This window comes from Drosophila hydei, unplaced genomic scaffold (genome assembly GCF_003285905.1).
Source record: "Drosophila hydei strain 15085-1641.00,03,60 unplaced genomic scaffold, DhydRS2 tig00008127-arrow-arrow-pilon, whole genome shotgun sequence".
Taxonomy (NCBI): domain Eukaryota; kingdom Metazoa; phylum Arthropoda; class Insecta; order Diptera; family Drosophilidae; genus Drosophila; species Drosophila hydei.
The window spans coordinates 60,624-132,712 of NW_022045837.1; the positions used below are offsets into that span (position 1 = coordinate 60,624).

General features: G+C 36.6%; 5 protein-coding genes across 10 annotated transcripts in view; 2 read left to right on the plus strand and 3 right to left on the minus strand.

The window, feature by feature from the left end:
- Positions 1 to 8,866: 8,866 nt before the first annotated feature.
- On the plus strand, positions 8,867 to 16,200 carry LOC111600898. Of its 3 annotated transcripts, none has more exons than XM_023317237.2 (5): positions 8,867 to 8,988; positions 11,217 to 12,495; positions 13,575 to 13,791; positions 13,851 to 14,110; positions 15,089 to 16,200. In XM_023317237.2, the coding sequence occupies exons 1-5, from the start codon at positions 8,922 to 8,924 to the stop codon at positions 16,080 to 16,082; spliced, it is 2,817 nt and encodes a 938-aa protein (XP_023173005.2). In that variant the 5' UTR covers positions 8,867 to 8,921; the 3' UTR covers positions 16,083 to 16,200. The 3 variants fall into 3 exon arrangements, with proteins under 3 accessions (XP_023173005.2, XP_023173006.2, XP_023173007.2); XM_023317238.2 differs by having other exon boundaries at positions 8,908 to 9,103; XM_023317239.2 differs by lacking the exon at positions 8,867 to 8,988 and adding an exon at positions 10,700 to 10,715.
- A 514-nt stretch (positions 16,201 to 16,714) lies between these two features.
- On the minus strand, positions 16,715 to 41,712 carry LOC115482729 (protein windpipe). The gene is made up of 2 exons (XM_023317231.2): positions 41,415 to 41,712; positions 16,715 to 19,655 (listed from the first exon to the last, which is right to left on the minus strand). The coding sequence occupies exon 2, from the start codon at positions 19,622 to 19,624 to the stop codon at positions 17,561 to 17,563; it is 2,064 nt and encodes a 687-aa protein (XP_023172999.2). The 5' UTR covers positions 19,625 to 19,655; positions 41,415 to 41,712; the 3' UTR covers positions 16,715 to 17,560.
- Positions 41,713 to 50,367: 8,655 nt separating this feature from the next.
- Positions 50,368 to 51,760, plus strand: LOC111600878 (OCIA domain-containing protein 1). The gene is made up of 3 exons (XM_023317211.2): positions 50,368 to 50,595; positions 50,654 to 51,143; positions 51,203 to 51,760. The coding sequence occupies exons 1-3, from the start codon at positions 50,530 to 50,532 to the stop codon at positions 51,448 to 51,450; spliced, it is 804 nt and encodes a 267-aa protein (XP_023172979.1). The 5' UTR covers positions 50,368 to 50,529; the 3' UTR covers positions 51,451 to 51,760.
- Positions 51,761 to 51,784: 24 nt separating this feature from the next.
- Positions 51,785 to 58,345, minus strand: LOC115483411 (cytosolic non-specific dipeptidase-like). 3 transcript variants are annotated; one of them, XM_030225248.1, is made up of 7 exons: positions 55,667 to 55,750; positions 55,466 to 55,607; positions 53,033 to 53,801; positions 52,908 to 52,975; positions 52,577 to 52,841; positions 51,965 to 52,216; positions 51,785 to 51,904 (listed from the first exon to the last, which is right to left on the minus strand). In XM_030225248.1, exons 2-7 carry the CDS (start codon positions 55,501 to 55,503, stop codon positions 51,860 to 51,862), a joined length of 1,437 nt encoding a protein of 478 aa, XP_030081108.1. In that variant the 5' UTR covers positions 55,504 to 55,607; positions 55,667 to 55,750; the 3' UTR covers positions 51,785 to 51,859. The 3 variants fall into 3 exon arrangements, with proteins under 3 accessions (XP_030081108.1, XP_030081109.1, XP_030081107.1); XM_030225249.1 differs by lacking the exons at positions 55,466 to 55,607; positions 55,667 to 55,750 and adding an exon at positions 58,337 to 58,345; XM_030225247.1 differs by having other exon boundaries at positions 55,466 to 55,729.
- Positions 58,346 to 63,090: 4,745 nt separating this feature from the next.
- LOC111600899 (protein apterous) overlaps positions 63,091 to 72,089 on the minus strand; it is a 25,950-nt gene continuing 16,951 nt past the window's right edge. For both annotated transcript variants that reach the window (XM_023317242.2, XM_023317240.2), the window contains exons 5-8: positions 65,068 to 65,241; positions 64,729 to 64,988; positions 64,327 to 64,523; positions 63,091 to 63,605 (exon numbers count right to left, since the gene is read on the minus strand). In XM_023317242.2, coding sequence (XP_023173010.1) covers positions 63,432 to 63,605; positions 64,327 to 64,523; positions 64,729 to 64,988; positions 65,068 to 65,241 — 805 coding nt within the window. In that variant the 3' untranslated portion in view covers positions 63,091 to 63,431. The remainder of the gene's footprint in view (positions 63,606 to 64,326; positions 64,524 to 64,728; positions 64,989 to 65,067; positions 65,242 to 72,089) is intronic.

Here is a 72,089-nt window from a genome sequence, read left to right on the forward strand (position 1 = left end):
TTTCAGCTAGTTTTTCAGGAGGAATTTATTTTTAATCGTATTTGTTACATTGCAAGCAGGCAGGCAGGCAGGCATGTATTTTGGATGTTATACATGCATGCATACACATACATGCATGCACATTCATACGTACAGCAACAGATGCACGCATAAACATGACTATATTTATAGATATATACATACATACATACATGCGTCCGTACATATATACATACATTCATAGATGCATATATAAATACCTACATACATACATTCATAGATGCATACATACATACAAACATGCATACATACATATATACATACATTCATAGATGCATACATAAATACATACATACATACCTTCATAGATGCATACATACATATATACATACATTCATAGATGTATACATACATACATACATGCATACATACATTAATAGATGCATACATACATTCATACATCCATACATCTATACATACACATATACTTGGAGACATACAGCGTGCAAGCGATGCAAGCGTACATACACATATACATCATACATCCATTCATAAATATACATATTATGTATATATATATTAATTTAACACAACAGTTTAACATTATTCTTGGAATGACACTTTTACTTGGACATACTTACACACTTTCTGGAGAATCGAGTAGAAGAGCAGTATCCAGAATTCTGATTTTTCCTGCCTTCACTTTTTCAATGCAGCACAAAGAGAACCTAAGCTGCAATTGACATTCGAATAACATTCATAAATGTCAACACAAGCACACAAAACTTAATTACATACATCTACTTATACATGTACCTATACATCATACAGAATTCGAACTTATCAAATTTAATTTTTTTTTTTTGTATTTTAGTATTTTATTATTATTAAGTGTAGAACCTGTTAACTCAAATTTAAATACTTATAATAAAGCAATCTAAGTAATGTAAGTCAAACGTAAGTCTTACCTTAAGTTATGAGAATCGCATAGAAAGCTGGCAGTTAGTTGCGTTATTTCGCATGCCTTTAGCTTAGTCATTAAGAACAGCTCTGAAATTATATTCTGTTAATTTGCTATAATAATTCTTAGTTTGCAAGCTTTTTCGATAAGCCAGTTTCGTTATATTTTTTTAAGTTATATTTATTTTGAGCTTGTTATCAAGTCTTATACTCAATTATTCAGATATAATCCTCTTTTTTCTCTCTTTTATTCATAAAGAAAATGCCTGAAAATTATTATATAAAATCATATTTGAAATGCTGAAAGCCCCTACCTCAGCTTGGGGTCAAGTTTCACTCCCTAACTCAAATCTACTAGCTCAAGCTACATTAAGCTAAAAGGCATATCTATTGACAATTGATTTAAGTTTCTCTCTTAATTGCTTACCTCTAGGAAAGTGCCTACTGCTGCTTCCATATCTCTGGCTCACAGTTGGGTCAGCTGCCGCTACTGCTCTCAACCCCTAAGCAGAAAGAGGAAAAATAAAAGGCTCTAGGCAAGCTGAGGGCTTATTAAACCTTTTGGTGTAACTAGCTGGATGTGCCATTAAATGATAATAATTCTTGTTGAAGGTTCTGCCTAGGCAGGATTTAACCAAAAGTGAACTACGTGCATGCAGCGTGCGTCCACTGTGTGTCCTGCGTGGTCCTTTTTGCTGTTCCAGTTAAGATATTTTCTTAAGTGTATGACAACGTGGGCTTAAGTCAAAGGCGCCAGCTGACACACACACACACACGCACACATGTTTGGTAGTTGTTGTGCATCGAGCGATTATTATTTATTTTCTTAATTACGTCTTAGCATCCGACATGAAGTGGGGCCAGGCACCTGGCCTGGACGACGTCTGCAGCTCCCTTTCGGCTGGCTCATGTGCCAGACAATGTATGGGAAAAGCATTTTCCTAGCGTGGAAAACTGTGCGTCTGCTTATATAAGCCCGAGGGCATGGTGGATGGTCCAAAAGCTCGCACATGCTACCAGCTACTAAGCCTTGCCCTGGCAGAGGAGTGCGATGCCGCTGCAGCCGGCATCTTATCCTTGCGCACGCCCCCGCTGTCAACTGTCGTTTGTCTTGGGATCGTAATAAAAAGACTTAACAACGCGAGTTGTTTAATTATTATTTATGACACTCGGCGCAGCAGATTATTGCCCAAAAAATGTGCCAAGGAAGGAGTAACTGCTCCCCATACCCCGCACCGAAACTTTTCATAGATTGAAACTTGCTTTGATTTAGTATGCGCCTTTAGCTGCCTGGCTGCGACTATTTAAATCAATTGTAAATTCACATTTCATTTGCCTAGCGCGATCTCAATTCATTTTCATAAAGTTTTTTCTCGCATAATTTACGATGATAATTACGATGACTGTGAATTGCCCCCAGGGGAGTTGTCGGCGCATTTTTGGCTTAGCTAAACGCTTTCGAGGTGCGCGCATCCTTTGTCCGTTTGCGGCCGTGTCCTGCCGTGCGGTCCGCAATGTAAAAATGATAATCCCATTGTCAGGCGATAATTCAAAAAGTTCCATTAAATATATGCACGGACTCGGAATCAACCAAGAAATAAAGATTTATGCAAATTCTCGCTCGACGCACTGCGAAAAGAAGCGAGAGAAAAATGACTTTGACTCAGCCTTGAGGTATGCAATGAATATGCATGCGTATTTTAGGCCTCTCCATCTCTCTGTGTTTGTAAGGACACGGCTCAAGGACAATGAATTATGCCAAGTCCTTGGCCTGAACGCGCTTAATTGGCAACGCCTATGCCCAGCCTTTTTCTGCTGATGCCGTTCAAGACGTTGAAGACGCCACACACAAAATAAAAGATTTGCTTATTAAATCGCCTACCAAATAACATTGCAAATGTTTATGCGTGTCGGGAAATCGTGATAATGAAACATTGTTTAGATTGAAGACTAATTGTGAAGCGCGCGGAGATGACAGAGTTTGTATAGTGCGAATTCTGTCTGCTGAGAGATATCTCAACTAATCAGTTTTTGGCTTAGATCTTGATTCAACTGAAATCTGGGGCTGCCTAAGCTGAAGTTATTAGAGTCAGTAGAGGTAAGGACTAAGTGATTTTGGTGGTTCAATTGAATCAATATAATTGATTTTGTTACAGTCAATTGGAAATTGTATTATATGTATGTATAGAATATAAATATATATATAGATTGCAACGACACCGAAGCCTACTTGCAAGAGGTCTAATCCCTGCCAGACCCCTACTAAAAAAATATAAATATATTTATTATTCATCAAAGAAAAAATGTTTTAAATAATTTGTAAATATTCTTAAATTTTTAAATTATATTTTACAGTTAATTAAACTTTTTTTGATTATATTTATAAAAGTGTAGAACCTGTACAATCAAATTAGGAATTAGAGCCAAACCAGTCACAATATGAGGAATTCAAAGGAGACAGTTTAATTAAACTAATTTAAAATATATATTCAAATATATATTATATATATAATTATGATATAATATAATATTAACACATCTTTCTTAGACAGCTTTGCCATACCTTGGCCTAGCAGCTTATTAAACAAGAATCAAAACTAATTTTCCACTAGAAAATAATTTTCTATATTATATGAGCTTGCATTATTAAAAGCTAAAAAAGAAAAATAAATTGCATTTTTAATTTTCACTTCCAATAAAGATGAATTTAAAGAAAATATATTTCTTTTTGGCCTAAATAGATTGTAACTCTTAACAATTTAGTATTTCTTTGCGCCAAATGCATTTTGAATATTTTTTAAAAATCTTTTGTTTAGCCTTTGGTTTTATAGTAAAGAAATGATTTTGGTTGAGAACTGTTTCTTTGAACTTAGTCTAAGGGACTCATTAACTTTATACATCTTTTTTCTTTTACAATTGATCTAAATGTCTTTTGACTTTTTTGATCACACTCATCTATAGAGCGCATCGCTTATTGCTAACTATTTCACTTGCTTTCCCATTCCTGGCCATCAAACTGCAATTTAAAGCAGGAAAATAATTAAATTTTTAAAAATTTATTATATTTAAGTTATATTTATAATGTAGACTAATTTAATATTTGCCTAAATATACAATTTTGTATATAAACATTTATTTTGAATTAATTAGCTTAAAAACCTAGCCGCCTCATCATAAAATGTTATCCATAAACATTGTAGCTGCCTGCTGGTGCCTGTGTGTGTGCCTCTGCTGGTGTGTGTGTGTGCCTCTGCTGGTGTGTGTGTGTGTGTGACATTGCACGCCGCAGGTACACATTTCATAAAACTAATACGAATTGATTTATGGCGCTGCGCCTCGTCGTAACTGAGATTCCGGCTGGAAAGGCTTGCGGCACAAGCCGTGAAGCCAGGCACCGGGGAGGGGAGCGAGAGATGAAGGCGGAGGCAAGTCGCGTCTTAAAAATGTTAAAATGCCACTCGGCATAAGACGCTGTGCGTTGCCCCCAATTCAGCTAGAGGCGGGTGTAGCGGTAGCTGTGTGGCAGCAGTGGGGGCAGGGGCAGCTAGAGGGCTGGGTTGGCTACTCTTTGCTATCAGTGCGAATAACAGTAAATGGCTGGCGTCTTTGTCTAAATCTTTGCCAGGCTGTCAGTGAGTGGAGTGGGCGGGGCCAGGGCTGAGGGTAGCTGAAACTTTGGCGCTGGCACGTTGAAAATGCTTAAGGTGCACACACACAAAGTCAAAGGAACCCCTTCTCGCATTTGGTGTGTGCGCTGCTTAAGCTTATAATTCATAAAGTGTACAAAAATCGAAATTTATTGCTATTTAAGATATTTGTGTTAAGCTGCTTTCGTTTGCAGCAAGCATGTCTGCCGCAAATTAAACTCTGCCGCTGCCACTGCCACTGCCACTCTCTAATTAAAGCGGAGGCGGCGTCTTTAAGGACCTCCGAAACAGGATATGCAAATGGCAAATGGCAAATGTAGAACAGAATATGGACCACAGCCAAGTTTATCGTTTTTTATGCTTTTGTGACGTATCGTCGAGCAGATAGAAGTAAATTGTTTTTGCCACGCCCACACACACACAGCCGCCCCAACACAGGCATAACAATAAAAACCATAATTTGTGGAGGCGACGCATAAAAAAAATTTAGAGCATTCAAAATTCTGATGACGATTGGCATGGCGCAGCGATTAGAGGCTTCATAATGTGGTCTCAAAACTTATCTTTATGGCATCGGCAGGAGACGCAGCGAGTGAGTGTGTCACAGCCTCTGTGTGTGTGGTGTGTGTGTGTGTGTGTGGGAGATGCTTAACAACTTTTGAGCGTGCTAAGCTATCAAGAGCAGCTCTGGACAGGCAGTCAGCGCAGGCAATGCCACAGTTAACTTCCGCTCAAGCAGAGTCACACCTGGACAGAAGTCGCCAGAGGTGGGTGGGGGGCGGCACTTGACAATTTTTGCTTTATCACAACCGCTGTCACAGCTGCGGGCGGTCGACAAGGAGTGGGTGTATGGCGTGCGCTTATCTCTGACCAACGCAGCTGTCATTCAGGAAAAACTTTTTTTCGGCTGCACTTTGACTCGCTGCATGGACAGAGTTTTCAGGACAGCGCCCACAAGGACTTTCGCTAAGTAAGTGACGCAATAAAAAGAGTGGGGAAAAAACCGAAAAATAAATAAAAAGCACTTCTTTTCTTATTAAAAAGCAGCGCGAAATTGCCCATAAAAGACGACGTGAAGTGGGCGGGGTGCAGAGTCAACCAGATTAGATGAGTGAAGAAATTTGAAAATCAATCCATTAACAAAAGCACACGCACAAAAGGACCAAGTCAGGACTTGAGCGCGGCATTAACTTGTGATTCCAACTGTGCGAATTCCCAACGTTCGGCCAAGGACAATGCCGGCTTTGCATGGCCCGAGCCGCTAATTATCCCGGCGACTGGCTAGGGCCACGCCAAGCCCGCACGCAAACTGAGCTTCATTAAAACGGCAAAGACATGGCTCTATCTCCCTCTCTCTCTCTCTCTCTATATATATATATACATCTCCCTCTCTCTCTGTTTGTCATTATCTGTGCAGTTATCCGCGAGCGACGCTGTCCGGGCAACCGAATTTGTCGCTTGACGAGCCTGACAGACCGCACTCAATAGTTTAAAAGGAAGCAGCTTGAGCAGCAGCAGCAGCAGCAGCAGCAGCAGAAGCAGGAGCAGGGGTTTATACTGCCTGGCTACATCCTGTCAGCGCGTCTTATCAGCTCCAGCTGCGGCGTTATGCTGACTTCTGCATTCAACTTCGACATCTTCCATAGCTCGCTCTGACTTGGCCGTAAAAGCATTGCCTCAACTTATTTATTGTATTTGTTAATGTTGGCGTCGCTTTCAAAAAATTATTCTCACTTTTTTCTATACACTAACTAATTGGAAAGGTAACCCAAAAAGTTATGTTAACTTTATGATTAAGTTTGTGAAAAAGGGAAAGATTTTGACTCGAGAGATATACAGAAGAGAGATAGAGGCAGCTAGGCACAGAGTCAACGGAAAGCAAGCAAAGAGATATAGAAAGAGCTCTCCCTCACTTTGAGAGAAAAAGACATATAAAAGAGGTATAAAGATATAAAGAGAGAGAGAGGTAAAAATCATATTTTTCTTCAAATTAAAAATTATTTGCAATATTTAGCCAGACTCTGCTTAGATTCTTGATATTTTCACATTTTATTTTCTAAAGTTCTAAAAGGAAGCAAGATATCATAACTGTATGTTTTATCGAAACAAAACTGAATTAACAATATAGAATCTCCAACATAGGCTAGAATAGCTCACAAATCTGCTTCAGATTCTCATTGAGAAAATTAAGAATATATAAAATATATTTTTGAGAATATATTACATACTTGTATCAAGCAACCACAGGCGACTCAAAAGATTTCATGTCCTAGACCTGCCCCACAGAAATAGATAAATATGTTAAGTAGGTAAATAAATGGATTGATCTCATTGGAGCCCAAGCCATCCGTAATATTATTGTTAACAAATTTGCTTATTGTCTAGTATAAAACAGATTGCAAAACAAACAGCAATTAACAAATAAATAAAAATAACACATAAAATAAAAAATAAAAAAAAATTAAAAATTACTTATTCTGAATAATAGTATTCTTATACATACGTATATAATTTATTTTATACTGTATACAGTTCCGCTCAAAAGTTTGTCAAGCTGTATCTTTTTAACAAAAAATTCGCTCTGAATTAATTAATTAGTTTTGTTATATGAAAAACTCAATAGAAAAGTTATTGTTCTGTAAATTTTATTTTATATACAATATATATAATAATATAATATGCATTCATCTTTCATATATGATTACATTATAGATTACTTTACAAAAAAAAAAAAAAAAAAAAAAATATATATATATATATATATATATATATATATATATATATATATATATATATATATATATATATATATATATATATATTTATATATAATATATCTCAGATTACATTATAAATATTTTTTTTTTTAAGTTTTTATAGGGCATACAAGACTTGCGCCTCACTCATATTCAGCTCTTTCGTTGTCACCTTAGTTTTTTTTTATTTGCTGCTGACATTGCCTCAGCACCTTCTCCTCCTCCCCCTCCTCCGTCCTCCTTTGCCCTTTGCAGCACAAATATGTTGCTGTCAACACGTCAGTTTTGCTTGTTGTCGCTGCTGTTGTTGTTTGTCCGGATTTTTATTTGGCAGTGCATCTTTTATCGCTCTGTCTGAGCGTTGAGCAAGCGTCGTTTCTGTTTTGCGCACGCTTCATTACAATAAATCCGGTTAGAAGAGGTGTCTGGCAACGTTTTGCAGTCCGTGTTTGGTGGCAACAGCCACAGCCACAGCCACATCCGCTGAGTGAGGGTAATTTTAATGCCCTATCAGTCGGTCTGTCGGTCGGTTGGTCGCTGAGAGTAGTTCCTGACACCCACTCCCACACACACACACACACACACACAGAGCGCGAAACATTTGGCGTAATTTGCAGTTGCACTTCATCACATGCCAAGTGAAGTCAACGTTAAACGGCGACATTCGCTTAAGCTTTCTTATTTCTTATTTATTTTGCTTTTTTTCACCAACTTCTTCTTCTGTGTATTGTAAAGATTTATGCTTGAATTATTATATTGCTGTTATGAAAGCTTCGCTTCATCAAAAATTTAAAGACTAAAGGCTAAATGCTGAAAGGCAAAATACAATTTTATTTGATATTAATATATAGGAAGGATTAGCTCCTTGTAGAAGAGAATATGAAACCATATATACAATGAAATGCACCTATGTCGGCATTGCTTCCTGCAAGAATGTAGTCCTGCGAGAGCTAGAAGTATTTTTTCCTTATGCAGGTAGTCCATATAGGAAGGAAGGAATACCTCCATGTATGAAGGAATACCTCCCCTTGCGTATTTGTTATTTAATATAAAAGTTTTCAGCCCAAGAGCTGTTCCTTCAAAATATGTTTATAGTTCAGTAAACAACTTGAAATTCAATAAATATATTTATATATAATAAAAATATAATACAGTCTTATTAAAATGCAATAAATTATTATGAACTTTTAATTCCACAAAACACATTCAATTGATTATATAGTATATGTCAGTTGATTACCATTCTGCCCGACCGACCCATCCATCAACTTGACCCACTTTTAAAATAAACAGTTTCTTTGGTATTTTTTTCTGCTACGATGTTTGAGCAGTTAACAACACAGACAACAAGACGCTGTCGTAGTTGTCTAACACTGTTCACTCTTATCGCTCAGCTTATCTTATCAGTGGGAAACGGTTGCTGGTGTCGTTGCAACAGGTGAGTAAGATTTTTCATTCGCTCAGTATTAAATGAGAATTACTAGAGCTTGCATATAGACAAAAAAGAAAATTATATATATATATAAGCCTCGCATGTGATTCGAAATGTAGACATCCAATCCGCAAAGGACACCAACACATGAAGTGTTTCAAAATAACAAAAGTTTTCTCAATTCATTACGAAAAGTTGCATTTGTCGCTTGTGCGTGAGTTTTGTGTTTGGCTTGCTCCACATTTAGAAAAAAAAGCTAACCCTTACCACCAAGCTCCGATAAGATAAGCCGCGCCGTTGGAGCATTTCGACCTAACATTTCGTAGCAGGTTAATAAAATGTGACGTCATATGCCAAAAAGTCTTTATTAATGTTATTATTATTAATGCGACGCAGTTCCCAATTGCATTTAAGTATTCTGATTCTTAGCTAAATGAAGATACAAAATGATTTGCTTTCCGTGATTTGCTTTAGCGTCTGCCCTGTATTTAAGGCAGAGCGGGTGGATTAGGTTAAAGCTTACGCATGTAACAGATAAGAGGCTTGCCTTGAAAGTCCATATAACATTAGATACAAGCTTTATAAATCGAATATTGGATATGTAATAAGATAGCCTTAGATGAAAGTTCAAGGTCATCAGCTTGTGACTTGGAAAATTTTAAAAAGAAATTCTATTTGCAATTTAGAGTTCAATATTCATTCAGTATTTAAATGGGAACTATTTATACCCTGATCCCATTAAAAATGGGAAATCAGGGTATAATGGTTTTGTGCAAATGTATGTAACAGGCAGAAGGAGGCGTGGCAGACCCCATAAAGTATATATATTCTTGATCAGGACGACAAGCCGAGTCGATTGAGCCCTGTCCGTCTGTCTGTCTGTCCGTCTGTCCGTCTGTCCGTCTGTCCGTCTGTCCGTCTGTCCGTCTGTCCGTATGTGTGAACGCGTGGATCTCAGCATCTATAAGAGCTAGAGACTTGAAATTTTTTTTGTAGGTCCGTGTATAGCACGCGCAGGTCAAGTTTATTTCAAATATTCGATAACTATTCGCATTTAATTGTTATCGAATAAAAACATTATTGAAATGCAGTAAATAAATTATATCTCGAACGTCTTAAGAGCTAGAGCCTCCAAATTTTGTATTTAGTCTTATGTATATTTTATGCAATTTTGATTTTTGTTGGATTTTGGATACCGGCTCCAAATTCCCCCAAATTCTTAGAATTTAAGTTAAGTTGGAACTAGGGCCATTATGTGAAGGCGTTTGCATCTCAACCAAGCCAATAGGATATGTAGATCATATGCTGAAAATTTCATTAAAATCCATTAAGTAAAACAGAAGTTATTAAACAAAACGTTTGGCCAATTTGCAAAAGCACATGTCAGCAGCGCCACGCGCACGCATTTTTCCTATGCGTGTGCACACATACATTCAAATGCGTGAATTCTTTTCTATTCCAAGAATTGAAATTGCGATTGAATTAAAGCTGAATATTAGCTGCTACTTATGTTCAAATTTGCAGCAGATCGAATAAGAAGGACAGCGGCTGCGTTGGTAGAGGCGCCGCTCGCATGCAGCTTGGTCCGGGTTCGAGTCCAGTGGAGATGAAATGTTTTTTATTGTTTTATTTTTAGTTATGAAGTGGCGGTGTTTGTAGTGTTTGTGCACGTTGCGCAAATAATCCGGGTTCGAATCCGGGTCTCGCAAAGTCGATTTTTATTTTTTTTCTTTTTTTTTTTTAATACTCGATACAAACTACGGAAAATATTACAAAACTCAAAGGACTGGGATCAGGGTATCTCCTAGTCGGGCACCCCGACTAGAGCTTTCTTACTTGTTTTTATTTAGCTATTTCAAGAGCCTTTCAACAGACTTCGCTAACGACAACTTTTGCGTCTTGCTGTTCCTGTTCCAGTCTTTGTGTGCAAAGAACTGTCAAGTGAGAAAGTTTAGTTTTTTTTTCTAACAACTTTTAATTTTAAATTAAATCTGTGTATAAATAATAATAATAAATCAAATATAATATAATAATAAAATAAAATAAATACATATAATATAATAAAAAATAAAATATAATAATAAATAAAAATAGTTGCCATTACAGAAATGGCTTAACTTTTTGATTGGCAAGATTCAAGAAATACCTGAGCTCAAAACATACATAGGAAATATATAGCCACTCGCCTGTCCGTTCTCAACGTATTTGAACTCTACGAAATAAATGATTCATGAAAAACTGTAGAGCTAGATATATATATATAGCTCTTTACAGGGTATATGCCCCACCAGTTGTCCATTTTAATAACTCGCACAGTTTGCTGATAAGCGTGAAATAAAATGCATGCGCAATAAACGTTCTATCAATTGGGCTCTACAGCTAGTCAGAGCTGTGGGTCGACAGCTGACAAATAAAAATTTACCTGCTTTCGCACATTTTCAGGTATTTTCAACGACAAGATGCAACTGCTGGTGCTAGCGATCTACTTGGTGGGACTCTTTAGCAGCGCTGCTGCTGTCGACTGTCCCATTGCCTGCAAATGCCGTTGGATAATCGATAGTCTCTATGCGAATTGCTCGCGACGCGGCTTGACCAGCTATCCGAAGTTCTTTAATGTGCCCGTGGAGCATTTGGATCTCTCCTTCAACAACTTTACAGAGTTCCCACGACAATATGCCGACATGGACTCGTTGCTGTATCTGGATTTGTCGGGCAATCGCATAGCTAATCTGGAGGCTGAGGCGCTGATAGGCTTCACCTCCCTACGCACTCTGCTGCTGGCCAGCAATTCAATTGTCGATTGGTCGCACATCAATCCCAACGAGGCCTTCAAGTATGCGCCCAGTTTGAAGAAACTGAGCCTCAGCGGAAACAGTTTGGGCAACTTTGGAGGCGACGTTGCTAGCGAGCAGCTCAATAGCCAATCGCTCAATGAACTGGACCTGTCCGCGGCACAGATTAGCATTGTGGGCGGCGATGTACTGATCAATCAGCTGCCCAATCTGCAACGCCTTTCCCTGGCCAACAACCAATTGGGGCAGCTAACACGCTTGCCGTCGAGAAGTCTACTCGATCTGAACCTGAGCAACTGCAGCGTGCAACGTCTTAGCCCCATGTTCATTGAGGCCTTACACAACTTGGAAGTGCTCAATTTGTCGCACAATACTGCGCTCCAATTTGGCTGGGAAGAGGATCTAATTGTCGGCTTGGAGCTGCGCAACTTGGATGTTTCCTATTGCAATCTGGACCAAATCGACTTGAGTGGCCTGCCCGTGCTCGTGGAGGTGCGTCTGCGTGGCAATCTCCTGCGCTCGGTGGATCAGTATACATTTGACAACAATACGTTCTTGGAACTGATTGATCTATCCAGAAATGTGCTGCGCTTTATAGGCAATGCAGCGTTCAATCCATTGAAGCGGCTTAAGCACTTGAATTTGGCCTACAATGAGATTGCGCATCTGGAGCGCAATCTCATCAGTGACAATGATGTGCTCTTGGAGCTCAATCTAAGTCGTAATATTATACAGAAGCTAACGAAAATAGTGTCCAACTCGGTGCGTGTCATTGACCTCAGCTGGTGTGAAATCAGCATCGTTGAGAGCACGGCGCTAACTGGCTTATCGGCTATACAACGCTTGGACTTGTCCAATAATCTGATTAGCAATTTTCCCAGTTTGATGCGCTCGGAAACGCTGCAACATCTGAATCTAGCCAACTGCAGGTGAGTTTAACGGTGGTATAGCTATATGGTCTTATAAAGTAGATGCCTTTCTTTCGTTGCTCGCTTTTTGAAGCTAAGTTGACTCCACTTTGTATCTACTGTGAGTTGGTTCAGTACCTCCTTCAGTACTTCCTTGAGGCCCTACTTAGATATCTCCTTCAGTACTCATTCTGTACATCCTTTAGTACCTCGTTTTGTACCTGTTTCGGTACTTCGTTAAGTATGCGTTTCGGTACCTCGTTCTGCACCTTCTTCTTATTTCTTTCAGTACTTGCCTCGGTACCTCCTTCAGTATTTCCTTAAGGCCCTACTGCGATATCTCCTTCAGTACTCATTCTGTACATCCTTTAGTACCTCGTTCTGTACCTGTTTTGGTACTTCGTTTTGTACGTGTTTCGGTACCTCGTTCTGCATCTTCTTCTTACTCCTTTCAGTACTTGCCTCGGCACCTCCTTCAGTACTTCCTTGTGGCCCTATCTCCTTCAGTGCCTCATTCTGTACGTCCTTCAGTACCTCGTTCTGTACCTGTTTCGGTACTTCGTTTTGTACGTGTTTCGGTATCTCGTTCTGCACCTTCTTCTTACTTCTTTCAGTACTTGCCTCGGTACCTCCTTCAGTATTTCCTTAAGGCCCTACTGCGATATCTCCTTCAGTACTCTTTCTTTACATCCTTTAGTACCTCGTTCTGTACCTGTTTTGGTACTTCGTTTTGTGCGTGTTTCGTTACCCCGTTCTGCACCTTCTTCTTACTTCTTTCAGTACTTGCCTCGGTACCTCCTTCGGTACCTCCTTTAGTACCTCCTTCGGTACCTCCTTCGGTACCTCAGTCTACCTCAGAACCTTGAAGTGCAACCGTATTGATATTCGTCTTGAGTCACACTCTCTTATCATGAATTCTTTAAAGTGATCGATAACTTTTTCATTTTCAATCGTAATCGACTCATTTTCCGTTTTTGATCCTGCCAATGTGATATGTATTATTTTCCTCTGCTTAACTTGTTTTCCTTCATTTTATTCATCTTCATGTGTTGTCATTTTAGCGCGAGTTCAAACTTAACTCATTTCCCCCTCCTTCTCAGGCTATCAACGATTAGAAACAACAGTTTCAGTGGCTTTCCCGAGCTTGCAGATTTGCATTTGAATGGCAATCGTTTGATCAATCCCATTCCACCTGGCCATTTTCGTGGGAACAAATTCCTCGATCAAATCTGGCTGGGCGATAATCCCTGGATATGCGAATGCCAGAATCCCTTGTTCATCGAGTTCTATGACTATCTAACAATGAAGCCGGCCAAGGTAAGTCCAGCAACCACTCAGTTATAACTGTATAGCATATAAAGACTACTCTTCTCTAGCTCAAGGACCGTCATAATTTGCGCTGTGCCTCGCCGGCCAGCTACTATGGTCAGCTGTGGGATTATGCCTGCCTCTCCGACTGGACAGTGAGTGCGCGCAACAGCAGCGGCGAGAAGGTCTGGTCGACCATCATGCTCTGCATTCTAGGCCTGGGTTTGCTGGCTCTGATGTTTGGCTGCTTTCAGAAGATGATGCGTAAGCATAAGCAACGACAGAATCGCAGAGAATATAATTCTAACCAAGAAGAGCTGCAACGCATGTAAGTTTTTACTGTTGGTAACTATGATTCTGAACTCAGAACTATTAACTCAAAGAGCGTAAGCCGAAAGAAATAATAGCACCGGTGGTGGTAATTATTGATCAAAAGACCAAACATTTTGTGTTATTTCACATACTGCTTAGTAGATGGAAAAAAGTTACTGTTTGAACGGTTTTCCCTTTGTTTTAACATACAAATTTCCATTTAATAAATTTTTTTTAACAAATTCTAGCAAACTTAATTTGTTAAAGAAATTTCATTAATAATATATTGTATCATTCAGCGAGGAACAGATCAAGGAACAGATCAAGAGTGCAATTCAGTTAAGAGTTTCCCAGCATTGTTAAATTAATATATAAAAAGCTGGTGCTATTTTTTATTATTATTTATTATTTATTATTATATTTATTATAATATTTATTATAATATTTATTATTTATTATTTATTATTTATTATTTATTATTTATTATTTATTTATTATTATTATTTATTATTTATTATTTATTATTTATTATTTATTATTTATTATTTATTATTTATTATTTATTATTTATTATTTATTATTTATTATTTATTATTTATTATTTATTATTTATTATTTATTATTTATTATTTATTATTTATTATTTATTATTTATTATTTATTATTTATTATTTATTATTTATTATTTTTATTTATTTTTTTTTTTTTTTTTTTTTTATTTTTATTTTTATTTTTTTTTTTTTTTTTTTTTTATTATTTTTTTTTTTTTTTTTTTTTTTTATTTTTATTTTTATTATTATATTATTATTTATTATTTATTATTTATTATTTTTTTATTGTTCATATTTTCTTAAAAAAATATTGTTTACTTTTTAAACTAATTTAAAATATTCTACTGCCAAAACACATATTTTTCATATCTGCATAATCTCAAAATATAAAGCGAATACCGTAATCCTCAAATATGCTTTATCTCTTCTCCCAAACTCTATAGACGTGATATTAACGAACGGATGCTGCGCGAGGAATCTTCAGCCACATTGCAGCAGCAGCAGGAGATTAGCTTATTGCCCTCCTATGAGGATGCATTGCGTATGCCCAAGCTGGAGCGTCCAGCTAAGTCCATGCTGGATCTGTCCGCTGCGGAGCGCAATCGCAAGCAGCTGCGTCGTAGCCAGACTCAAGCAGACGGCGACAACTCGGCCGGCGAGGAGGAACTGCAGCTGGACACGCGTCAAAGATTCCGTAGCGTAGAAATGCTTTCCAATCGTGACAAAGAGAGAACGGCACAGTATCAGCCACATCGACGCACAGGTTATATGGAATACAATACGCAGTCGGGTAGTCGTCGCTTGAGCATCGAGGAGTCACGTTTTCCGGCTGCTCATCTGAAGCGACAAAACTTGCAGAGCGCCGAGCAAATTGGCAATTTCCAGAGCTACGAGAACAGTCCGTATACGAAGAGAAAGCCAAAGATAGCCGAGATACCGCCCTTTAAGCGTGTCAATATTATGGCCGACAGTGTAGAGTTCCTCACCGATCCCGAATACGACAGTATGGGCAGCAAGCCAGGCAGTCCCTTTGCCAAACGCAAGCCCAAGGTGCCAACTAACTTACAGGTGAGCGCACAGGTGTACACGATGGAGCATAATCTGCCGGCTGCTGTCCAGCTCGATCCAGCTGTCGAGGATTACTATAGCAGCGGCCATAAAAAGGCCGCGTCCACGTCAACCATAGCCAGTGATTTCCAGGAGATTGCTGTGCCAGATATCGCCTCGTTGCCTGATGACGACACTCGTTCAAATGTCTCCACATCCGCCGCCGAGATCGATCTGGAGCGCGGCATGCGCAGGAAGCGAAAGAACTCATCCACTCGTCGGGTTAGCGGAAATTTTAGCGCTGCTGCCGCCGCGGACAGCTCGAGCTCCGCCAGCGAAGGCGAACGCAGCGTTCCAGTTCACAAGCCCATGAGAGAGACACTATTCTAAGCACTCAAAAACAAACACAACGACAAAGCTTAAATTAATTCTTGTTACATTTTTCTATATTTAGATTTAAGGCCTATTTAAACTTCATGTAACGCACGCATCTATAGTAAAATATAATCGAACAATTTCATGGTTTAGATATATATACAGTGTAACCAATATTTTGGACATTAATAGTCATATATACATATATATTAATGGTATTCCAACAACTATTCAGAGCCACTTGCACTAAGCGCTCAATCGGCACTTTATTTTCGCCCGCACTGTAGCACTGAAACCGTGCAGCCAAGACAACAACCTAAACTCAGTTAGCAGCGACGCGGCGCGATAACAAAGGTTGTAAGCTTAACTAAACGCCTGGTCAAAAGCTTTAACATAAATTGAGCAGCTGCAGAGTAATTGGTAGTTGGGCGCAAAAGCTGTTTATAAAAAATTAAAAAAATATATTATTTTTGATATTTGTAGTTTTTTGTTTTTATTGATAGGCTTATTTTGAATTAAAAAGTCATTCACACGAACAGAGAGTAACACAATATAATTTCACAAGAGAATGGAGCTTAAATATTATATATATATATAAAGGCACACACACATATATATATATATTTGTATTTATGTAGTTTTGTGTAGTAAGTAGTGTGTGTGTGTGTGTGCACATCACATGCACATGCACATGCAGTTTGCCAGTAGAAAAAAATAGTGTTGTAAAGTGTCATCAGCCCAAAAAATTTTAAATTTTTATTTTTTTTATTTAGTTTTTTTTTGTTTCTTCTCGCGCAGCTGGAAATTTACATTTAAGATATTTTTTAACTTTGGTATTAAACTAGATTTATGCTTAAGTATAATTAATTTACTTAATGCTAAAACTACAAAATGGTTACAATATATTTAAGAGGGGGAAGCGGGAGCTTAAAACGAATAGTTGTTTTTGTTGTTGCTGTTTTCTCAAAATTTGTTTTGTTTTTTGCTCTTGTTATGCAAAGCACCGTTATCGCTATCGTTTATCGATCATCGATTACTCAAATCAATTACGTATAAATGTTTACATATTATGGATAATCGATTACCGAAAATCTTGTATAGATTCTCGATTGCTGGCTTAATCAATTAGCAATTATCGATAATTGTTTACAAGTCATAAATAATTGATTATCGATTATCGCTTACCGATTACCATTTACTGCTGTCCGACTATCTATAATCGATAATAATTATCGAAATTTACTTTCAAATTATGGATAATTATTTAATGATCATCATTTATCGATTATCGATTGCCACACTTTAAGCTTAGCTTAATGCTAATGTTGTTGTCGCACGTTCATCTTCTACTTCTTCTTCTTCTTCTTCTTGGCTGCTGTTGGTGTTATCGCTTGGCACTTGTCTGTCACGTTTCACGCCTGACACATGGCTGTCAGCTGATGGGAAAGAGAATGGAGGGTGGAGAGGGGTTTTTTGTCTGGGGCGTGCCTAACTCAGTGTGAGGCAATGCCATTGACCTGATGCGTCGGCTCCAAATAGCCGCCACCCTGAACGGGCGTTGTGATAATATCGCCAGCATTGGATTTGCTGCGCGTGACCAGCATCGGAGTCTTCGGCTTGGGCGTCTCCGTTAGCTTGATCTTGACACGTCCAGTCTCCGGTGAATAGACGGGCGAGTAGCGGCCCGATTTTGGCGAGGAAGGCAAATAGGAACCATCCGGCTCATTGTTGTTATTGTTGTTGTTCTGCTCATTGGAATCGCCCTGTGGTGGATGCTGCGCGTATTTGGAGGCACGCGGAGATTGTGGTGTGGGATAACGTGGTGTAATTGGATAGTATTCATGTGGTGCTGCATCTGCACCAACGGGCTCGTTGATGGTTGGCACCTCCTTGGCATCGCCATTGGCTGTGCCATTGCCATTGAGCAGCGGCTGTTGTCCAGCTCCATCTTTGCTATCGTACGGCTTTTTGCCTGATCCATTCACAATCTGTGCATCATCCAGCTTGGTCTTCTCACCAATCAACGGCGAATGCTCGTGACCGTTGCGTGCCAGGGGCTTGCCCAAATTCTTCTTATCCATGTCCAGCAGCTCGGTCTGACGCTGTGCCTCGGCATCGCGTGCCGCCGCATTGCTGTTGTACTTGCAGCGCTTGATGGCCACGAAGAGTATGAGTCCCAGCACAATGAGAGCAATAACGCCCAGCAGGAAGTAAATGGCATTGTTGTCATCCTTCTTACCGATCTTGGCAGAGAGTATGTCGTCCGAGGTCTTATCCGTGTCAATGGGACCGTCTGTGACCACATCGCCTGGTGCTCCTGTATCGAGCTTAGTCTGCACCACAGGCACAATTGTCTCCTCGCTAACCTCGTCCGGTTGTCCCTTGTTAGCATCCTCGAAGATGCCAATGTTCTGGAAAATATCAGGCGACGGCTGAGCCGGCTGCTCCACTGGCTTATTGTCGTAATTGTCGTCGTTGTCTTCATGCTCCGATTCGGAGGAGGCTGGCGGCTCAAAGTCATCTGTATGGACGTGTGTCGAGACAATGTGTGGTATAATCAACATACCGCCGCCGCTGCCGGAACCATCCTCATCTTCTTCGTTTTCTGATTCGTCGTGCTGTGGCAGACCCACCAATTCCTGTGTCTTCGGCTCTTCGGCCACAACGGGCACCTGCTCCGAAGCCTGTTGAGCGGCAACCAGTTCCATATTCATTTCAGTCAAATCGCCAGAACCCTCAACATCGCTCTCCACAACCGGTGGCGGCTCTGGTGTCTTCACCGCTTTCTTACCATCGATGACCAGATAGTCTTTGCCCAGTTCCTGTTCCTCTTCGTCCTTTTCATTGGAATCGGGCAGTGGCTGATCGCCCATCATCAGTTCGTTCTCATCGACATCCGTGGCATACCAGCCGCGTTGCTCCTTTTCGCAAATGTCCGATTGCTTCAGTTGCAGCCAGGATTTGCCATGCGCCTCCGCTGGCAAGCTACAGATGACCGGCTTCTCCATATACACATGACGCTCCTGCAGCCAATTGCGCACCTCCAGGGTGCGGCATGAGCAATTGATATTATTGTGTCCCAATTCCAGCTGCTGCAGATGTTGCAAGTGTGTCAACTCGATGGGCAGCGTTGTGATGTCATTATGCTGCAAGTTGAGCACCTGCAGCTGCTGCGGCAGCTTCAACAGCTTGGCCGATGTCAAGCGATTGTGCTTGAGGTTCAGCTTCTTGATGCGACGACTCAGATGGCCCAGGTCATGCAGCTCGTTGTGCGACAAATCCGCCGAGGTCAAATTGGTCAGCCCATCCAGCACATGACCCATACGCGTCAAACCCAAATAGGACAGATCAATGGAATGTATGGGTGTTGTAGCAGGCAGCGGCTTGTCCGTCAACTTCAAGCCATTCGTACTATTGCACTTGGCGTGCAGCAGAGGCTTGTGTGTGTGCTGCGACAGGGAACAGCTGCAGTCCTCGGGACAGTATGCGCCAGGTTTATCTGCAGCACACAGGCATAGCAACAGGGCCAGTAAAGCGAACAAGTTCAAGCGCTCCATGGCTGATCTCTAATGCTTGATTCGCTCTTGACTGCAAAGGAATTGAAAGCAAAATAAAAACAAAATTAATTCAGCTGCTTGGCTTCTAGTTTGCAGAGTTCCGAGTACCGTGAAGCTACAATGGCAACTAGCTGTATCTAGTCGATTCCATGAGCTTTGATCGCAACGCCAATGGCGTTGTCAATAGGAAGTTGCGTGTTACGTCATATTTTGTTAACTCTAAATAAGTAACTGCCTCTCTCTCTCTCTGTGTGTTGTCTCTCTTTGATACTTTTTCTATATCTATCAGCAGTCGCTATCGTGCTTAGATTTCTTTATCGCTTATAACTTGTTTAAGCTTGGCCAGGCATTGACAACCTTATCTACCCACAGGGTAATTAATATTTCTTTATTTCTCTCTCATTTTTTTTGCCATTTTTTATTGATAAGTTCTTAGGTTCGACAAGATAATTTTGGGTGTGCAACTATTTACGTCGATTGTGACATCAGCAACAACTCAGGCACCTGACACACGCGCTACACTGCGGTAAAACTGAATGAGTCAGTGCAAAGCACTTGGAAATATTATTAGGAAATTGAAAAATTGAAATGCAACCTACTTCAAGTTTATAGGGCAACCAGGGAGTGATACGTACAACTGGGAAATTAATCTAAAGCGAAAAGTCAAGAGCTTAACTTAGGCAGGCTTCACTTCTGAAAGAGTTTTAAACGTCGTCAATGTAAATCCATAAAATGTGTGTGTGAGAAATTTACTTAGTCATCATTTAAGGCATATCTAGCAATCCATAACAGAAATTCCAAGGGAAATTTACCAAAACTTCGCTCTTCAGAGCGTTTCTAAGGCAGGAGTTCACCTCCATCTGAAGCAATTTATCTCGAAAATAAATTCTTAGAGGCAATTGAAAGATTTGTATTAAATGAACACATTAAAATTTGTCAATACAAAAAGGGATATTCACTTGGAATTGATGTACAAAAGAGAAAGGAGATTTATGAAAATATTTTACATAGAATTTTCTTATGAAAAATTTATTAATTTGCAAATTAAATAACATTAAAAGAGAAATCGTAAAAAAAATGTCTAACAAAAAACTCAACAAGGAAATTCAATAAATTTATTAAATTTATAATGCGCTTACATAAAAGTTTATAAAGTCAAACAGGAAATTCAATAAGCTCTCAGCAATCAATATGTAATTCACTGGAGATTCATTGAATATTTAGTTATTAGTATGTATCAAAGAAATTCTGTGTTACTAATAATATTTGATTCATCATAATGAATACTCATTCATTAACAAAAATGATGTATAAAGTCTGATAATGGTACCTTTTGTTAAAGAACTCATAAAATATTAATCAAACAGAAATTTTAACCGAGGCGCAAAAATGTGTTAAGTGTTGCATCAACAATCTAAAGTAGCAGCAAATAATGCCTACTTGTATATATAACACTTAATCAACAAGCAATTTGTAAGAGAAGAGAAGGCAGTTACATAGTCTCCCTCTCTCTCTCTCACTCTCTCTCTCTCTCACGCAATCGCTCTCTTAATAATATAAAAGCTCGCACTTATCTATAAGCCAAATCAAAGTCAACTAACTACGCGCAAGTCGCTGACTTATCAATGAATTTTGTTGCCTACAATTTATGTATATAGCTAAGCATTCATTTTCATTTGTTGTAACTATTGTTATTAATTTTTAGCACTTGAATTTGATAAATCTTAAGCATTTATCACATGACTTTCACTGCAGCACACGCAGACACACAGAGAGACATACAAAAAAAACTCTTAATTAAGTAAATCACCTGTCAGCAGAGCTTAAATGCTCAGATATATATATATATATATCTATGTGTGTATATATATAGATAAAGATCAAGCCCGTTTAGTGTGGGTTAAGGGGTTGAGGTCGAGGCAGCTGCTGCTACGTTTTGTCAGACTAACAAGCGGCGTGCTTTTAATCTCAAGCCGTTGTAAATGTATGTAAGTGAGAATATATATATATACCTATATATATATATATAGGAGTATATATACATCTGTGCTTGTGAGCATTTATTAGTTGAGCAACGCAAAGTGATTGACGTCCGCCTCGTGGCTGCAATTTAAGCACAATTCGCGCTCTGCCATAGCCACAGTCTCAGGCCAGCTTTGGCTGATAAGCCAGCAGCGTCTTTGACCGCAAAAAGCGTCGCCTAGAACAATGGAATAATAATACATACATATACCTAAATGAACATAGATATGAGGCATACTGATTGCCAGGCCTCACAATAATCGACAAGACAAATGCAGCTGCATTTGCATTGCACTTTGAAATTTACAGCGAGATGCACTTTGAATAATTCAAAAGTTCTCTTCAATTTCATATCCAAATATGCAGCTGAATGACAATAGTCAGTCTTTTTTTTTAGCATTTCAATTGAAGTGTGGCGCATTTACATTTAGTTGCAGCCAAGCTAAATAAGATATTTTTGTAATCATTTTTAATATTTAACTATTGCTAGCTATGTGTCTGCAGCGTCATGCTGATATAACTTTAATTACATTTGCCATTCCCATTGTGAATTGTTTAAGTTTGAATACCCTTGCAGACTGTGTTTAATCTTAGATTTAGATTGTAGCTCTTAGATAAGCACTGATGCTCACGCAACGACTCAGTGCTCTGTACTAAAATATGTATCTAAGAACTGGAATTTGAAACCATCATAAAGCTAAGACAGCATATTTTAAAATAAATGTAGCCCTAACAAGCTGTATTATCATAAACCTATCATCGTAATCCCAACCAAATGCTGTTGCTTTGTGTTACTATTAAATCTCAAGCGATACAACAACTGAAAGCCATAGCAGATATATAGATCAACCAAATACTAAAAATATTTGCGATTATTTCTATTTTACTTGATGCTCGATTTTAGATACATTTTGACTGCTGGAAACTGTTTCCGATGCGAGTTCTAAAAAAACATAAATAGTTAATTCCACGAAAAATATCAAATCTTTTATTTATACTAAATATAATATATGTCACAGCTGTTATAATCTCATGTATAATGAAACATTTGATCGAGCACTTTAATAGAGCTTGCTGCTGTTATATGCCTTCCCTTTCGTGGCATAAGCAACATAACATATTTTGTGTAAGGGCAACAACAAAGCTTTGCCACCACCCAAAATATTTTTCTCTTTGTTATGGGCAACTGTTTGCGCAGCGGCGCGCCAATATGCGACCAATTTATATATATATATATATATATATATATATATTTGGCAAAAAAAAAATAAATGCGGACGCATGTGCTGCAGCTGCTGTTGCTGTTGCTGCTAAGGGCCACAATTGGTGGCAAGCATGCATAATTAAGGCGCAGAGTGGCTGCTGCTGTTGCAGATAATGATGCGGGGCAGCGCGACCAAGCAGAAAATACCAACTGGAAATGAGGCGGCACACACACACACACAAACACGAGGCAGAGACATGCAAATTTAGTTGGAGATTCAAAATGTATCTGAAAAGAGTGTCAGGCTCAAGGTCAGGCTGCATTTTGAACTGTAAATTGCGGTTTTAACAAATTGCCACAGCGAATCACAAATATCGTCATCAAATGACTGGGTTGAAATGAGGCGGGCAGCATGTAAATTGAGCTTGAGATACAAATGTGTCTGAGAGTGTGTTCAACTCAATGTCAGACTTTTTGAAGTTTGTCATTCGATTTGCGGTCTTAACAAATAGGCATAACAAATTACAAATATCATCCCCAACATGACCAACTGCAAAGTGAGTTTTAGATACAAATGTATCTGCAGCTACTGCTGCAGTTTGACATAGGAACTATAATGTTAGCTCTTCTTCAAATTGAGTTTAAGATACAAATGTATCTTAGACTGTTTTTACCTTAAGGTCATACACAGCTGCAAGCAGCAGTCGCTGTTGCCTTTGCTTCTGCTGATGCTGCATCTGCTTCTTCTACTGCTGCTGCCTTTGCTTGAACATGACCAAAAACCAGTCACGGGAGCCACAACAAATCACAATTACAGTCTTCCAAAGGCAGCATGCAAATTGAGCTTTAGCTACACATGTATCTGAGAGAGTGTCAGGCTCAAGGTCAGACTCGACTATAATGCTGCTGCGGCTGGCTCTGCTTGCTGCTGCTGCTTACATTTTGACATGTGAAATGTGGTCTTAACAAATTGTGTCATTGCGTTTGGTTAAACATGGCCAAATACAAGTGACAACCAGCAGCAACAACAACGGCAGCCAACAACATTTGCTGCCAGCAAAACCGCAACAAATCACAAATGTCTTCTTCAAATGGCCTGGTGTTGACAAATTGCCTTGGCCAAAAGACTTTCACTTCGGCTGGAAATGCTAAACTGCAGACACAGTTGGCGGTTGCATTTATCAAAAAAATATAAAAAAAAAAAAACAAAATCTGTCAATTTTTGCCGGCAAATTTTAACGCCATTTTTGGGTTGCCAACTGCGCTCAACCAGTCGAGCAACAAGTTGGCGTTAAATTGCAATTAAATGCGCTTAATTGCATTTAAAAAAGAAAAATATGTTTCTTATCATAATTTGATTGTGATTTTACTTAAATTGACCAAGTAGAGAAAACAGTCAGACATATGCACATACATATACATTCACAAACAGGAAGCTAAAAATTAGCTAAAGTTTAGAATTTGAATGCGGGCTGAAAACGCGCGAGAGTCAAGTGCCATTTAATGCCATTTCGACTTAGAACAAATATTACTTTTTTTTTCGCAAATTGAAGGAAATCAACAACAACATTAGCCTTTAACTTAAATGATGACAAATGCGGCTAACCTTGACTCGATGCTTCCAAAAAAAAAAATGAAAAAATGAAATGAAATGAGAAAGAAGCAAAGCACATTAACAAGAAAGACAACTAATCATGTTTGTTATACAAAGAAATGAGCCTTTGAATACCCTGTAAATGCTGTGTGCCTGATATGGAAGACTAATATATATAATAGGCACCTGTATACGACTACTATACCAGCATTGTATAAGAGACAATATAATTTTATAATATATTATGTTAATATTTTACTTTTCTACTATTTTACTTTTCTACTGTTATACTATTCATTTTTTTTTAAATTTAATTAATATGCAGTTTAATAAAAATATTCCTGTACATTTATAGGTATATGAAACTATGATATTTACGTCAAATTCCCATATACTTGCTTACTAAAATTGAAAAAAGCAAATGGTTATACCTATAATTAAGAGTCTAATAAACTAAAAGTAACCTAAATAGTATTATATTTTAAGCATTTATGTTTATATATATATTTAAGTAATTTATTTGTGTATATAAAAATATTCATATATTTTTTTAATTTTTGTTACAGATTTCGAGCAAACCTGAAGAAGCATTTAATTAGCCTAATAAACTGAAAGCAGAAAAGTGCAAAGTATCTCAGTATCTAAAATTAGAACGTTATAGCTACTATATAGACATCAGCGCATTTATATTATATTATATTTAAATTTATTGTTTAATTAAATGCAAATTTCTTTAAACAAAAAAAACAATAAAAATATTACTTATAATAGCTGAAAAAAACTGGTTATATGTGCTGAAAGGCTGTGAATTTATGAACTAAATAATTGACATGAAACCTAAGTAATTGAGATATCTAGAGAACCTATTAAACAAAACTCTATTGAATATGGGTAAAACAATCTTTAATAGTAATAATAATTAAGTCTTAAATCAAGTATAAAGAAAAAATCAAGCAATTTGCAATACATTTTTGGACTATATTCTCTTTTAAAATATATATTCCTGATAGTTATATGATTAATAATAAATAAATAAATAATAAAATAATAAAGTTTTTTTTAGCTATATTTGCCTTAAAAATCTGTTAGCAAAAAACTTATTATTTACTAAATATTATTTAATAATAAAATCTATCTTTTATACACAAAATTACAGGGTACACATGGGTCTTCATTCACTCTTCTAGTACACTTGTCAAGCCTCAACTTTATAGGGTACTCAAGAGGATCGTCACTCTTTTGCCTTCTACTCAACCCGAATGTTTGTCGGTCATTAGTTGATCCACAAAACAAAAAAAAAGAACAGTGCAAATATAAATGGGACAACAAATGATATATAACACAGATTCGTCATTTCTTTTGTAGATGTATGTATATATATATATAAATAGGAATATACATATATGTCTATATATATATAGAAGGGTATACAAATATATTGAGCTTTATATGCATGTGTATGTCATATGGTAAGTAGAATTAAGTGTTGACAAAAACATAAAAAAATGAATCGTAAAAAATCACATCATGTGGCGAGCGATTTGCAAAATTTCGCCAGACAAGAGTGTGTGTGTGTGTGTGCGTGTGTGTATCGTGTGTGCATATTTAAATTTGTGGAAATCTCTTTTTTATGGGCACACTTAAATCGCGCTCACCGTGCGCCGGCACATAATAAAAGCTTCTTCTTTTTTGTTCGCCAATTTTATTTATCTAACGGTTTATAAATAGATGAAATATATGTTTATACATATATGCATATATATAAAGTAACTGAACCTTAGCTCAATTTAGCGGCAGCTTGAATCAAGTGTTTGCCAATTGACTATGCAAAATATAATATATACAGTGATCAACAAAAGTATACATACAATTATGTACGTATGTGTTATGTATATATTCCTATAGTACGAACTGTAGAGTCAGCGATTTACGGATTACCGTTAAGTCGTGGTTTATTGAACTACAGCGTTTAGAATTCTTTTATAGCTGCGCCTTTTTGCCATTTGCTTTCATTTTCCCTACACTCTTTCTCACTTACTCCCTCTCTCATTCTCACACCTTCTGTCTCTCTCTCTCCCTCTCTCTTTCTTTCTTGGCGTTGTCTTTGCGTTGCTTTTGACCGCGTTTACGCAGTCGAAATGATGACGCGCCGCAATTAAAACATCAGGTGATTTTTGTTGTCTTACCTGCGCTGCATACACGCAAACACAAACACACACATGCACACAGAGATACAGACAGACAATGTTTAGCTTATAAGACAAGCTCGTTTGTTGCCAAGATGACGTCTAAGCCATGAAACAAACGGCACAACTCATGACTCAGTGAGCTAGACAAGTTAAAAGGCAATGCTCAACTGATTTAAAAAAAAAAAACCTTTTTAAAAATAAAACTAAAATATATAAAATATAAAAATAGCGCGGCGTTTCATTCAAGGCGTTGCTGTGAATTTTTACACAGTCATGTCGTCATAGAAAACCAGCTGCGGACATTCAGCTTGTGGGCAGATAGACGCACACACACACACGCGCACATGTATATCACACACACACACACAAGCGGCACACTAAAGACAATTAGCATATGCCAATTTTGTTTTGTTCTCGATCTCTAGCCTAGCTTTGAGCTCATTACCTCAAGCAACAAAGAAAGATAATGAAAAAATATAGCAATTGGGCGCTACCAACTGCATAATACTCGTTCGCTATAGAACAGCTAAGTTTAGTTAGTTAGAATAAACAGTTAGTTCAAAGAAGTGAACCAGATGATTTATGAAGTTAGTTGTAGAGTCGAATAACAGTTCAAAATTGGATATAGTTACTTTCGATATATACGCTACATATTTTTCTATAGAATGGACATAATCAGAGTTTTCAGCACGCTATATAACACATATATATATAAAGTATATATGCATATAAAATATCCAATCCAGAGAAACCAATATGCTCTCGTCACCTCGCTCGACTAGCACAAAATTAAAAAAAAAAAACTCGAACAGCCATCGTTGTGGGGTCTAATGACCCAATTCATTGACTAGCTCGCCTGCCCCCACGGCTTTGCCTCTTTTGCCCTGGCATTATCAACAAATTATCAATATGCCAATTTTGCAAAGACGACTTCAATTTGCCAATTAAGCAAATTTCGTTCAGTCTGGCAACGCCAAGCGAGTGCAACTGAGCCTTACGAGAAACCGACTAAAAAGCCATTTTTATTAATAAAAAGCCAAAAAGAAACGCAGCTCAAGTGTTTGATTGATTTCCACGAAACATTAAATTATAAGCGAACAATCTTTAAAATATATAATATATGATACATACGTAACTTAAATGTGAGTGTCGAGCTACCAGGCATTGAGGCCAGCAAATGGCAAAAAACTGCAAAGCGTAAGCAAAAAAAAATGCAAAAAAAATTTGTAAAATATGCAAAAAGTTGAGTGTTGTGCCCGATAACAATTATATATAAATATATATACATATTGAGTGTAAATCGCAGCCAAAAAAACGTGGGCACTTGAAGTCAATGCTCCACAAGAAAGAAATTAAAGCCCCCCAGGGCACAGCTCAGACAGCTGCTAAGCTCACATTACGCATGCGCCCCGTTTCCAGCTGTTTAAACATTGTTAGACACAGAGAATTTCCATTGAACTTGAAACTGTTTAAAAGAAACCAACACAAGCTCCAACCCATTTGACCTTTTATAGTGAACTCCAAGAGCTCTTTGAACTCTGAATATGCCACACACACACAAATAAGCTTTCGACTCCAAGCATAGACAGACGTTTCTGTCTGTTTCTACTTAAATAAAAGGCTGTCACAAATAATTGTACATAGCTTAAACTTTATCTCATCTTGTCTTCAACTTATTTTGCTTTTCTGCTTTTTTCATATCTATAATATAATGGCTTTCGATTATTCTTGACATAAGGAAGCATAATACATAAGATACGATAACCCAATATTATGCGAGGCAAGCAAAATGCCAACTCTTAATTACTACAAATACGAAACAGGAACACAATATGGAGTCATACAAACAGGCATGACTTATATGACACTTCCAATGACTGAAAGTAATAGCTTTAAGATTCTCATGTCAATGTTTTTAATTCATTTCACACTCATTTCATACATTAACAAATGTTCTTTTCATGTTTTATATTTAGGCATAAAATTAAAACTCAATAATTTCAGCTCACATTACGCATTTGCCCTGTTTGCCAGTCTGGCCGCCTCAATCAATTTGTTAGGCATAAAATGTTCATTAAAAGAAATAAACGCAGCTCACTCAATTTTGTTTTATTATAGTCTAACTATGCTGAAGAAATAGTTTATTGTGCAATTCAAAATTGAATAAAAAACATTTCAATAAATGAATATTGTAATTATATTTAAGCAGCAACATAAGCCTAACTAATTTATATATCACTCATTCCACTTCACATACATTTCGATAGCAACAAATGTTATTTTAATTTCAAACACTCACATTACGCATTCGCCCTGTTTACCCGGCCTGGTCTGGCCTGGCCCCCGCATCAAACGATTTGTTAGGCACACAGTTTCCATTGAACTTGAACCCAATCAAATGAAATCAAGAACGCGCTGCCAAATTTCGACAACAACTGAAAAACATTTTCCCCTTTTACCACACTTGGTATTTTGGCCGGCTGCCAACAGACGTTCCGCTAGCAAGTATATTGACAATTCCCCATAAAACTGAATCATACCATATATATATATGGCATTTGTAAAATTTCAATTTATAATCAATCTGTAAACCTGTACGAGGGAAAAAACGCGTCAGTAAATGAATCATTTGTATATATATATGGAATTACATATTACTAAATGCATTTTAAAAGTTCAACAAGTATACAGCGAGAGAGGTTGAAGCAAAAATAAAAATAAAAAACCCCAAAACATAATTTCTGATTAGTCGGGAATTAACCGTAGAGAAAGTCAAGTCGAGTCGAGCAATTAGAAAGGTAAATGTAAACGCAAATATTCGTTTTTTTCTTCTTTTTGCCCCTCACATTTCACAATTTACATAAAAAAAGAAATAAGTAAAGCAACACTAAGCCATTTCCTGAATGATTTAGCATATATATATACATAGTATATATATATTTATAGTATATATATATTTATAGTATATATATTTATATATAAATGTATTGATATAAGTAAAAAGATCATTTCCATGAATTTTCAATATTAAATGCTCCATTAATTATATACTATAAGTTTTAGGGCTGAAAATACCAGCAAGTTAAGATATTTTTCCAAATAAATATTATTTCTACATTAGGAAAAATGCTTAGAATAAATTCAAATTAGATTTTATGTTTTATGTATTCAAGTTAAAATATTTGCAACAAACAAAATTCTGTTTTCAATTTTTAGTGAACATTAAATTTAATTTAATATTCATATCCAACAGTTCGATTTTCGTGAATCTCTTTTCAATTAAAATTTATATTCAATTTGATTTCTCTATAAATTAAACAATTGAAAAATTGAGCAGATTTTTAGCTCTCTGCATATATATAGCAGACACTGTTAAATGTGTTGTGCCTTTGGCATGAGTATTTCAAGTATTTGCCAGCTATTCTAATGCATTCTTCTATATTTTCTATTTTCTTTTATTTTCTTCCAGATCATATATTTTTGTTATAGATCGCATTGCATGGCAACAGCTGCGACACATTTGAGAGAAGGTCTCAACTGGAGACACGCAAGCCATTCGCTTGCAACAGGCGAAAGGCGACCAGAAATCAAGACAATTCAATAAAAGAAATAAGCAATAGTGCGCTAGATGGAAGTAACCGACTTGAAAATACCCTGATCACCATGAGCAGACATCAAATACTGAGTAGAATATTGTTACGTAAGGCATATAGAAGTAAACTTTATTTCTGTAGTATTCGATTTTGTGGGTGAAAAGCGAGAAAAAGTGTCAAAAGAGTGAAGAGCTTAATATTTGAGAATACTTTCGAAAAATCTATAGACAAAACAGTAAAGTAATTGATTAATTGATAAATCTTAAGAGATCAATCTTCAAGATTTTATAGGTTCGAATAGACGAATAAACCTAGTGGCAAATGTCAAATGAACCAGAATTGAAATACCTTTTAGGCTCAACAACACCTTATTCTGCCTGTTGCATGCACTTGAATATAATCAATATGCCCCGTGCTTCCAATTTAAAATTTATTTAGGGTATAAAAGTGTTTGATTATTTCTTATTAATTCAGTTTTGAACAAGAGTCCGGTTGTGGCTGTATATATATATTTATACATATATATACATATGCAAAAATATATATATTTGCAAATCTGGCGATCAGCGGGCGAACACGAAACACCCACACCAAAGTTTTTTTTTTCTCTTTTTTTTGGCGCGTTGACAGCGTTGCGACGCCAACGTCTCTCATTGTCATTGGCATAGATACATTCGTATGCAGATGATGATGATGAGATGATGAGGTTCATGATGATCATCATTGTTGATGATTTGTTTGTAGACAAGAGCACGTTGATTAGTGCCAAATGGGATTGCACTTTGTGTCAGACACTTTTCCGCGAAACTTTTCAATTGGGCGCCTAGCCTGATCAGACAATTTGCTGTCTGATCATCATGTTTCATAAGCCCACCTTCTAAATAATACCCCCATTGTGTGCAGCTAGAGTATTAAAAACGACTTAAGCATACATACACATATAATAGCAATCAAATGCTATAAAGATTTGAACTTAACTGGCTAGCGCTAAAAATAAGTATCTATTTCTTTGTCATTCCATGAGTGCAAAATGGATTTAGGTCCCTCTTTTTCATAATACGACAAATTTTGAATGAGTTGAAAGCGGGTCTTAAGTGTATGACATGTGTTACGTAAGCATTTCATAGTGATTCTCGATTTAAGATGATTGATATATTTTATATATATAGTCTTTTTAATTATCTCTAAATTTGCTTCCGTATTTGTGTAAAATGAGGAGATGTTATCTTATGGATATAAATATATATTTATTAGCTTGCCCGATAAGCTGTGATTATATGAATTGTAAGGCAAACATTGAAAAGCAAACAATATATATTATTAAATCGTTTGCATAGTCCCATTTTAAAGATAGATAAACTTTAGTATCTATTATAATATACCAGCTTAAAAATTATATATTAAATAAGGAAAATATTTGCAAAGGTTTCTGAAACTTGTTGCATGACAACGTTTGCGCTATAAATCTACAGATTTATATCTTCTAACAGTGAAGAGTGCTTTAGTCGGGAGAGCACGACTAGTAGATACCATGAACACTTTGCAGAGCTGTTACTTCAATCACTCTGCGTTTCTCTATGAATACCTTTTCTACTAGATGGTATTTCTTTATCAAATTTTCCGAGCTTACTGACAGCATCCAGCTGTGTGCACAAGTCTTTAAATACATGAGATCAACTCAGCCCATCGTCCTGATCAATATATATAATTTCCATTTTCTAATAAATCTAATTAAAGCATATGATCTTTGCCCTTATAGAGATCTATAGTAATAACTCTCACATTAAAGGATTACCAATCTCTTATTAATTATAGAGCTAAATATCTATTTCAGAGCTTGTTTCTCATACAGCTTCAATCGGTTCATAACTAATTAGATTTATTACTTAACTCAAAGTTCAATGTCAATGACAATGAAACAAGTAATTAGCCATAGACATGTAATCAATCGAACTGTAGCAGTGTCTATTTAATATTGTCTAAACTGCATCTAAAGACGTTATTTAGTTTCTCAATGGAGGAAGTGAGCTCAGCGCAAATAGATATTTCATTGGATTTTTTTTATAATTAGAAACATGTTAATTTTGAAATGATCAGTTAGTCAGTCGATCAATGCTTTTTAATTGTTTACATTTTCAACAAGTTCTCGAACGAGACGCGCTACGTAATAGACAAGCACGAGATAGATCAACAAATACAGCTCATAGAAACCGATATATGCAGCTATGTTGCTAATACTAAATAGTTAAGCTAAATTATCAGAACGCTGCTGCGTTAATTGGCGAACAACGAACAGATGGACAAATGGGGAACAGCTTGTGGCTAGATGATCGCACACATTGTGGTTCCGGAGATAGCCACGTTTTATTCGCTTTTGGGTTTTTCGGTTTTGGGTGACATTTATTATGAAATCAACAAGTTTAATTGACAAGCAGTAAGAACATTGCAAACGGGCGTTATCAACTGCAGGATACTCTCTTATGGTTCATAAAGTACCATAAAATTTATAGGTTTATCTTTCTCGGTTTGAAGGTATTTAATGATCTGCCTTAACTTGATTATAATATTTTTGATCTATCTTTAGGGCAGATCAAAACTAAGCTGAAGATCTAGCTCTATAAAATTGTGAAAGATACAGCTCTTACACGATATAAGAATTTAATCTGTTAACTGATATTAACTGATGCCTTAACACTATAGTTATATCACAGTTGGCCACAGGCAAATCTCAACGCTTTCTAAAACTAATCTGCACATAAGTATATAAATATATACTAAATTTCATTTTGACGAACTCCAAACCCAATATACTCACTTTCACTTCATGAGCGCGTCTAACACACAAAAAAACTCGAAAACTTTGCGTGGGTTTTATTATTATTAGGTCTTTCTTGTGGAGGGAAGTTCGCCTGAACTATTACGTGGCAACTATTTATAACAGTTACCTAGCTGGAAGACCTTGTCACGAATCACGAGATAAACACTTCAAACTGTTTCCGAAACAATCCAGGTCACAGCATAGTTAATTATCGAGGTTAATGCGAATTGGCAAATTATTTGCGTATTCATTGAGGAGATAAAACAATTCTAGAAGTGACATTGATTAATTGCATTTTGTCGCAGCAGCCGAATCAACAAATTTCAGTTTCATTAGAATTTATCAATTTCGATTTCGATTTCGATTTCAATATTCAATCAACAGTGAACAGCAACAATTTGTGTATGGCAATAAAGTTTTTCTCAACATGCCATAAATATTTCAACTGCAGCGTGAAATTATTCGCCAATTGCACCTGCCAATGCGTTCCGCCGGATTCGTGTCTGTTGTATTAGCTGCACAGATATATGTCGATACATATGTATGTGGGTAAACTATGTTATGAGTGGGTATGTGTTAACCACTGTGCAACATTGTGTAACACTAAGCTACAAAGCAACTGACATTGACAGAGCGAATGACTTGGAAGTTGTTTTAAGCAATGGAAGCAGTGGATGAATTTGATAAGAGTTTATCAATAAAGTTTAGTTGACTTTCTTAGCAAGTAGATATATATATATAAAAAAGCAAATTCCTCACCAAATTACATAAGAATGAAAAATAATTTAGGTAGCCAAAAAGAAATGATGGTAGTATGTAGGATAGTGTAGCTGCAAACACGTGCAGACAATGCCGCACGACTGACCATTTGCTGTGGCAAACAGAAGTAGAAGGCCAGCCAGACAAGCAGCCACAACAACTGCCAGGCACACAGACAGAGTAAAAGAGAGAGAGAGAGAAAGAGAGAGTGAGAGGGGAGTTGAGTTAAGTGTGGAGCCTTGGACAAATTAGCCTGCGGTTAGGTTTTAGTAGCATTTTAATAAACTATGCATAAATATATATGCATACATATATATATATATACATATTGTATCTGTATCTGCATCTGTCGAATGCAGTTGATGATGCCAAAGAGTCGATCGAGGTGCTGCTGCGGTTGCTGCGGTGCGGCTGCTGTGTGTGTGCCTCCTCCTGCTGCTTGACTTGCCACTTGGCAGTTGACACGTTAAGAGCACGCACGACTTGGCTTGGCCATTAAGGTGGCTAAGATGTAGGAAGCAGGGGTAGCAGCGCAGCAAAGGAGGAGGACGGCAATTGGCCGGGACCAGCATCATTTGACAGTTATGACCACTTGTTGGCCAACTTTTTGTTTTGCCGGCCGGCCGGCCGGCCGAATGGCTGCCTCAATCGGGGGGCGGCATAACAAAAGCAATAGCAAAAACTTTTTTTCAGCTCTCTGGTTTTTGTAGCCAACTGGTTTTTTGGCCCAACGATCATTGAGCCGTTGATCATGATCATGTTCGTGTGTTGCAGTTGACCAGACTAACGATGCGTTTGGAGCTGCTACCAAATTGGCAAGACGCGAGATTTTGTTGATTTTTTTTTTTGATTTTTTGGAAATTTTGGCAAATGCCAATGCCAACAGCTCAATTTGGAGATTAGAGATGTATATAGACATTTATATATATCTAAATGCATATATATGTATGTGAAGTATGCTAATATACTAGCTAGTTTACCTTTTATAAGACGTAAATGGATGCCATTCCCTAGTTAAGCAAATCAGCAAAGATAAACAAGTAAAAGTGCACTTGTTGGGAGTGTTCGACTAAGGAATACCCTTGAGATTTAGATATACCAAGAAACAAGCAGATTTATTTAACTGAGTTTTAGCTGAGACTCGCGAAATATGTTGCAAGTTATCGACAGACTTTTCTCTCTAGGAGATGTCTATAATGTCTTACCATGCCTAGCTCTTTCTCTTGTCTCTTATCTCTAGGAGATGACTCTAATATTTCTAATTATAGTATCTAGCTCTTTCTCTCTCGCTCTAGTCTGATCTATACCTCCTGCCTAATAGGTATACAAAAACTTGATGGGCCCGATCAAGCCTCCTTCTGCCTGTTACATACAATCAATATACCCTCTTTGTCCACTGCAGTGCAGCGTACGATATAGGCATGTAAATTTCGTGTGCCCACAAATCGAAAGTGCAAGCACATAGGCCATCGAGTATATATAGTCTATATATAGACACAGACAGTTGTTTTGCATTTTGCATTTTGCAAATGACTTGCACAATGTGATTTGATTTTCTTATATATTTATATCAACAATTATTTTTTTTTTTTTGTGTTTTACTCTGTTGCCTGACTTTGATTTTAATTGTGTATAATTAGCGCTTTAATTGCAAGCGTCTAAATTCATTTTTAACGAACTTTGTCATTGCTTTCGACTGCTTCGACTGCTGACTGCGACTGCTGACTGCCATGGAGCTGACTTCCATTATTAATTTAAGCCATTTGCAAATCACAATTGCTTGCAATCACTTTTGGCAATGAAGTGTGAAAGTTTTTCTTCTTCACCAAAGCAAATAGCATTACAAATGGGAGAAAATATGTTTAGAAAGATGGAAAACATGAGAAAATAAAACCTTGCGCTACATATGTTAAGAGACTTAGCTTGAAATTCCCAAGCTGTTTAAGCAGTCGTTCAAAGAGTGAACGTGCTCAAAGTAAGCTGTACAAAATAAGTCAATTTAATAGCAATTTAAATACTAATTTATGCTTATAATTCGACAGCTTTTGTATATACAAATACTAATAACTCGAATATCTTCAGTCAATCAAACAAATCTTTGAGCTTGTTCAATTGCAGCTTCAATCAAGGAAGCCCAACCTGAAATCAGAATAGCCCAATCACTTCAGATTTTCCAAATGTGTTCATACCCTGCTTAAAATGGTTAACTCTTATCCACTTACTTAAAAGAAGATTAGATACAGGCAAACTTCTTCTAAACCATAAACAATTCTAGCGAAAGTTCTTTTAGTTCTACAATTCCAACTACACAACTCTTTTTTTATTTTATTGATGCCTCTAAATGATAAATTTGACATGATAAATGCTTAAGCAGCCCATTTGCTGTGCGTGGACACAAACAATGAAAAAAGGCGAATGCATTTCTCATACAAATCAACGGGCCTAATGAGCCGTGAGTGTATCTTGTGCTTTATGGCTGAATATTGATTAATATGCGTTGAGCGTGCTGAACACATATTGTCACGTAACATAAGCGACAAACAACAATAACAACAACAACAGCCATCGACACACAGCCCACCCTAAAGCTGATTAATCATACGCCGCGTGCAACACCGCAGACCCAAATGCAATCGATCCGCATTATTATCAGCGAGCGGTGCAGCCAACGCAATCGTAATACCAGACGAGGTCGCACATACGCTAAATATTAAAAAATAAAATATATACACATATACATGTCTATATATATGCATATAGAAAAAAATGAAAAACATTAAAAAAAATAAAAATGAAAAAAACGCGCCTCATTCATGTTTGCCTTTGATTTGCCTTTGCCAATTGACCAAATTGTTTGGCGTGGGCTATAAATATCCAAATGCAAATTTATTTCACATTGATGAACTAATCAAACGGCAACAGCTCAACACATTTCTCGAAGGGCCACCTGTTTTCCAGATGTAAACTAAGCCTACTGCTTGGCTTTTCGAAATATCAGAAAAATACTTTCAGCAATTATTATTTTTTGCATTTGTTTACAAGAGTAGAGCGGAAGAGGAAGAGTGAGAAACAGGGAGAGAGAGAGATAGAGCTAAGGGCAGAACGACGCCACGTGTTTAGCTCAAGTATTTGCCAATGGGTAAACAAATATTTCAGAAATGAATGTATATTTCAGTGTTAAGGTAGTATCAGGGTATTTCAATAGCATAACAAAAGCTGACAGATGTGATCACAAAACATATATTTAGAATTGAACTGTATTAGTTCTGCAGAGACTAAAAGAGCTGGGGCGTTCAATTTTAGTATGTAGTTTACTGTAAGAGTTATCGATTTCAAAAATAATATTTTAGATATGTCAGTCTCTGCTGTGCTCAAGAAAGGCAGAGATTGTGGAAGCTAGAGTTCAGAAATTGAATATAAAAATCAGTTTCTTAAGTATTATCGATGAATTCGCAGAAATTTTATATGAAATTTCTTTGAAGAGAAACCTTATGAAGAAAGGGACTTTGGCGTAAGCAATACTTGAGATATTCAGAGATGCAAAGCACTAGGCCTCTAAAATAGTATAGTTTGTATGTTTTTTTACAGAGCATCTACCAGTCGAGCTGCGCCTTTTTTGCTTGTTTTCCGCTATCAACATACGAGTCCGCTTATCTTATCGTAGTTGGGGGAAACGCTAGACAATTGCTAATTATAGATATGCCTGGCAACTCTGGCCAAGTCATGTGCACTTGGCGCTAAGCCCTACGAAAATTTGTTGCCACCAAATTAAAAACTCAAATGACAAAATGCACTAAGTAGACGCATAAACACGCATATTCAAATGAAAGCCACTCGAGCTGGAGCATTATTTTTATGGGATTTATCCGAGTTCTAATTAGCGCCGTCATTGTTGTTGTTGTTGTTGTTGTTTCTATCTTGTGTTGTGAAAGCGCATTTTGCTTTGATTGTGCGCTGATAAGTGCGCTCTTTATCGACAAAGACATATGTAAGAAGCCCAATCTGTTTTTTTTTTTTTTTTGTATTTTTGGGTGGTTGCTCATCCCAGCTGCAGCTCTATCAAATGGGGACAAGGTTGACATATCGACCGAAATGCAGACAAAAAAATACTTGTGTTTACACAATATTTTATTGTAGTTCTATTTTTTGTTGTATTCTCAGTTGGTTGTCGACTGCATAGAGTTTCGTTAGGCTCGCGGCGCTCCGATTGCAAAGACGCAATGGAACACTGTGGAAATTTGATGCTTCCAGACTCTGGTAGACGATGCAAACGGCTTGTGCGATAATCGATGGCGCCTTAAATTAACGTTAAATATATATTCGATACACAATATACATATATATGGACATACGTACATTGAATATATTGGCACAGATATTGTATATATACATATCGTGTAGCCGTCTATCAGAGACATCTATATGTGCTTGAGATATATACTTACTTAATATAATAAGTTGACTCAACCATTGTTTATAACAATAATATATTTATTTCTCTAGTAGTGCCCGACTAGGAGCTACCCTAAGCAATGCTCAAAATGGATTCTCCTATTATTTAATGCGTTCGGAATCCAATCAAGAATATATACATACTTTTGGGGTCTACTAAGCCTACTGCTGCCTGTTACTAATATTTCCGAAATACCCTAATATGTAAAATATTTAGTATTAAAATTAATTATATATTAAATATTATCATATATTTTATATTAATTTTTAAGATCAGATTTAAACATATTCTTTTTAATTTCAATTACTCTTGCTTTGGCCTGCGCTTTTCAAGCTTTCTAAGTTTTTCGTCACTTTTTTTTTAATTCAAAACTTCCGGAACTACTTCATCAAAATATTCAATTCATTCGTCATAAATGATCGATGCAATAGAAAATATATTTAATATCAAAGGTAACAAAACACAAGCAATGGCAAAAAAGCAACTTCTTGAAAATATGATAAAGTATTTCTTTATTTCCTTCGAATTGTAGACACGAAAAAAGTCGAAGAGGAAGAAGCACAAAGTAAACACGAAAAGCTTTTGCGATATTTAATACCTGCACATGTTATATAAGCTTTTTAAATGTCTGAAAATTAAAGTAAGTCCCCTTTTGGAGAACCACAAATTCGTCAATTAGCAACTCCCTTCTAGATAAACGATCTAAGGCCTTCTAAACTGACGTCAAAGCGATCGTATGCAATTTGCACTGCCAAAAGCAGACAACAATTCAGCGGATATATACGTATATTTTGCTTTGCTGCTCGTTTTCTTTTGCCCAGTTTTAGCAAATATTACAAATGGCAAAGATAAGAGATAAGCTAAAGCGTCGGCACCGGCATCGGCGTCATCGATAACATTTTCCTTTTTAGCTTTTGCTGCTACTTTTTGAAAGAGTTATACTCAACTATAGAGGTGTATATGTTATATATATGTGAGTATATATATTTTTTGCAGCTCTGAGTTATTGGCCATAAAAAGTTTTCGTTGAAATTTGAACGCGTACTCGCACATTTCTGTGAATTATGCGCCACACAAATTAGCACCTGCCTTCGAGTCGGTCTGTGTTTCACATATGTATGTGTAGTAAATATATGTATATATACACATATATATATATATGTTTATATGTATAATTTACTAGCATGTTCCAGTCAACGACAACTGTTGCGTAATTTCCGCCCAACGCCCACATCACATGTAAAAATTTACAATGTCTTGCATCGAATTCTCAAACGGTTTTTGCTATAAGTGTTACCAGACTTATTTATGGTCAGATAATGGTGAAGCATGGTATGTTGGGTTTCTAAATTGATATAAAATAGCCAAATGTAGGCATGACTGGCTTTATAGAGTTAACATAACATTGATCTGGAGTAACAACTGAGTTGACTGAGTTGATCTAAGCATGTCGATCTCGGCACCAAGAGCTTGTCAAGTGTGGTTATCGATAACTTATTCTCGTTATCTTGAAATCGTTTTAAGTTTTAAGCTTTTTCCACACATTATTTTTAAGCATGACTCATTAAATGTTGCACATAGATATTCGAAAAGTATACAGGGCATGCCCCAGTCAGGCATACCGCAGTCTCACATATTATTTATATTTTGGTTAAGTGTTTAAAAAATTGCATAAACTAAACTTTTATTTATAGGCCGACAATAAGTGTAAACAAACACTTAACAAAGTATTCGAAAGAGTGTTTTGACTGCACGAATGCAAGAATTGTTTGCGCCATAGAAAATAGAACCAAAGATACAAATAGATAAATAGCTGTAGCATATATATAATCTAAGGTTTTTCTATATATCTTTTTGGCTATATATGAAAGAGTTTTAGCTTGAGTGCATTTAAAGGGTACTCATCATAAACGCGCGAATAGCTGCTCAAGATTTCACAACGAATATTTTTTCCCCACAATTTTTTTTTTTGTAATTGCGAGGCAAGAGAGGAAAAAAAGGTTTAATTTTTTTTATTGTTGTTGCGGCGCTTAAGTAATTTTAAGTGGCCAAGTGGCCCGGTAGGGTTAAAGCGGGTCGCTGTTTTATTGAGCGTCGTCTTTCGTGTGGTCTGCTTTCGTGGCTTTTTGGCAATTATATAACTATAACTGTTGCTGACGGCTTGAGAAACAGGGTCAAGTTTGGTTGTAGATCTCAGCGCCAAAAACCGCAAAAACAAAGAGAGCTCAAATGAAAATTATAGGCAATAAAAGATACAACTGCAACGGCAAATTGCATAAAACACAGATTTCGAATTACAACTCGGCTTTCAGCACAACTTGGGTACATATAGTTTACATATACACATCATATATGCATATTAAAAGTCTCACAAGGCACTCAATTTATTTGCCTTATCACGCTTTGACTCAAAGGCTGCTGATCCATTAGCAAGCAGACCTTGATCTTAGATAAGACGAAATGTTTTCAATTTTCAATGCTTTGCTTCTGTTTTCTTTACTTTTTTTTTGCTCAATTTTACTCACATAACACACACAAAATTTAATACAATTTTGATTTTGATATTTGGTTTTTTTTGCACACTTTTTGTTTTCTATATATGCTTAAGATACATTTGTATCTGAACAAACACGCACACACAACTGTTTAGCTTGTTTCTATATATATACATATATATAACAAATATATATATATATATATATATATATCGTTATATTGCACCGGCACAATTTCAATGATCTTTTATTTCTTTGTTTTATTATTCACAGAAAGTCCTTCAGCCGCGTTCTTCAATTTTTGAAGATCTTTCGTGCTGGCTGCCTGCGCAACGACTGTGTCGACTATCAAATCTTTTTTTCGTTTTTCGGGGCGCAAAAAAAAGAATTTCGAAAACGAGTCTGAAGAAGAGGCGAACAACAACAACAGCAGCAACAACAATAGCAACGACAGCAGCCGAGAAATGTCAACGAAAACTGAACGAAAAGCGAAAGAACAAATAAACTAACTGCAGGCACATAAATTGGCTCTAAGTGTGCATAAGTTTGTGTGTATGTGCATGTGTATGTGCATATATCTTGTCTTTGATTTGGATATAAAAACTGTAAAGCACCTTTATTAAACTTTAACTTTCATATATTTTTTGTTTGCATTTTAATTACCTAACACAGAGCGAAGGCGGCTGTGAGGATCAACACTTGGGGTGGGCGGCGGCGGTGGCGGCGTTAAGTGTGCGGGCGTCGCGTGATTTGAACGATCAACGGCCAACAAATAACGACAACAATAATCAAATCTTTATAGTCAGATTTTATGCAGCGCTTTTGTTGACTGTCACAGCTGCGTAACGCGGCGAAACTAACTAGTGTTTAACTAGCTAGCAGGCTGGGCTGGCTGGCTGTCTGGCTGGAACAGACACACACACACACACGCGCGACCGTTCGATGGGAAAGCTTAACGCCGAATAAACGCAACGCACAAAGCGAGCCACTGAGCAAAGCAAAACTGAAACTTCACCACCGGTACGCACACATATAAATACATTTTTTACAGTTTTTTTTGCGGCGAGCGCAATGCATGTCGCCGGTTGAGCGTGAGCGAGAGCGAGAGAGAGAGAGAGCGAGGTAGAGAGCGTGAACAGCTGGAGCTGGAGTGAGCTTCGATGAGCGCGAATATCTGCTGCTGCTGATCTTGCTGAGCGAAAAAGTTTTGCCATCGTTTACCGGTGCGCTCTTTGCCGCAATGAAAACACGTGGAAGGCAAATACACACGCTCGCACGCACAAACACACACACACTAGGTACAATTAATTATGATATTTCAATAGCAACAGAGTTGATTTAGGCATTTGCAAAAGTACGAGCATGAGTTGTGTTCCAAAAAGGAAAAAAGCTTATGCACTCTTATCAACAAAGAGCCGAAAAGAGGGAGAGAGAGAGAGAGAGTGGGAGAGACGGGGACAAAGAGACAGAGAGCGACAACTGAGCTTTTGGCAATATTTGTTATCAATTTGTTGATTTATATTTTTTTTGTTCAGCTCGCCAAACTCAGTTCATACCTTATATAAATACGTGTGTAGTTGGGCATATCAACACACCTATGTATATCATATCTTATCACTGTTATATCTTGCACTGATAGCAAACACACACCAAATATTTTAGTTGCACTTTTTGACTCAACATTTTGGTTCCATAAAAAGTTCTTTGTTTAGTTTGCGTGTTTAACCGTTATGTATGGCTAATTATGCGAAATGACTAGCTCTGAAGTACGGAAACAATAGATCGCTACGTTTTTTTACGTTTTACTAGGTTTGTGGGTCAAAGTTTAGGGTTTATTGTGATTAAGCATATTGTTCATAGGAACTTTCCCATATTTGAGGGGCCCAGCTCACATTAATTTTTTACTTATTTTTGTGGTATATGCAATGTGATACGAGTTCACTTGAGTGGCAAAACTTGTGTTAATATCAATGTTAAATATTTGATTTTGAATTTATCTTATCGCCATATCTTACAAGCACACACATATTTTCGATGATATCACCCCCAAGTGAAAACCATACCTCTTTCTTAGTACTTCTCTTAGATTCTTTTGGTCTGACTGTTAATTAAATAGATTTTAATTTATTTAAATTTCAATATTCGCATCGTTTTCTCGGGGCTTCGGGGCTTATCTCATCTACAAAAAATTCTCATCGTCTTTTTATTTTAATCATGCTCATAAAGTGAGAAAGCAGAAGGCAATGCGTTTATTTGCCTTTAACCTTGCATGATTAGAACTAAACGCCACACAGCCAACGAAAATAAGATTTAGACGAATCTAGTTTAGAGTGTAGTTGACATACCTTGTAATATATAGAAACAAATAAAATTCATATTAAAGTTTAAATTAACTCAAAATTTAGAAATCTTCCATATATAACTGCGAACATCATGACCCTAGTATACCCTGTAAAACTGTAAGTAATATGAAATGTACTGGAAACCAACATGAATAGTTGTAAAATATACAAATACATACATTTGCATGTTAACTTTAACATATATATACCCTGTAAAATGTTAATATTTGACAACATTTTAGGAAAAACAACACAAGCTGTCGAATATTTGATTATAAGACCTATAAAACAAATGGGAATTTCACAATATATATACAGGAAAGGGTTATATAATATGTATATACCCTGTAAAAAATATATACACAAAAAAATACGTCGCAATTTCTAAAAGTATATTAATTGTAATAGAAGCTTTAACACATTCAATATCCTTTAGAAAAATATATTTATTTTCTAATAATTTTTGATTATTTTATACCCTGTAAAATCGAAACAATATGTTTAAATTTAAATCAAATTTAATATTAATATACTCAAAAGAATACTTGAATGTGTATACCCTGTAAAAATATAATTTATTCGAAGTTACAAAGAATTTTCGTCAATTTGAGTCATATTTGAAAAGCCTTTCTCTTATAAAAGTGTCCTTGCTACACTGCAAACTAATCTCCCCCATATTGATCAGCATATTTGTTAGCATTTCGCATAAACGTTTTAAATTTCTATATATATCCATGGGCTTTTGTTTATCTTATTGTTGATATTTGCGAAAAGGCAGAGCCAGCCAGAAGACGCCTCACCTGCCCAGATCGATCGGATAGCTATTTTTCGGGTATACGTCAATTGTATCGGAAGTGTCCAACAAAAACAGGTCTGATAAAAGCAAAGAAACAAATAAAGAAATAACAAAACTGAATGAAATTTAGTACAAAAAATCCAAATTCAAATCTGAAATATTTTAATTGCAAATGAGTCTAGCCTTGAATAAAACGTGACGTCAGAGCCGTGAAATGATCACAGCAGAAAGAAGCTAAACTAACAAATGGGTTATATATATATAAATATATAGATATATATATATATATGTATGTATAGTCGTATCCATATAGGTAAATTTATATATATGGGCGCTGTCGTCATAAAATATGATGATGTATACGAGCATTTATAAAGCTGAACAAATTATTTTGAAAGGTGAGCCCAGAGAGTTATAAAAAAGCCAAACGGATTCAAAGCGCAAATGAAGAAGAGGCGAATAAAAATAAGAAGACATAAAGATATAATTATATGAATAACTACATATCAATGTGAATACGAATTTTCATGTATATTTAGCAAGCAAACAGTAGCTGGATAACCAGTTGGAGTGCTTTAGTCGGGAATACTCGACTAGGAAATATCCCGAAGCCTGCACAGGAATGCTATAATCAGAAATACTGCACATAATCAGGGTATTTCTTACAGAAACAGTAACTCTACAGTAAGCTGATCTCTAGCTTTTATGGTATTCAAGTTAGCCATTTAGCGAATTATTATAGTTCATTCCAGAAATTCGAAACTAAAATTTAAAGCTTAGCGTATCACTTTCTGCACTTGGAACTTTCTTTTCATAATTTTGAAAAATCTTAACTTATTTCCCGAGATATTTACTTGAAACAGCTGACAGATTACTGATAAAAGTTCTCCTTAAAATTGTTCTTGCCTGTGCAATTAAAGGCAAATGTATTATTAGCTAATATCTGATACTTATAAATATATATAGAGTGAAGTACACTCTTATTTGTAGTTGTTTATTGTATTATATGATTGTTTGTCTACGGATCGGTCTATTGTAGAGCGATATCAGGCCTCGATACTTGCGTAACAGTCAGTGGCAAAAATTTGTTTGTACTCAGTCAATAAATACGTAGAGCACTAGATATATATAACTAAGAAACGGGATACAATTAATAAACACAAACAGAAACTGAGGAAAATATAAATTATTTATTCCGTTTGCTATTCACAACTAATTAAGTAAATAATTCATTATTTTAACGTATCGAGTTGACTGGGAGAAAGAGAGAATCTTTGACGATAAGATATAGTTCAAATGAATTCAAATAGTTTATAAATATCTACATACTTTGTCAAGGTCGGAAAAGTTCTTAATTTTGGTTTGATTTCATTTTTTTCGGCAGCTCAGCTGATTTGGTAATATTCCTCGATTAGATAGTCATGATATTTATTAATGCCATTAGCTTAAGTTAACGTACAAATAAATTTTGCTCACACTTCAAAACTTTATCCTTCAATTATCGGGTAATCGTATATATATAAACAAACTTATGAAGAATATTGTTATGCAATTTGCATTGCTCGTAATACAGATCACGATCAGATCACGAAGCGAACAGAGTATATTAGATTTGCGCATAACGCGTCTTGTTCGTTTGTGAGGCGAGGGACTTAAAATTTAGAATATATTTCCATATGGAGCTTTAAGATCTTGCATCTTGGGACATAGTAAATCTGATATAGCAGAAGGTATAAGACACTTGAATTTTGTATTATCTACTCAACCCTAGACCAAAATGGTATTAAAACTGTATCTTTCATAGTTTTAAAATCCATCTACACTTTATTGACTCATTAGCCTTAAGAGATCAAGTTCTTTCTCTTCAAATAGTTTATTTTTATCCTAGCGAGCTTACCAATAGCACTTTGCCTTTTCCTAGTGTCCAATTTCAAAGAGGTAGCTACAGCTGTCAGCTGTGTGTATCAGTTTTCCTGGTTTCTTTGTATTTTCATATGCCAGATCAATTAGACATAAACTCAAGTTTGCTTTAAGTGTTTACAATAGACTCATGTATTTGTACAGATTTTCAACAGACTTTTCTTTAATCAGAGTCCCTCTAATATATAATCTAATATCTGATCGTGCCGGGTACTCAAAGTCTGGCATACCCGGCGCTTGCACAACATATATCTAATCACATGACCAAAATTCTTCTATAGCTTGCATTATTCTTTTTTGTTGCTATTTTCTTTGACACTTTGCTGACAAAGCGATTAAATTTAATTTCCATCAATATTGATATATTTAATATTGATATAACTTCAGATATGATAACAAGCAACTAGCAAAGACCTTCGATGCATTCGTTAACGATGAAAACAACCTAATATATAATAAATAGTTTGGAATTGTTAAAAAAAACTTATAGAGATCTTAATAAGGGAGTGTATCATATCCGAATAGAAAGAGTAAGGAGAAAAAATATAGATAAAAAGTTATACTCATTCACAGACCAAAAAAAGTTATATTTTCTTAAAGAAAATTCATATTTTATGTTTTGTCAGGTTCACATGACTTAAAGGTATAAAAGTAGAAGAGGTCAAAAGCAGCTCAAAAACTGTTAACAACATCTTTCAATGGTCAAGGGAATTTTGCTTATCTGCCATGACTATAGTAGTCCTATCCATAAATTCTTAACACTATATCAAATGGGTTTTTTATAAATTCCAAAATCCAAAACTCTAGCAAGACAAGAACACAAGCAGAGCACAAAACCAATATACTCATTCACACTTCATGAACGAGTATGAACATATGAACTTAAATTTATATCTTTGCCATTTTTAGCTGAGATCTCAATTAGTTCTCTGCTTTCTAATTAGTACTCATTAAGACCTTCACATACTTAGCTCAAGTTAAGTTTTGTGTATTTTTCTAGTTTGAATTTTTTTCTATTTTTTCTAAAAATTTTTGCGCTTTTGATTTCCGCATTGAGCCATTTAACCTACTTAACGCAAATACAAAAATTTTTCATTGACTCGCCCGGTTTTCATTTTCATCTGCATTTCATTGACTCACTGACTTACTGACTGCCTGATTGATTGAGTGAGTTACATTGAAGTAGCTGCAGTTAGGCAAATGAGTTGCAGTGAACCGGAAATTTACAATTAACCATCGAGGCCCCGCCCCCTGACTCGCTTCATAAGCAATGCAAAGACCCAGCCCCAAATGGAAAACGTTTTTGGTTAGCGCCAAATCGGAGACAAAGTCGACGTGCGACGTGCAACGTTCCACCTGACTGACGACTGGACAGAGCTTAGCTGTTCAGACTTCGCCTATAGCTTCTTGAAGCATCAAGCATATAATGAAAATTTAATGTAATTGTTTATACGTGTTGTTCTATAACAGCTTGTTCGTATCTCTGCCACTCGACGCATTGGTCAGGCTATGAAATTATGATCTACCCAGGTACGTGGTACCCATTTAGGGTTTTAAGGGCTTGGTAACCATTTTTGGGGCGATTACAGTTACCATTTGTCGTCGGCGACGTTGTCTGACGGTTCGTCTTACCAAAATGTCATGTGGATAGCTTGTAAATTTAGTAAGTAAAACAGATAACTGTAGTTTCACTTTTTTATTTTTTCGTGTGCCCAATTCCTGGAATGGATCGGGTTCGCTTAAACAAATATTATCTATGCATCATATTTATGTGAAATATAAACGTGACTGATGAGCCAGAATTTTGTCATTTGATCGACTGAATTATCTTAGACCTACTTTAAACAATTAAGAGTGCTCTAGTCGGGAGTGCCCAACTGGGGAGATACCCTGAACCCTGCTAAGAACTGATATTCCAATCATTCTAAGTTTCTCGCCTTGAACTCTCGTTTTCAATGGGTCCAGAGTAGCGAAATAATAGTAGATTGATTATATAAATATAGTCATTGACAGCTTAGAGCTTAAAAAATATATTCAAAACTCAAAGGTCTAAATTCCCAAGAGTTTATAAGAGAAGAGCAATACTCTTTCTTAGGGGAGTTCCATATAGCTTATCTTCAGTTTCTCCATCTTTCAGCTGGCAAATGAATCAAATCCTTCAACAGATCTAACAAATATATTTAGCTAATCACCAATATGATTTATATGTATAGTTGGATGCTTAGCAAAGAGTTCAGCCGTCATCTGCAATAAGCCGTCGTCGTTGAATGTAAATGTGATTTGCAGGTGGTCGCTAATCAACGGGCTTTGAGCGAAGCATCGTTAGCCAAACGTAAAACGCTGCACATGCTAACCGGGCCAAGAGTAAATAAACGCAGCAACTGCCATCAAAGCCAAGATGCAAGAGTCAACAGACAACAGGCAAGAGGCAAGTTCTAAAGGCAATCAAGAGGAGCGACCACTGCGTGTGTTCACTGCTTGGCATTGCCTCACCTGGCCGGTTTGTCTACTAGGCAACGCGTAATGAACCTGACTTTACTGTTAGTCAGCTCTGACGTTTAGCTGGGTCAAGGTCAGACAGTTTATTTAGCCAGATGATCGAGTGCTGCATCTCGCTTTCCTTCAGGTGTGTCTATGAGGGCACAGCCCAGGTGTTGTATGGTTAAGCGAAGCTACAGTATTACGCTCCAATCCAACTGCCGCATACTCTCTTTGCAAAATAAGTAAATGAATTCGCCGTAAGAAACATACGCACGATGGCATGCCACTCGGCAGCAATCCATATAGGAAAATGAATTCGCCGCGAAAATGACACGTTCATTTATACTTCATTTTTGTTGACAACTTCCAATTGGAATTTTTCACAACAGTAAAAGCGTATCCAACTTAATTGTCTCTTCACAACAGAAGTAACCGAATTCGCTGTGACATAATCACACGCACACAACTCAAAAACCATGTACTTTTTTGCTTTATTACTTCTCTCTTTTTGGCAGCTTTAAATACGTATGTATGTCCAATTCAGAGTTCTCACTTACCTGCTTTGATCAGCTCATTCGCAAGCAGCGCTTTGGCATGTGTGTGTGCATATGTATTTGACGCCATAAATAAAAATGCACACATACATATGTACATACATGTGCATCCCACATATGCACGCAAATTACACACATACCTATAAACTATGTCGCTTAGCCACCAACAACATATTACAACACTTTTTCACACAGCGTTTGAATTATTTTCTACTTAAAATCTCATAATTTAACACTTTTTATAATTTCAATAAAAACAAACAAATTTTTAACTTCCAACTGATGGGGAGACTTATTTTGTTTAAAGAAATTGTAGATTGCTAATTTATTTACATACATACATAGATATGCATGTATGCATTTAAATGCTCACATTTTCACATTTCAATCAATAACATTTCATACCGCGCTTTTTGACAAAGAAAAACTGCCAGAACAATCGAAATCACTAAGGATGGGCCAACGAAACAAAATACATCAATTGACAACTCTTATCGATTCCTTGTAACTTAATATATGATAATTTCATCTGCTGTAAATTGTAAATCTGTCAAAAATGAAGTATCGATAAGTATGCAACTAGTCTCAAGCCATATACCGAACATACTCTTTTCTTAAATTTGTGAACAGAGTATAAAAACAGTAATAACAACAACAACAAACATACAAAGGTGCCTTTGCTGCTGCATTTGGTACTGGCATTCGGCAAACCGCGTTCCTTTTTGCTTTGATATTATTCAAGCAAAACAGACGTCAACATGAAGCTGAGATTTTTCACAAGAAATTATCGATGCGCAGGCGAATAAGGCGAAAACAGGCGCAGGCTCAGTCGTCGCCGCAGTCGAAGTCACCATCATTCGGCTCATGTTTTGTCAATTGTTGCTGCTGCTGTTGCTGCGAGTGACGTTTGCGTGACAGCGACGGCGGCGGCAACATCTGGACAATTGCATTGACTTTGACCAGTTGCCAATTTTGGCAAGCAGACTTTCATTTTATTGTTTTTTTTTTTTTGTGCAGATTGTTCGTAACAAAGGGTATCCCAAAGCTAACCGCTATCGCGCTCTCTCTCCCATAATCTGCCATTCTACTCTACTCTGTCATGTATCGAACATGTTATCCAATTAATAAAGGAAAATATTGGAACATGAGTGCAAAATTTTCAGCAATTAACAATTTATATAAACTTAAGCATTTTTTAATAATAATTGATCATTTGGAAACAAAATGCTATTTAGTTCACATTTTTTTGCTAGATTACTTCTTATTATCAATAATAAATAAAAGCCTAAAAGTAGGCTATAAATAATTTTATTTAATTGCAAAATTCAAATAAAATTTGTAATATGGTCTTCCGATAGTCAGTTATCACACAGCTCAATTATCGATGCATCGTTAACTTAAGAATATAAAAGTGGAGGCGTGCGATAATTACCCATTTGAGTTTTACGACTGTGTTTCCGGCAGCGAATGCGATTTTTTATACTATACATTAACAAATCAAAATTCTGTTTTCCAAAATCTTAAGTTAAATATATAAGTCTCAGCATCACTGTTTTAATTGTCGTTGATAACAAACAACTATCGGTATATCGATAGGTAAACAGAAATACACTAGAGGCCGGCGATAACCGCCTGGTGCAATTGCGTGAATTTCGTGAATTTATTCTAAAATTTCAATAACTGTTATGGATCTGAAACTAAATGATGGCAGCCCGCCGCAACAGCCCACGCAACCCAATCAGCATCCATTGGTTAGCTAGCCTAACTTAATTCACCTACATTTCTAACTGTGTTATCCCTTTGTTGCAGGCGGACTATCATTTCAGTCCAGAAGAGCTGAAAGCGTTACGTGAATGCAATCAGGAATCATTTGTGCAACGTTCGCTGCCTTTCGGCACCGGGCTGGGTTTGTTGGCCTACTTTGGCGTTAAAAATGGCTATATTCAGGGCAATGGCAAATATGGTGCGGTGCCCAAAGTTGTTTTGGGCGTCATTCTCGGCTATTTCGTGGGCAAATTCAGTTATCAGCAGAAGTGTGCAGAGAAAATTATGCGTTTACCCAATTCTCGACTGGGTGAACTTCTGCGACAGCGGCGGCAAGGCGGCGGCGTCATTAACTCCATAACACCGGATGAGAATCTGGGACGTGCTTTCACTTTGGCGCCCTTTACGCCCAGCTCCGCAGACGTTTATACCGATGAAGGATTCCAGCCATCGAGAAATACGGCTCTCAATTTGGATACGGACTCGCGGCCCAATCTTTCTGGATTGGATGATATCTACAGGCCTACACTGGATTGTGAGCATTAAGGATTATTTGTCTGAACCTATAATGAAATCTGATGTATCTTTTAACAGCTGCCAGCACTTTGGTCGACACGGAACTGCCTTTGGAGCCCGCAAAGCCCGGCGAAAGCTATGAGGATTTGCGTCGCAAGAATCGCGAGGAGTATACAAAGCATCAACAGAGCGCTTATTCAAGGCCCTACGAAGCGCCTATACCGCAACAACAGCAGCAGCAGCAGCCGCAGCTACATCAACGACCCTTGGCTCAAGAGCCAATGCCGGGCAGAAAGAACAAATATGGCGATTCATGGACAGATTAACAGAATTTTCTCTTCTGAATGCGGAGCAGCCTCTTACACTTACTGCAAATGTTAATTTAAACGCTGACAATACAAGGCGTAATACACAGAAGTTTAAAATATGTTAATTCTATAAGCAAAAAGATTTGCCATTTTTCAATGTTCGTTTACTATGTTCCCTCTATGTGCAGAATTGTATAAGAGAGCAAGTATAAGAGTAAGAGTATAAGCTAGCCTTAGCTTGAGTGAAACCTCAAGCGTCTGTGAGCCATTTCTGAATCAGTTTAGCAAACTCTTCTCTAAATGCAATTGTTTATTTAATATAAAACGCATAAGCAAACTTTAAAAAAAAATTTCAATATATAGAATTTGTTAATATTCGTTTGTGATGTTGCATCGTGTATAATGGTTCAGAATTCCATTTCGACTTTTACAATTTGCCAACCTCATGTAAATAGGCTCCCAATAGCTTGGTCTGCAACATAAAATAGTTGTATAAGAGAGAGAGTATAAGAGTATTTAAGCATATACTTACGCCTTCTATATAGTTATAGATGTCGATCTTCTCGTTTTGCGAGTGTGCACCATCATCGCAAGCGCCGACTGGAACCAGAATTACATTCTTGCCAGTGGCCTCCTGCAGGGTTAGGGTCACAGGTATGGAGCCACCTTCACGTGTCATATCGGGATCCACATTGAAGACATGTTTGATGGCACGCTTAGCGGCCTCATAATGCGGATGATTGGGATCCTCTGTCCAGGGCTTGCCAGCGGACAGCATGACAACCTGTTGGGGAGATTGAATGGTTGAACAGATAAGACTAATGACGGACATATACTCTAAACAAATATTTTCCTTCTTAATCTTAGCTAAACCTCCTAAGTAAAGTTTCAATTCCTATTATATATCTACAGTTACATAGAATAGTTTCTTTTCTTGTTCTCATTATATTAAGCAAACTAAGAAGTATCTCAATTTGAGTCCTATTGTAACAATAGTTTTTATATAAAGCCCTCGCATGGAAGCATCTTCTAGAACTAAACATCTTCTATTGTCACATTGTCTATATCTCAGCATCTTCCTTATCCACATTCTAAATCTATAAAATATTCCCTGCCATTAATTTTCCCCTCCCTTGCTAAGCACCTTCATCTTGTTGGGCGATCCACGCTCTGTCCACTTGTCGTTGAGATACTTGAGAACGCACTGCTCAATGTGCTTGGGATCCTGATCGGGCACCAGGCGAATGGAGAACTTGCCAATGACCTTCTTTGGTATTACGGTCTTGGCACCAGGCTCATAGAAGGCACCCTCAATGCCATGAATGGACAAGCTGGGATAACGCCATCTGGCCTGCAGCAGGCGAGTCTTATCTCCACTATGGGGCAGGTGTTCGACGCCAACGTCTTTCCTAAAAACAGATTAAGTTGTAAGCTCAGTGATTTATGCTAGATCAGATTAGATTAGATGAACTAACTTGTACTCATTGACTTCAAAGTCGATGTTCTTGTAGATTTCCTCCTCATTGGGCAATTGGGCAGCCACCTAGGAACCGATTATATATAGATTAGAGGCAGATTGGACAGTGGCAACTTCACTCACATCACGATCCACACCAGGCACAAGGATATTTGTATCCTTATCCACCAGAGTGCTCAACAGGTAGCACAGATCTGGCATGGCTTCGTGCACTGTGCCGCCAAAGACGCCGCTATGCAGATCCTTGGTAGCGCACTCCACTTCCACCTGGAAGTAGGCCAAGCCACGCAGTCCGTAGGTCAGGCAGGGACGCTTCTTGCCCAGCCAATAGTTGTCCGAAATGCAAACGTAATCCACATCTGAGAGGAAATCGTTTTTGCGTGCCATCAACAGATCATCGAGACCCTCGCTGCCGCTCTCCTCCATGCCCTCGAAAACGAACTTCAGATTCAATGGGAGTGGAATATTCAACTTCTGGTAAGCTTCGATGGCATGAATCCAACAGAGCACGGGACCCTTGTCGTCCGTGGCGCCACGTCCGAACAGCTTGCCATCGATTTCGGTTAGCTCAAAGGGATTTGTATCCCAGCCATCCTCCTTCAAGGCGGGCTGCACATCCAAATGGCCATAGACCAGCACTGTTTTCTTACTCTTGTCCTGGCCCAATGTGCCCAGCAAAGCTTTGGGCAATGGGATCTCCTCGCCGGTGGGCAACTTCTGTTTGCCCAGATCAACCAGCTCGATCTGTGTGCCCAATGCCTTTAGCTTATCAGCGGTCCAATTGACCATGCGATCGATCTCGCCACGCTTCTCCGGCCAGGCCGACACGGATTGAATGGCCACAGCAGTTCTCAGGGTCTCAATGTAGTCAGACTTCTTGCCATTGACAAAACTGCAAGACGATAAATTATATAAATATATATATATATCGTGTGAAATATGCTGATAATACAAATGTATATAGATAAATATATATGCCGTGTCAAATATGCTGATAATAGAACAATCAAGTCTGCGGTTTAACCCCTCAGCGCTGCTAATCTTCGTGGTTACTATACTAACTCGGTTTCTGATTAGACTGCAATATAAAGCTCACACGTTGCAATCTAATCAGAAAATGGTTTATGAGCTATGTTATCTTAACTTTAAGAACTATTTTAGAAAGTTTTCTGTTACTAGAACTAGCCACAGACTACTTTAAAAAGAGAACACAAATTATTACAATAATTTTCTTGATAATTCTTTAATATTATTAATTAAAGTTTTAAGTATTGTAGTAAATAATTAAATAAATAAATAAATAAATAAATAGTAAATACCTTCGTCAATTTGAATATTCTCAAAGTTTGAATATTCATTTCATTTAAAATTTTTTTATGGTTTCTAAAATATATTTCCAAAAACATTTGTAGTTTTTTCCGTTTCTTTTTGAAAATGCTTCTGCATAAAATGATTTAAATTAAAACAAATTAAGGCTTTTAAAACTTTAGTTCAATTAATAATATAACAATATAAATAAATAAGTTGAGGACATATAAATACATTTAATAAAGATAAATTAATACATTATCAAATAAATAAACAAATAATAAAAATGAATAAATATAAATAAATTTAATAAAAAAAAAACATTTTTTTAATTAAAAAATATTAAATATTTATTTACATATAAAAAATGTGCAATCGTAAATTCATTTTTCGAAAACAAAAAATGAAAAATATTATAATATTAAATCTCAAATTTAAAGCGATTTCCAAAATAAAAAGAATTCTGTTTTATTTATAATACATATATTTTTATATAAATATATTTATATATAAATATATATAAAAAAAAGAACTTTAAAAAATATTTAAAAACTATAATATCTAATTTATAATTAGATGTTATATAAAATTGTTTATTAGAGTATATTTTAATAAACAATTAAAACTTACTCTAGGCATATATCTATACTATATATATTCTCAACAAATATTTCAATTGTAAAATTCTCTCTAATATGCCAAATTATAGAGTATTAAAACTCAGTTTAGCTCGGCTTTGTTATCTTATTTTATCCTATTGGTGCAATTCTGATTGGAAGACAACATATGTATATGTAGCAGACATTGCTATTGTTGTTGTCTTTTGTGTACATTTTCTATCGTCGCCTGCTGAATGCAAAAAACTGAATTGTTGCAAAACACGAATACGTGAAACTAATGAGAAATATAATATTTATGGCTTTGTGTTACTTAGTGCAATTTTTCAAATCACAATTGTTATGGACGTGCACTTTCCATTTTTATTTTCTTTTCTTTTGCTAAAAAACAAAAACAACTCTTATCGGCGATCGCTAGTGCCGCCCTTATTATCAAGCATATAGCATGAAAGTTCCACAAACAAGCAGATAAGCAGGATATATATACATACATTCATATATACATATATTCACATACATATAAGTATGCAGCCGTGGCATCGCCATCCCGCATCCAACAAAGGCAAGCACAAACACACACACACATACTCACACGCACATAGAGATATTTGCGGATCTTTTCTTTACTCACTCAAATAACTGTTTCAATTCAGTGGGTAGCGACGCCATTGCTTTAACTTTTGGTTGACTGCAACTATGCAAATTAGAAACGACTCCTGTTGCAGGCTTAATTGATTTGCACCGGAATTTCAAACGTCTTCCCGTTTCGGCTTCTAAAGTGGGAATGACTAGTGAACGTGATGTGCGAAAGAAAGAAAACTGGCGTACATACATTGTACGAACTTCTATGTACATCCGAGAGTGTAAGAGAGAGAGAGTTTGTGTTTGTGTGCGTGCGTGTGAATAGCCTGCTGAGAGTCAACAAGTTATGCGAGTGCGAGTAAACAAGTGCACAATATACCGGCTTTTTTATCACATGATGTACACAACAAATATTAACAATACATAAGTATTACAACAAATTAGTTAAAAATCAATTAATTTAATGTTATTTATATAGTGAATAAAGCAAATCTTTGTTTATAAATTTATAATTCCCAATGATGAATCACTCGACTATCGATATTTACGACAGTGTCATACCTAAGCGATCACAAATCGACCGACCGCCACATTGTATCGGCCGTCATTTGCCGCAGTTAAGATAAAAAGGCAAACGCAAACGCTGCAGTAGTCGACACATTCGCGAGTTAATTGCATTTATAATTATGTCACAAAGCTGATAAACGCTTCAAAAATTGAAAAACAACAGCTAGTGCAAGACGAAACGGAGCGCCAGAGGTGTGTGTTTCAGCAGTGTGTGGGTGTAGCTTGTTTATTAATTACAGTGTACATGTGTGCGTGTACCGTTTTCTGTAGTTGCAGTGCTGTCATCTTTGTGTATATATATGTTTGTGTGGCGTGTGCATTTGTCAAGCTCTGTGTGTGAGTCTGCCTTTATATACATATGTATGTCTATTATATATACATATATATATATATATATGTGAGTGTGTTTCTGAGTTAAATTATTTGTGCTAAAATTTACATATTTGTAACTTTCACTCAAAGGACTTATCCTTTTCTCGTGTCAGCCATTTGGGCCGCATTGTATTCGTTTTGTAAACTCATTATAATAAATTTCAGCGACTAAAATAGAACATATTGCGTGCCGCTGTGGTTGTGTGGCTGTTGACTCCAAATACCAGCGACCGCTGCCGCTGCTGCTGCAGAGCGGCATAGTCATGTTTTTTCTGTGACTGTGTCTTGCCGTTTAACGTGTCGCTCGGTTTCTCACTTTGCTCCCCTTTTTGGTGTCTCTCTGCGACGGGATTATAAATAGTTGGCGTTTTGGTTGTTGTTGTTACTGCTCTTTCTCTGCCGGAGTTGGCTGCCTGGGGCGCTGTTGTTGCTGCCAATTATTTGTTTGTGTAATTAGTTCCAAGCTCTGTCATGTTATGGGAATTAGACTTGGAAGAAAAAGAACAAACTGCGTTCATCAAGATGAACAACAACAACAACTACACGTTAAACAACGGCGAAAAGTTAGCAAAGCGGAACTGGAAATGTGGACGTCAGTCGGTGCCGTTAGAGCTGCTCCCAGCTTTTAAGCTGCCGACTGAGCAGCAGCAGCAACAAATATGGCGCAGACCAAAGACTAAAGAAAAGAAACAGCCAGAAATAACAGTTATGACGAAGTTTAAACACCCTATTTTTGGCATGTTATTGTTTCTAAGCCAGTTGTATGTTAAAGTGGTCGTATTCCAATGAAAACGAGAAATTACGGTTATGCCACAGCTTAAAGCACGACACCTGCAACATGTTTATTTTTGCAGAGCGAGTTATATGATATTGGAAACCTACATAGTAGTCTCTTGTAGTAAAAACAAACGTATCTGATTTCTTGACAATTCGTAACAAAATAATAACAATAACCAGATGCCCTACAATATAGGGTATCACAAAGCAAACTTCAAATAGCGCGCAGCTCTAAAGCTCAGCAACGGCACCGACTGCGATTGTTGCTGCTGGTGCTTGTGCTGCTTTTTGTTGTTATTATTTGCCGTCTGCTATGGCAGACAAAATGTGCAATCGTAAATTCATTTTTCGAAAACAAAAAATGAAAAATATTATAATATTAAATCTCAAATTTAAAGCGATTTCCAAAATAAAAAGAATTCTGTTTTATTTATAATACATATATTTTTATATAAATATATTTATATATAAATATATATAAAAAAAGAACTTAAAAAATATTTAAAAACTATAATATCTAATTTATAATTAGATGTTATATAAAATTGTTTATTAGAGTATATTTTAATAAACAATTAAAACTTACTCTAGGCATATATCTATACTATATATATTCTCAACAAATATTTCAATTGTAAAATTCTCTCTAATATGCCAAATTATAGAGTATTAAAACTCAGTTTAGCTCGGCTTTGTTATCTTATTTTATCCTATTGGTGCAATTCTGATTGGAAGACAACATATGTATATGTAGCAGACATTGCTATTGTTGTTGTCTTTTGTGTACATTTTCTATCGTCGCCTGCTGAATGCAAAAAACTGAATTGTTGCAAAACACGAATACGTGAAACTAATGAGAAATATAATATTTATGGCTTTGTGTTACTTAGTGCAATTTTTCAAATCACAATTGTTATGGACGTGCACTTTCCATTTTTATTTTCTTTTCTTTTGCTAAAAAACAAAAACAACTCTTATCGGCGATCGCTAGTGCCGCCCTTATTATCAAGCATATAGCATGAAAGTTCCACAAACAAGCAGATAAGCAGGATATATATACATACATTCATATATACATATATTCACATACATATAAGTATGCAGCCGTGGCATCGCCATCCCGCATCCAACAAAGGCAAGCACAAACACACACACACATACTCACACGCACATAGAGATATTTGCGGATCTTTTCTTTACTCACTCAAATAACTGTTTCAATTCAGTGGGTAGCGACGCCATTGCTTTAACTTTTTGTTGACTGCAACTATGCAAATTAGAAACGACTCCTGTTGCAGGCTTAATTGATTTGCACCGGAATTTCAAACGTCTTCCCGTTTCGGCTTCTAAAGTGGAATGACTAGTGAACGTGATGTGCGAAAGAAAGAAAACTGGCGTACATACATTGTACGAACTTCTATGTACATCCGAGAGTGTAAGAGAGAGAGAGTTTGTGTTTGTGTGCGTGCGTGTGAATAGCCTGCTGAGAGTCAACAAGTTATGCGAGTGCGAGTAAACAAGTGCACAATATACCGGCTTTTTTATCACATGATGTACACAACAAATATTAACAATACATAAGTATTACAACAAATTAGTTAAAAATCAATTAATTTAATGTTATTTATATAGTGAATAAAGCAAATCTTTGTTTATAAATTTATAATTCCCAATGATGAATCACTCGACTATCGATATTTACGACAGTGTCATACCTAAGCGATCACAAATCGACCGACCGCCACATTGTATCGGCCGTCATTTGCCGCAGTTAAGATAAAAAGGCAAACGCAAACGCTGCAGTAGTCGACACATTCGCGAGTTAATTGCATTTATAATTATGTCACAAAGCTGATAAACGCTTCAAAAATTGAAAAAACAACAGCTAGTGCAAGACGAAACGGAGCGCCAGAGGTGTGTGTTTCAGCAGTGTGGGGGTGTAGCTTGTTTATAATTACAGTGTACATGTGTGTGTTGTACCGTTTCTGTGTAGTTGCAGTGCTGTCATCTTTGTGTATATATATGTTTGTGTGGCGTGTGCATTTGTCAAGCTCTGTGTGTGAGTCTGCCTTTATATACATATGTATGTCTATTATATATACATATATATATATATATATGTGAGTGTGTTTCTGAGTTAAATTATTTGTGCTAAAATTTACATATTTGTAACTTTCACTCAAAGGACTTATCCTTTTCTCGTGTCAGCCATTTGGGCCGCATTGTATTCGTTTTGTAAACTCATTATAATAAATTTCAGCGACTAAAATAGAACATATTGCGTGCCGCTGTGGTTGTGTGGCTGTTGACTCCAAATACCAGCGACCGCTGCCGCTGCTGCTGCAGAGCGGCATAGTCATGTTTTTCTGTGACTGTGTCTTGCCGTTTAACGTGTCGCTCGGTTTCTCACTTTGCTCCCCTTTTTGGTGTCTCTCTGCGACGGGATTATAAATAGTTGGCGTTTTGGTTGTTGTTGTTACTGCTCTTTCTCTGCCGGAGTTGGCTGCCTGGGGCGCTGTTGTTGCTGCCAATTATTTGTTTGTGTAATTAGTTCCAAGCTCTGTCATGTTATGGGAATTAGACTTGGAAGAAAAAGAACAAACTGCGTTCATCAAGATGAACAACAACAACAAACACGTTAAACAACGGCGAAAAGTTAGCAAAGCGGAACTGGAAATGTGGACGTCAGTCGGTGCCGTTAGAGCTGCTCCCAGCTTTTAAGCTGCCGACTGAGCAGCAGCAGCAACAAATATGGCGCAGACCAAAGACTAAAGAAAAGAAACAGCCAGAAATAACAGTTATGACGAAGTTTAAACACCCTAGTTGAGCCCCGGCTAATCATCGGCGCCCGCTAAAAACAACAAAGATAATTTTAAAGACTTGGCAATTCGAAAGCGAAAGGAACTGCGGCGGCCGCAGTTGGACCCTCTAATGCTGTTGCGGCCATGAAACGTGAGGCGCAACGCAAACAATTGCTGGAAATGAAACGTCAGCGACGTGAACAATTAGCAGCAGCCAAAAATCAAGCCGCCTGTGATGATGAGGCAACCATTGGTGATTCAGTGAACATTGCCGTAAAAAACAGCAGCGATACCATTGGTGATACAGTGAACATTGCCGTAAAGAACAGCAGCTGAATTGTGCTGAATTGATACAACAAAAACCACATGCTCTCTAGTTATATACATATACAAATTTAAAAAAATAACTCACATACTCACTCACTCATACACACACACACACACACAAAATACTTAGATATTCCTAGTTGAATTAATCCTTAACTAGTCCCAACTAACTATGTATATATATATATACTTTATATATATACATAAATATTGCGTAATATTTGATGTGGAATTGTGTCACAACGAACGGCAATATTATCGCTACCCATTCAATATATATATATATATAAACCTAACAAATCTAACAAACAAATCTACACAAAACTATCTCATATATATATATATATATATATATATATATATATATAGAAAGTAATCAACAATCGTTAACGGCTCGTCGTGCATTGTTTATAAAATTTGCCTTATCTGCGTGTTTTTTGCTCGTGTTAAATCATTTTTGCTGTGCACCAAAAGAAAGCAACAAAAGAGTTTGTAAATTTTTACTCGTGTAACACACACAGACGCAGACACAGTCACACACACTCACACACACATATAAAAGACATTTATTTTTGTGTAATTGTATTTAGCCAACTAAGTAAGCAACTAAAAACAGATCACAAAAAGGTGAAAATTTTATGAAATGAATCTAAATTTTTTATACATAATTATATTATTTTTCGGCTGCATGTATTTTTGGAACTAATTTCATTTTGTTGTAAAAGCGGCATTGCTAGCAAACAAACAAACACAAAAAACACACACCACACACACACACACACACAGAAAATCAACAATCTCACTCTTAATTAATTTATAATGTTTTGTAATAAATTATTTTTCACTTAAACGAAATATTTTTAAATTTCTTTTGTTTTTCAGTCAAAATTTTCAAAATCGAAAAACTGTCACTTGAGTCTAGTTTCAGTTTTTTTTAAATGTTGTAAATTAAGATATTCTGAATCAGTGGATTTTGATGTCGTCTTAAGTTTTAGGGACGTAACTAGGTCGATCTTTTTCTTACAACTTTTGTTATTTTAGATAAATTTTTCTCATCATTTGAGCCCTTTGTAAGCATAAGTTATAGTAGGTAATGAAGACTATATAGCTATGTGCTGTAAAAGAAGGTATCTATAGCTATATGTGCAAAAAGGAAATATCTGTTTGCTCACAGAGCAACGAAGAGCTCTAAAAATGAAGTCAAAAAGAGGCTTATATAGCATACGATCCTTTGGTTTAGAATTTCACTTGTTTCTATGTATGCATACACCTGATATTTGGTATAAAAACTAATGTTTATGGTTCAGTAAACTTATAGAATATCCAAGTAGATATCAGAAAAGCAGAATGCATAAACTTAAGCGCTTTAAAAATGACCTCAAAAGTTATTTCTCTGATAAAACTGCAAATATTTTTGATTTATTATGAAAATTAGAAATAGTTCTGCTAAAAGCACTAAATTATTATTATCTTATATTAACTTTTAACATAAGTTCAGATCAAGTAAGCATTGAAAATGCATAAAGTAAAATTATACTAGTGGCGCCACCTATGTGTCGGACCTATATTGACTGTTGCTTTTAGCCAGCTATGGGTCATGTCTAAGCTAGGTGTGATTAAGACAGTGAAATTTAGTTAGAAGAAATTAATTTAATTAAATAAAATCAGTTATTTTTTATTTTTTTTTAATAATTTTTATTTGGCTTCTATGGTAGGACTTATTTTTTAAATTATTTGTAAGTACAAATTTGCTTCAATTGCATTTTGCATTGCTCATCAGCGTTTCATCAAGCAACTAAATTACCGTAATACTACGACAGACACATACATATGTGTATATACATATATATATGATCAGATATATATATATATATATATGTTTTAGAGCGCTTCGTTAAACTAAATTCATCTCTAACTATTTAATGTTTCGGGCAATAAATATTAAATTTATATTTATATATATTTATATATATATTAGATTTGTTTATTTAATGCGTATGCTAGTTATATATATATGCCCAGGTGCATGTATCTATATATATTTTATGTATATATATATATATAATAAGTATTAACAATATGTTTGCTAAGTTTCTAGTTATCAATATTTACAAATGAATTTTTGTTTACTTTTTTGTTTTTGATATATAGAAAACAACATTTTGGATCTGAGACTTGCCAGCAAGAGTAAACAAGTAAAAGACGCTAGTCGGCAGTGCACGACTAGTAAATACCCTGTAGTCTGGGGGGAGCTATACCAAGCTATAACTTGGGCTCTAGTTGAACGAAGTCAAAGCAAATCTTATATATAAACGTTTACATATAACCTCAAGCTCAAGCTTCTACTTTTTTAAAAAATGTATATTTTTTCGATTTTTAGGCTTTTGGTTTGAGCTATTCAAAATCTAAAGAATTCGAAAATTTTGTATTCATTACAAGAGTCTACATACCAAATTTAGTAATGCTAGCTTGTGGGATACTCAAATTAGCCATGGAAAACCTAGTAAACATAACGATATTTATCGATATAATAGAATCAGTAAAAGTTATTGAAAAAATATAGTATTGTTTAGCTACGTCTGGTATACAAGAATATACATGGAAAATTTCAATGGTATAGCTCTTATAGTACTCGAGTTAGAAGCGTTCAAAGAGACGTAGAAGCAGACCGACGTTTAGAGGGGCAAACGAATAAATTAATAGACGTGGCAAATATAAATATGCTCGGGCGCTGCCACGTCTTACTCTACCTAATAAATACGTGTACCACAACAATATTACCCTACCAATATCATCAACTACAGGGTATTAAAAAAAACAATAATTTGATAAGTGAGCGAAATTTGGAATTTTGATTTGGTTTCTAGATGCAACACTACAAAAATACTTAATGCCAACTTGCTGCCACTTCTCGTCTAACAACATTATCTTCTCTTCCTCTTGCTCTTCCTCTTCCTCTACCGCCTCCTCCTCTACCATATTTTTTGAGTATTTAATTTGAAGCTATTCATTGCTGGCGTTGAACAGGTCCGCCAACGTTAATAGAGCCGCCGATCCACTGCCGCTCGCCTGCAGCAATTGCAGCTCTATGGAGTAGGCTGCAGCTGCAGCAGCCGCCGCCGCCGCCGCAGCAGCCGCCGTTGCATTTAGTTGCTCCCGCTCCAACAGCTGTTAGTCGAGATTGTGCGGTGGCGTGCTGTTCGGACCGCCCAGCATAAACGACGTCGGACTGTGCACCGAAATGCTATCCAAATCCAAGGTGCCGTCGCCCTTCTCCATCAGCCCACTGCCATCCTGCTTCATCATCATGCGACGCCACTTGGCGCGAGCATTTTGAAACCAAACCTGAAAAGACAATGAGAAGATGTTTTAGGCATAGTATTTATTTTCAGTATATATCTTTAGATCTTATAGATATCTAGGAAAATATAGTTATTTATTTTCCACCTTGAGACACAGCGAATGGACGTGGCATTGGATTGGGCGATTTTAGGTCGAAATTATGTATTTTTAGTATTTTTTAGTATTAAAATGATTTAAAAGTATTTTAAGTAACTGAGTATTTCAAGAATTTGTAAGTATTTTGAGTATTTTAGGTATTTTCTCAGAATTTTAGGTATAAGTATTTTGGGTATTTTTTAGTATTAAAAAGAGTATTTTAAGTCATTTTGGTACATAACGTATTTTTAGTATTAAAAATATTCTAATATTTTAGTATTAGAAACAAGCATTTTAAGCAATTTAAGTATTTTAAGTTTGTTATGTATTTTAGGTATTTTAAATATTTTAAGCATTTTAAAAATGTTGAGTATTAAAAGTATTTAATAATGTTAAGTATATTTAGTATCTTAAGCAATAAAATCATTTTAAATTTTTCTTGGAATTAATATTATTTTAGGTGTTTTTTATTTGAAGTATTAAAAGTATTTTAAATACTAAAATATTTTTAAGTATTTAAGTTTTTAGTATCTTTTTATTTTTTTCTAGTATATTATCATTCATCTCTATGATCTCTAGTATTTTGTGGATGTCTAGTATATTATGTCCATCTCTAAGGTCAGCTCACCTGCAGCACTCTCTTTGGTAGGCCCGTTTTCTGCGACAATTGCTTCAGATCCTTTGCATCGGGATTGTGATTGATGGCAAAGTAGGACTTCATGGTGCGCAGCTGATGGTGCTTGAACGAGGTGCGCATGCGCTTAGTTCTCGACGAGGCGCTCATGTGGCTGCCACGACCAAAGTCCACATATTCCGTATTGAGATCTGAGAGAGAGAGAGAGAGACAGAGAGAGTGGGAGATATAAGATTTTACAGCTCAGTTTTACGATGGGTTTTTTTATGGGGACTGGCGCCAGCTACGGATCAGCCATAAAGTGCTCCGAGACATACATGCGTTATGTGTATATATATGTATGTGTGTGTATGCATGTCTGTTGGCTGGTTCTTCACTTTTATGTCTTTACTGTACCTATATTAGCTGTAAAGGCCTCGATATCCTTTGGCTTGCGTTTGCGCGGTCTGCCCTTTTGCCGTGCCGGCTGCGGCAAGCCCGTTATAACATGCGATGTGGGCACAAAAATGCCCGTAGGAACAATACTGCGACTGGGATCCGAATGCGGACTCGATGAATCATTGTGCGGCGACCCGAACTGTGTGCTATAAGGATACGTGGCGCTCATGCTAGTCGACGATGCAGCATCGCCCTCGCGCGCTATGCTGTAGTGAGTTCTGCCACAGATACAAATGGGAAACGGAAACTGATTAGCAAACACTTTTTCCCAATTGGCAATTGGCAATTGGCACTCACCTGCAGTAGATTAGCGCATCGATAATGCCATATTGATCACCTTTGGTTAGTGGCGTATGGCAAACGGTGCAGCAGAAGCAGTTAACATGAAAAACTAAATTGCGAGCACGCATTACCAGCTCGTTGGAGCTTATCGATGCCAGGCAGCGGGAACAGCGGCGTGTGCCAAAAAAACTGCAAAGAAAACAGAGAAAAAACTCATTAAAGCGAAATTCTTATTCTAATAAAATTAATCCAATATGAATAGGTCGAATATAAGAGCATCCAACTGGTATATGCTGTCTACAATGCATATGCCGTTAATAAGCACAGTTCTAATCAGACAACAAAGTACGTCACATAAATTTATAATGACCATTGCATCTCCTTCCAATTGGAAAATTTGCAGTCTACAATTTATGATTTAATATTTAATTGTTGCAAATTAGAAATATTTTTCTACGTTCGTCTATCAACGATATCGATAGTTTATATTGGCAGCGTTATTAACATAGCTTAACGTTCTGCAGCCAATTAGAGCTAATAACCGCCAATTTACATGGCAATACTAATATCCAATAAGATTAGTTGGTCTATCGACTATGCCAATAACAAAAACAATGTTTGATGTTTATCCAATTAGATCATCAGATTATAAGATATTCGCTGCGCGCTGCATTCGTTTCGAGGCGAATTCAGATTTAAAGCATGGTCTTGTATGCTTTCATCAGCAATGAGGGACAATAGCAAGCCACGCCCACTACGGGCAGTGCGAATTATGTAAATTTCTAGCTTTGACAATTTTTAAGCTAGATTTACGAAATTTTAAAGGTAAAAGTAGAACTTCAAAGAGATTCGCTTAAGAAAAAAATGTTTAAAATATTTATAATCTTCAAACAGGGTATTTTCTTAGTCGATCATAGAGCAAATACAACATTCTTTAATTTATAGCGCATGTAAATTGCAAAACAGACTCCAAAGAATTCTAAGCAGCGCTCACAATTATATGGCATGATAGTAATAAAACATCGAAGGCGACCAAAAAAATTATATATATATATGTATATATATGTATATATATGTACAATATTTGTATAGGTTTTGTAGGCAATAATCTTCGCTTGGCCAGACAAAATTATGGCCTCTCAACTAATAACATGCTTTCCGGCTGCAGGAAGCTGGATGCTGTATGCCGAGCTACTGTGTCTGCCAAAGCAATCATGGCCAGCGGCAAGATCTTTGGGAGTCTAGACCCAAACAATGAAGCCGTTAACAAAACGCCCACTCATCGTCAACGTCAGCAGCAGACTCGAGCTTGGAGTCGAAGTCGGCAATAAGCATCAACGATGTCGGCGCATCACTTTGGAGCGTTCGCTACTGTTTTCACTTTCGCAAAATGACAGATCAAAGATAATCAGCAGTAGTCATAATGATCGAAGCAATACACTGAGAGAAACCAGATTGGAGAGCTGTATGTGCAAGAGTTGGAGCGAGAGAAAGAGAGAGAGATAGTCAGAGATGATCGGAATTCCTACATAAGTTCATGAATTTATTTTTTTGAGTAATTTTGTTCACTAGTTCAGCTCGTGAACAAAATGATAATTTAAAGATTCAGTCATAATTGAACATAAGATTCCTAAACACTTGAACAAACTGAATAGTTCAGGAACATGCATCATAAACAGATTCCTTACTAGTTCATTTTATGTAGAACTAAACTAAAATAGTTCATTAATTCATTTAGTTGCTATGAACTAATGCTCTTTATTGTTCACTTAATCCGTTCAGCAGTTCATTTTAACGACTCGTTTTGCACAACAAAACTATCTCATTCACAAGTTAACTAGTTCATTTGAATAAAGTGCAAAAACTCATTTTGATGAGTGCATCATGAACTAGTTCATTTTAAGAACTAAGTTTTGAGCATTTAAACTGTCTCATTCACAGATCACTAAGCATTTTCACTAGTTCATTTGAACTGGCTGCTTTTGAACAATTACATTGCATCGTTCTCTGTTGAATGAAGCAGTTCACTAGTTCATGAACTGTTTCATAGTTCACTAAGCATTAAATCAGCTTACTAGTTCATGAATCTGCCTATTTCTTTCACTGATCACTAGTTCATTTTAAGCAACTAGTTCATTTAAAGGAACTAGTTCATTAATCACTTGAAATGCATCAATCAAAGAAGCTCCAAAGTGCATACAAATTAATGATTAACCCTTAGTAACGCACCTTTTCGCGCAGTGCATGCAGCTTCGTGCCACACAATGATAACCCTGTACGCGGGCATTTCCCAACACTGCAGAGCGCAGGGCAGGGGCACAGAAATTGGGTAGTAGGAAACATCAAATGCTCAAGACACGCGATTTCTTTGACATTAATCAAAATAATTGGCGCATTTCACTTCAACTTCGCTCAACAGAGTCATTCTCACATTTTGCTGAAAATGAAATGAAAATGAAAGACAAACCAACTGCAACAATTCCATATAAATTTATCATATTTTTCTCTTTTTTTTTTGTTTTTATATAGAGCGCGGCGCAGCTCGCAGCTCGCATTTTCATTTCCCATTCGCAATTTCGTTGAAAATTATTTGGGATGTGACGCCGAGATTTTTGTTTGTCACAGACGCAGACTCTCACTCGAGATGTGTGGATATACCTTGTGTGTGCCAGGGGTAAGCCCCATAAATAATATTAAACATGGATGCAGCGCAGCCAGCGCTGAACATCGTGCGAGAGGCGACGCAAGGCCTGGGCTACCAGCTCATAAAACTGTTTCAGCGACACAGACAGACGACGGCGACGCCGAAGACGGTGGCGGCGATGCCTTCATTTCGTGCCACTTTATTTTTGTAAGTGGAGCCGCAGAGCCCTTCGCTCTTCAACCTGCCACGCCCCCTTTTGCGCCTATTGCGCCAACATGAGGCGAAACAGAGAGAGAGAGAGAGAGCGAGAGCAAGCGAGAAAAATGAATTATGATTATTGCCATGTAAAAGAGCAGGCGAAATGTCAAAGTGACAACGCCTAATATATGATTATGTTTTTCGAGCGCTCGAAATCTGATACTCTCACAAACGCACACACGCACACACACGCACACACACACGCTCTGGACACGCTGGAACCGCAGTCCAGAGAACCCACAGCCTCAATGTCATTCCATGTGATGTGTTGCTGTTGTTGTCGTTGTTGCTGTCGCTGTTTCGGCTTCTGGCTGTGGCTGTGGCTGTGGCTGTCTGTCTGTCCGTGTGTCCCTCTGCCCCACTACTATTTCCCACCACATAGCGCACATCAATCCCAGAGCTGAGCCAAAAACCGATGCGATACCTAAAAACGCCGGCTGACTGCCTGGGTTAACCACATCGTTCAGCTCTGTTGTTATTGCTGTTGCTGTTGTTGTTGTGCTGCACTTGTTTCGGAGGCGTTGCCCAGTACACTGAGCGAAAATAAATGGGCTATTGTTTGCGGTTTATTATTTAGATGTGACACATAGAGTATGAATTATCTTGAATTATCTATATGAAAAGATAAGTAAGATTATCTATCAATAGCTTAAAAAGTAGTTGACGAAAGTTAACGAATGTTTTAGATAGAGACTACACATATTTAACGAAAGTATACGAATGTTTTTAGATGAAGTAGTTAAGTAAAAGTGAGCGAATGCTTGACACGTAGTACTTAACGAAAGTCTGCGCATGACTTAGACTAGAAAAGTATTTAACGAAACTGAACGAATGTTTGGGATAGAGTAAAAATAAAAATAACTTAATGACAGTGTTCGGAAGTTTTATGTTGAATAAAACATGACTTAACGTAAGTAATTGAATATTTTAAATTTAGTAAAAAGATACTTAACGAATATTAGTATTTAGTTTAAAGAAAGCAGGCGCATGTTGTACAAAGAGCACAAAATTACTTAACGAACGTTAGCAAAGACTTTAGATAGAGTAAAAAAATCTTAACGAAAGTGGACGAAAGTTTGAGATATATGTTTCTGCTTGATTGGGATTATGTAACGAGTTTTAGTCTCAAATAATTTATAAATGGATAAAAAGTCTTGAATTTAGCTAAATACTTCGAATTAGTATTTGGATACTAAAAATAAATTATAAAGATGCTTAAGAAAAGTAAAAAATTTTCTTTAATTTTGGTTGCGCTTATAAGAAAATGAGACATAAAATTAAAATTCTCAACCTTAAATATTATATGCAAAATATGTTAGCATAAATAAATATTATAGCATACAAATTTCTGAGTTAAAAAGTTGATTAGATGATAACCAAAAAAATTTCAATTATAAATAAAATTAAAAAAAAATTAAATAGTTATAGATAGATGATAACTTAATATATTCCAATTAGAAATAAAATTTAAAAAATTAAAAGTTATAGAAAATTTATAACTAATAATATTCCAATTAGAAATATTTTTTTTATAAAAAATTCAAAGTTATAGATAGATAATGACATTTTTATTTCTTCATTTCTAAAGAGACTCCAATTGGAAATAAAATGTTTATAAAAAAAATGCAAGAGTTTATACTTGAAGTAAATATTTTAAAAGTCAGCTAAAAATATATATAAATTTTAAAATTTATTTTTGTGCTTTAAGAAGTCGAGCTTCAAAATAAAAATATAATAATAAAGATATAGATGTCTGTATAGGGAGGCATGTATATTTTCTTGATATATATTTTCTTCGAGTGCACTTGAAGCGTGCGAAGCTGCGACACATGTGAGCAGCCAGAAACACATCCACATCAGCATCAGCATCAGCATCCGCATCAGCAGCAGCAGCAGCTGCTGCAGATCTTTGCCTGATAGCCACGATTTTCGTCTCAGTCGCCTGAGCTCGTGAGCTTCTGCTTATATTTCACTAAAAAGTCAAGATTTTTTGTTTTTGTTTTTGTTTCTGATTTTTTATTTCGGGCCTCTGATTACGCAAATAGATATGAAGCTTTTTGGGCTTGGGTTTTGCTTCGGCTGCGGCTTCGGCTCTGGCTGATAACAGACAACAGAAATCGTGGCTAAGTGGCGCACTCAAGCAAAGGCCACTCGATGGGCGGGCGCAAAGCCCGCCCGGTGAATAGGATCCGTATGTTTGGTAGGCGGAGACCCGGAACATTCAATGAGTTGAGAGAGCTCAGCGCTCTGTGAAGTGTAAACCGACGTGTGGCAACAGCAGCAGCAACGGCAACAACGGCGGCAACGGCGGCTGCTCTTGTTATACAAAAAAACATGAAAAAGGGGCACATTGCTTGTTGCACCGGTTGTTGCAACGGGGATTTTGTGAGTTGTTGCTGCTGCCACGTTTCACTGTAACGTGAGAGCATTTGTAACCGTGCGGCAGCTCAAGTATATTTCATATATATATATTTATTTTCAAGTGCCACCCGCTGTGGCTTCGGCTCTTCCGATTACAAGGCAAGTAGCAACAACAACAACAACAGCAACAACAAACAGCAAATGGATTTCCCAGACGCCACCCCGTTCAAAGTTTGCAAAAAAAAAACTCAAATATATTTTGTTTGGGATTTCGTGAGAGCGTACGCCCCGTGGCGTTAATTCGATTCTAGGCTCTGTCGCAGCAGTTGCAGTTGCTGCTGTTGCTGCTGCTGTTGCCCCTGTCTAAAAAACATATATACAATAATTATTTGCATTTACTTCTATACGCTCTCTAGTTTTTTTTTCGACTCTATTTGTATTCCGGGTATTGGCTTAGCGCGACAAGTTTTTTTTTTTTTTTTTTTTTGGTTTTTTTAGCTGAGATTTGTGTGCTTAATGTGCTGGAAAATTAGTTTGTTTTGCTGTCTTTTTTTTGTTGCGTTTTGGGCTGATCGATGCCTGCTAAGCGATTAGCTATAAGCCGCAAGCACTGCAGAAGCCCATGCAGTAATAACGGGAAGTTAGCGAGCTGCAACAGGCTCTGCTTATCACGATTTATTTATGTTAAAACTATTCTGAATAAACTTAACATAAACTCAATTCCTTAAGTCTTAAAGACTCCATCCTAACAAACTCTTTTTATTCACATTTTGATTAAATCTAATGTCCAAAAACCTAACCTCAAAGCATTGATTCACCTCTAGAATTTAATATTTTTCTATATCATAAAATTTCAAAGCATTCCCTGATAGATTCAACATGCCATAGCTGCCGAACAAATACATTAAAATGCTTAAAACATCATTTTATAGCGAGCTCCCGAACATAACCTCAATGCACAAACATAACCTCAACAAGCTGTAAACTGTTTGATGTGATATTAAGGCCAGTAATTTACCCCTCACTGTTTCTATTTACATTTGAAATAAAAGTGCTGAGCCAGTTCTTAATATATTCAATTTAAGCGCAGATCGCCATACATAACCTCAACTTACTACACATAAGTTAAAAGCAAAACTGTTAATGCGCTGCTGCTTGCTTAAATTTATATTTACATTCGTATAAAAACAGGGTTTGAAGTTCTTTAATAGCTACAGCCGTACATAACCTCAATGCACAAACATAACCTCAACATGCAAATTTTACCTGCTTTAAAATATAGTCGAAATTGTCTAAATTGTTTCATTTACATTTGTATAATAGTCTCTAAACGTTCCCTAATAGATTCAACTCCCGCACATAACCTCAACTCTCAATACATAACCTCAAAGCCTAACCTAACTGTTGATGTGTCTGATCTTTTAAGCTAAATAGTTTAAAATTTACATACGAAATTAAAATGTTTAAACGTTCTTTAATAGGCCTCTTCCGGCTTCCAGGAACTTGTGCATCTGATGCTCACCGAAATCGCATGTATAATTTTTTTTATAGTTTAGCTGATTAGATTAGCGCCCCATTGTTTTTGAATTATTTCTTGTGTTGTCTTTTCTTTGGATAACCGAAGGGTCTCAAGTGTTTGATGTTTGGGCTCTATGCGGAGAGCACATAAATTCGGCGTAAAATGCTGTTTTAAGATGCCCATTAAACATTTTAATTATCGCGCCGCTGTGTTGTTTACCCTACAGAAAGAGAGAGGGAGAGAGAGAGCGAGAGA

Bases quoted from the DNA above. Each gene is read 5' to 3' on its own strand.
- LOC115483411 (XM_030225247.1), bottom strand. From the start codon at position 55,689: ATGTACATAGAAGTTCGTACAATGTATGTACGCCAGTTTTCTTTCTTT. The intron at 52,842-52,907 runs GTTAGTTCATCT...ATCTGTTTTTAG, and splicing joins TTTGAAGTCAATGAGTACAA to GAAAGACGTTGGCGTCGAAC. The intron at 51,905-51,964 runs GTAAGTATATGC...TTTATGTTGCAG, and splicing joins TCTATAACTATATAGAAGGC to ACCAAGCTATTGGGAGCCTA.
- LOC111600878 (XM_023317211.2), top strand. From the start codon at position 50,530: ATGGATCTGAAACTAAATGATGGCAGCCCGCCGCAACAGCCCACGCAA. The intron at 50,596-50,653 runs GTTAGCTAGCCT...CCTTTGTTGCAG, and splicing joins AACCCAATCAGCATCCATTG to GCGGACTATCATTTCAGTCC. The intron at 51,144-51,202 runs GTGAGCATTAAG...ATCTTTTAACAG, and splicing joins CTACAGGCCTACACTGGATT to CTGCCAGCACTTTGGTCGAC.
- LOC115482729 (XM_023317231.2), bottom strand. From the start codon at position 19,624: ATGGAGCGCTTGAACTTGTTCGCTTTACTGGCCCTGTTGCTATGCCTG.
- LOC111600898 (XM_023317237.2), top strand. From the start codon at position 8,922: ATGAAGTGTTTCAAAATAACAAAAGTTTTCTCAATTCATTACGAAAAG. The intron at 12,496-13,574 runs GTGAGTTTAACG...CCTCCTTCTCAG, and splicing joins CTGAATCTAGCCAACTGCAG to GCTATCAACGATTAGAAACA. The intron at 14,111-15,088 runs GTAAGTTTTTAC...CAAACTCTATAG, and splicing joins CAAGAAGAGCTGCAACGCAT to ACGTGATATTAACGAACGGA.